This window comes from Phoenix dactylifera, chromosome 14 (assembly GCF_009389715.1).
Source record: "Phoenix dactylifera cultivar Barhee BC4 chromosome 14, palm_55x_up_171113_PBpolish2nd_filt_p, whole genome shotgun sequence".
NCBI lineage: Eukaryota > Viridiplantae > Streptophyta > Magnoliopsida > Arecales > Arecaceae > Phoenix > Phoenix dactylifera.
The window spans coordinates 6,146,173-6,205,101 of NC_052405.1; the positions used below are offsets into that span (position 1 = coordinate 6,146,173).

General features: G+C 38.1%; 2 protein-coding genes across 7 annotated transcripts; one reads left to right on the top strand and one right to left on the bottom strand.

Annotated features, from left to right (window-relative positions):
- The first annotated feature begins 231 nt into the window (after positions 1 to 231).
- On the top strand, positions 232 to 15,903 carry LOC103708045 (protein MEI2-like 4). Of its 4 annotated transcripts, none has more exons than XM_008792798.3 (16): positions 232 to 750; positions 1,270 to 1,335; positions 1,449 to 1,548; positions 1,813 to 1,858; positions 2,636 to 2,989; positions 3,189 to 3,622; positions 3,780 to 3,938; positions 6,213 to 6,329; positions 6,415 to 6,566; positions 12,207 to 12,298; positions 12,412 to 12,855; positions 13,132 to 13,792; positions 13,935 to 14,019; positions 14,131 to 14,199; positions 14,537 to 14,716; positions 15,179 to 15,903. In XM_008792798.3, the coding sequence occupies exons 2-16, from the start codon at positions 1,313 to 1,315 to the stop codon at positions 15,335 to 15,337; spliced, it is 3,075 nt and encodes a 1,024-aa protein (XP_008791020.1). In that variant the 5' UTR covers positions 232 to 750; positions 1,270 to 1,312; the 3' UTR covers positions 15,338 to 15,903. The 4 variants fall into 4 exon arrangements, with proteins under 4 accessions (XP_008791020.1, XP_008791022.1, XP_038989369.1 ...); XM_008792800.3 differs by having other exon boundaries at positions 6,415 to 6,563; XM_039133441.1 differs by having other exon boundaries at positions 262 to 750; positions 1,270 to 1,349.
- Positions 15,904 to 18,008: 2,105 nt separating this feature from the next.
- Positions 18,009 to 23,127, bottom strand: LOC103708044 (protein TIC 20-I, chloroplastic-like). 3 transcript variants are annotated; one of them, XM_008792796.3, is made up of 3 exons: positions 22,879 to 23,127; positions 22,558 to 22,746; positions 18,009 to 18,927 (listed from the first exon to the last, which is right to left on the bottom strand). In XM_008792796.3, the coding sequence occupies exons 2-3, from the start codon at positions 22,730 to 22,732 to the stop codon at positions 18,275 to 18,277; spliced, it is 828 nt and encodes a 275-aa protein (XP_008791018.2). In that variant the 5' UTR covers positions 22,733 to 22,746; positions 22,879 to 23,127; the 3' UTR covers positions 18,009 to 18,274. The 3 variants fall into 3 exon arrangements, with proteins under 3 accessions (XP_008791018.2, XP_008791019.2, XP_026660808.2); XM_008792797.3 differs by having other exon boundaries at positions 22,558 to 22,764; XM_026805007.2 differs by having other exon boundaries at positions 22,558 to 22,784.
- Between the last annotated feature and the right edge of the window lie 35,802 nt (positions 23,128 to 58,929).

Sequence of the window (58,929 nt, forward strand, 5' to 3'; positions counted from 1 at the left end):
GCTAAATCACCGGCTGGGACGTGTCGATCCGACGCGCTTCCGACCCCGACGGCAGCGCCGTTAGGTAGATGACGGCGTCCGTCGCCGTTATGTACCCGCGCTTTCTTTTACGTTCGCCACCCCCTCCCCCTTTCCGTTTGGCATCGGAAGCTACTCCACGCCTGGAGTTCATAAGACCGCGATCCGCTCCTCCGCCCCCCCTCTCACCGCTACTCACCCCCTCCATCCCAACCACCCCCCCCCCCCCCTCTTTCTCTCTCCCTCTCTCTCTTTCTCCAACGTGAAATAGACTAACCCTCCACCCATCCTCTCTTTCTTTTCTCTCGTCGCCGGCGAGAGATCGGAGCTCGGTGGTTGGCGCCGGAGGCCGCCATAGATTCTGGCGGCGTCACGGACACGCTTGGAATCTGCGGGCCTCGCGGCGGAGGAGCAGTGTCTCCGGATATGTAGAGAAAGAAAAAAGACAGGGGAATATAATATTCTATTGCGGCGGGGGCCGGGCGAGGGGGGTGGGGTGGGAGTTCTTCTTGCTTGCATTGGAGGGGAAAAGAGGGGTGGACGCTCGCGCACGGCACGGATGCCGAGGCGATCCCTTCGCGGAATCCCCTTCTTCTCCTCCGACGCCTCCTTGCCGTATGGCGTAATTCATTCCGTGGCCGATGGATTCTTTTAAATTCCGCCTCCTTGGGCTTGTTACGTGCTGGTTTTAGAGGTTTTTGGGCGAGCGAAGGAGGACAGGAGAGCGATCTGGTGAGGATTCCCCTTTTTAACAAGGTTTTTGGGTCGTTTTCTGGGTTTTTTAGCTAGAATTATTGGGGGTACGGCGAGATCTTTTTTCCGATCCGTGGGCGAAAGACTGGATTTTGAGGTTGGAGTTGCGATTCGAGTTTGAATTCTGGTTTTTGGGAAGTTGAATTCACTGTAGATATCTTAGCCTTCCTCGGATCCTCCTCCTTTTTCTCTGAATTTTTTAGCTAGTTTCTTACATTTAAGTTTTTCTTGCGATCAGAACTGAATTCGATATTTTTTTTTTTTAAAAAAATAATTTTTTGGGCGTTGTGGTTTGAGATCTCGTCAGCGCCAAAAAAAAAAAAAACAATCAAAACCTTTTTCTGGTTACAATGTTCAGTTCCCCCTCAAAATTTTGAAACGAGTAGAGAGGAGCCACCAAAATTTTCACTGATCTTTTCTTTTTGTCCTCTTTTACTGTTTGTTTCATATTAATAAATGATATAACAGAGAATTTAGTGCTGTTTCCTTGCATTGCAGTTGCTCGATCTGATTCGAATTTTACCGCAGAGCTGAGCTCCAAATGGGTGCATCTGCTGGGGGCAGGTAGGGAAAGACAGGTGCATCATTTGAGGAAGGTTAGGGTTTTTTTGGATAAAAAGGAAGGGTAGCGTTCTAAAGTTTGAATTTTGTGCGGGTCTATGGTTTGGGAGCTGCAGGATGCCATCTAGCGTCATGGATCAGAGGCGCCTGTCCCCATTTTGCCTGCCTCCAGATTCATCTTCCTTCTTTTCCGACGAACTCCGCTTTCCTACTGAGGTGTGAATTGCTACAATATCTCCCTCTTCCGATTCCTAGGTGGCTAGGTGCATTACAGGAATTACTGCAAAATTGTTATTATTATTATTATTATTTTTATCTTACTTGCTCTTTAATTGGGCACTTCATTTTTGTTCTGGACATTTTGGATAAACTCATTGGTTATTTATTTTTTTTAAAAAAGTGGCAAACAGTCCTCCAGGTGATTGTTTTTTAGTTTATAATTTATGTTTGTCCTTTTACCAATCTTTTTCATGTACGCAGCGACAAGTTGGATTTTGGAAACCTGAGTCTCTGCCTGATCATCTTGGTGAGTACGAATACTTCATTCTAGAATGGTTTAATTGTTCTTTTCTAGGTGAGCCATCCTCGGTCCAGCTATGCCTTCGTTCGGGCGATTCTGGGCCATTACCTGTGATCCTACCGACTGCACTCTTATGTGTATTGGACCTATTGGTGAATCATTTTAGTTTTAATTCCTGAGTACTCCAAACTTCCTTTTACCATTTTTCGTGAATTATCTCCCGGAACTGGTCTGGTAGTTCTAGTAAGTCCTAAGATTCCTGTTTTAGCTTCTCACGTACCTGGAGAACTTTTTGGCTATTCGATCTTTTAGTTTTTTTTTCCCATCTCTTTACAGCTCATTCTCTAGGGACCATTCTGTTCACTGTTGTGGCTTTCAAGCGATCATTTAATTCTTATTGGAATTTAATTTTTCTCTCCCTTGCCATCAATTAGCATGTGAACTATCAAAAGAAAGCTGGACTTGGGGCTTTTGGAGAGAAAAAAGTAAGGGGGAGTTGCGTTGGATATTGTGTCTTGGATGGATGTATCCATTTCCAATTTAGCTACACCATAGACTAACTTGTCAACCAAATTGGGTCTGGAATTCAATTTGATAACACATTGCTGGAGAGTGTTTCTGGATGCAATTTGGCAGGAATAAGTTGGAGATTGATTACATGTGGGGGCGTGTTTTCTGTATCTTGATACGTTGTGTTTGAATGCCGTTTTGCTTTTATACATTTTCCATTTTAGCCCAAGGGTTTAAAACTAATGTAAAAGTGGTTTGCTTAATTTTCTGCAGGAACAGAGGGAATGCGATTTATGCCTGGAAGTAAGTCAGCTTCCTCTTCTCCAATCGAGAAGCTTCATGCAGCGACGGCGAACTCTGTGGAACACTTAGAACTTCCACATCCTGATCTTTTTGAAGATCAGAAAGCTAAGTTTGGTCTTGAGCATCATCAGATGGGACCAGACAGGTCAGTTAACATAACAATGACTCCTTGGAGGACTGCAAGCCATGATTCTGGACCCCGATCTGATCTCTTGGTCCAATCTTCATCGTTAATTGCGCAAGGGAGCAGAGTTAGTTTAAATGGGACCCACTATGAGAATGGGCTTTTCTCAAGTTCTTTGTCAGACATGCTTGACAAAAAATGTGCGTCTTTCCCTCCCTCTTTTAAAATTACATCTACAAGCTGCTGCCATCTCAGAGACCTATGTCCTCCTGAATTAAGATTGCCACATGTTCTCAGAGACCTACGTTCTGAGAGACCTATATTTACTGGGCTGTAGAATTAATTTCAGGTGATTATGTTATCGTGACGTTAATTTTTCTTTGCATTATGGTTGTGCAGTGAGGTTGTCGTCAAACAACATTCCTATAGGCCAGTCTGTTGATACGGCAAATTCCAACTTTGGGGATGATGAACCTTTTGAATCAATGGAAGAAATTGAAGCCCAAACTATTGGAAACCTACTTCCTGATGATGATGATCTGCTGGCTGGTGTTATTGATGATCTTGGTTATATTGGTCGACCCAGCAATGGTGATGACATGGATGATGATATATTTTGCAGTGGCGGGGGTATGGAACTTGAAGCCGATGACAATATTAATGGCAACAAAACTTCTGAACTTTTTGGTGGGGGAGCCCTGAATGGTCAGCAAGGGGGACTAAATGGCCCATTTGCTGGTGAACACCCTTATGGTGAACATCCCTCAAGAACTCTTTTTGTTAGAAACATCAATAGCAACGTTGAAGATGCGGAGTTAAGGGCTCTTTTTGAGGTGCCTCTCTCTCTCTCTCTCTCCCCCCACCTCCCCCCCCTCCCCCCTCCTCTCCCCCCTCTGTCAGGGTTCTGTTAATTAAGTGGCTTCCATATATCGGGGAACATCTTTTCCTAGCTTTCTTGTATCCTCATCAGTCTGCTTGGTATTTACTCAGCAATATGGGGACATACGTACACTTTATACGGCCTGCAAACATCGTGGTTTTGTAATGATATCCTACTATGATATAAGGTCAGCAAGAAATGCTATGAGAGCTCTTCAAAACAAGCCATTGAGACGCCGGAAGCTTGACATACACTTCTCTATTCCAAAGGTAAGTGGTCCTGTATGCATAGCAATTCACTGGAAGTTTTGCATTATATGATTTTGAGGAAGCAGTATCATTCTATGTATTTTCTTAAAAATTAGTCTTTTGTTTGTGATATATACATTGAATACAAATTGAACTTTTCCTAGATACGTGTTAAGTGCCTGTATATGAAATATCAGTGTTGATCTAACTAGCTATTTATGGGGACATACAGGAAAGGTAACGATCCTTGAGGTCTCCAACCTTAAACATGGTACCAAAATAACTAAGTCAAATTGTCCAAATTTATGCGAGTTGTAATTGAATATTAAAATACAAAGAAAGTTTGCAGTTTGTATCCATTTCCTCATTTTCTGCAAACTTCCTCCTCTTGCCATCATTCTTATGGCACTGCTTCATTTACATAACTCCTGGCTCACACAACATGCCTCAAGGGGCGTGTTTTGTTGCTGATAGGAGCCTGTGATATCACCTTGTCTGCTTGCTATGGCAAATGAGATAGCCAAGCTTTTCCAGTCTCTTTTTCCTGGGCTGCACTAGGTGCCATTTCAACACTGTAAACTGTAGCTGATTACTATGCGCACATGGACTGCGCTCCTACTTTTAGTGCTACTCCCGTCATTGGACTTAGGAACTTTAGATCAAGTAAAGGCTGGTGGTGGCTTGACAACAACATTTTTATGATTTTTGACTGAGCTGTGCTTTCGGTAGTTAAGCGCAGAGTAATCTGGTGATGATTAAAAAACTGTGGTAAAATAACTAATCCCTTGGACCAGCATTGACACATCTTATGAAAATTAGTAGTAGTGTCTAAACTTTACATGTTTTGCTACAAGTCCTTACTAGGGATGTAAAGATGATGATGCTATCATAAAGTATGGATTGTCAAGGAGTATCCAAGTATTCTGAGCATTTGATCTTTGGTCCTGCATTTGTTAAACTAATAAAATACATGGGAAATGTTATTGTAGTCTTGATATATGAAATGCCAGAAGTAGACATTTCAGGAAATTCACAATTGGATTGTCCAGGTAACATGGCTATATCACTTGTCTCCCTATTCATATCATGTACTGCAATATTTTGCATGACACTGTGACCATCCACATTGTCTCCAAGTTTTATCAAATAACGTGACACTTGACCTCCTTGTTTCCGTTGCTGTTTCCTTTACTCTTTCCTGCTTGCATATGGAAATGAGCTGGCCTATTTTTGGTTAAGCTCTCTCTATGTTCCTCGTAAAAGGTATTCCATGTTGCCTGAAGAAAAATTCAGACGTGTGAAAAGTAAGGGCCCAACCCTTCCTTGTACCCTGAATGAAAACCTTTGACTAATGACAATCTTATATACGAGTTTCTGTGTTATGAATGCACACCCTGGAAAACCTGATCATGGTGGCAGCGACCCTTTTCTATTTTATGTTTACTGATGCCTATATTTGAAAATTTTGGGCGTATCCAGCATCATGCAGGTACTTTCCTGAACCATCATATTTCAGAATATAAATTTGGCCATTCGACCAGTTGTATCGACTGGGCTTTGACATACTTGATTTGAAGATGTATTTAGAAGACTAATATTATTTATGAGTGCTAGAGGATTATTTAATGATGTCCAGATGGCACCATTAAACAGAAATCTACTGAGAAAGAGTTTCCATATAATAAATCTCTCTCATGATTGGGATGTAGTGGTCTTTGCTAAACATCTCTCTGTAAAGTCTTGAGGTGATTTCCTTTCTCCATGCTTGAGTGCAGAATGACTTTCTAGCTGGCATATTACCCACTCTCATGCCTCGGCAACCCTAACTTATGATAACTTATGATGCCATAGTGCAGTAAAGGACTGGACTGGTTTTAAATCCTTGCACAAGTGGAGGCTGTGTCAAAGTAATATCAATTCTGTAATTAGGCAGGTCTTATATCCTTCGTCTGGCATGGTTGGTATGTTGTTCCTGTCGTATAGCTTTCTGTACCTTAATTATGATGGTAAGTGTCCAACAAAAGAAATATAGAAACTGTACTTAGCATGCAAACAAAACATATATGGAACTGCACTAAGCAACAAAGATGTTTTTATACACCTTGATATTGATGATCTTGTTCGCACATGCTAGTTAAACATGTACAATCGTGCATTAACTCTTTATTGTTCTGCAACATTTCATTTTGTAAGATGAGATACCTCTCCATTTTTGATTCTTTTCCCCTCACCTATTCATGCATGCCTGGGAATTTTCTGTGTTCATGTCCTGATGTTGCACTACTTTTTTATTAGGACAACCCTTCAGAGAAAGATATTAACCAGGGAACACTCGTGGTATTCAACCTTGATTCCTCTGTTTCAAATGATGATCTTCGTCAGATATTTGGTGTTTATGGTGAAATCAAAGAGGTTACATTGATTTCAGACCTGATGCGAATCTTCCTTGATGTGTTATTTAGATGAGATTTAAATTAATACTTAGCTTTGTTTGCAGATCCGTGAAACTCCACACAAGCGCCATCATAAATTCATAGAGTTCTATGATGTTAGAGCTGCTGAAGCTGCTCTTCGTGCTCTAAACAGGAGTGATATTGCGGGAAAGAAAATTAAGCTTGAGCCTAGCCGCCCTGGAGGTGCAAGACGGTGGTATTATCCGAGCAAACTCACTTGTTTTTCCCATCCTTCTAGAGATGCTCCTGTTTCGATATTACACTCAAAAAATGCATATTATATATTAAACGAAGTCTATAATGTACTTTGTTGTTCCTCTTACTGTCTTTTTATTTTTGAAAGATGATAATCAAAAGATGGTTTTTGATACTACTATGACAAACTGCTTAAATCATAATTGGTTATATGGTTTCGTAAGGCTGTTAGTGTATGTTTAAATGTGGTGTTAATTACAGTTATCGAATGTTAGCTTTCAGGACGAGGTTTTGAATGTTAGAAGCTATTTTTGCATGAACAATTCTTGGTATTTTATTTGTGACAGTTTTGCCTTTGCTATCCTTTAACAAGGTATCTTTGAATGTAATCAAATAAACTATCATTACCCTTCCAAGTGGTTGGGAATAGACTCGATGGTTATGGTTATGGGGCAGATATTCCCTGTTCGAATACTCGAGTTCTTATTAATCTCTTAGACTATCCATCAATCAAATCTACTGTTTCACTGAAATCCAGTGGTGTTCTGAGTTTTGGTTGTTAATTGATTCTGAACTTTAGAATATATATCCAGCAGCTCAATACCAATTCATATGGTTGCAACAATTGTGCACCAGAAATTCGTCCTCTGCTGTTTTATTCTATAACTTCCTGAACTTGCTATATGTAGATTTAAGTTTTGGATTCTTCATTGGTTAAACTTATACCAGTATAAATGAAAATCTATTTCTGCACTTGACCATAGTATTTAGGATTTGCTTGAGTTTGAGCAACGTGGGTAAGGCTTATGGAACCATTCCAAAATCTTGGGAGCCCTTTAGATCATATATTCATATGCTCAAGTAATTCTTCCTGTTAAATTTTAGTTTGCACTTATTTGAAGTACTAGATCCTAGTCTGATTATCAAGTGAAGAAATTGATTGCTAATAGCTAGTGCTAGTCTTAGTAAGGATTGGTCATTTTATAGTCAAGCAGAGCTTGAGCAGAGGATTGGTACCCGGTGTTTGGCTCAGTTAAGCTTGATAAGATATATATGAGACATTTAATAACTTCCATTTTTTTTTAATAAATCACGACAGTAGATGTTGCATAGCAATGATTTCAGTTACGAGCCAAAATGTATCCCATGTTTAGAAAGCACTGCACTGATCAGATTGAGATCTGATGACCACAATTATCTCTCCATATGCAGTGGCAGAGTATCTTGAACCCATGCTTGTGGGTCTGTCTGTGCGTCAGAGGACTAGGATTTTGCTCTTGAGTGATTTACAAGGTGGCCAATTTTCTAGAGTGATTTAGAGATATTGTACTAAAGAGATTTATGGACATACGGTTTGTAAAAGGAAATGAAATCCATTGCAAATTGTATGATAGCATACTTCATACACCTTGTTGACTTAAACATCTTGAATGGCCAATCAATTTTTTAGGTAGATTTATTAAAACCAATTATGACCCATTGATTTATAGGGGCTCCAAGATTGTATGATATACCAAGCTAAGGCCTGCTGTAAAGAGAGCGGTTTAGGTCCGATGCTAATCGGACCAGCAGGTAGTCTGTTGCAGCGCCTGACTGTTTTAGATATGGGCTTTACACTTCTGCAATTTTTTACCATCAAGATCAGCTTGTCGTAGACAATATGATATGAGGCATACTTAACCTCCATTATTGTTTTCCTTTTTATAGAGAAATACCATGACTTAATATCATTAAAGATTATTTGAACTAATTATTTATGCATTCAAAGAGTATCTAGATTGAAAACCTTCTAAAGTGCATTAATTCCCTCCTATTTAAGGCCTGCCATTTATATGCTTGTAATGAACTCAATCAATATTGATTATTGAAGCTAGACATACACTAGAAGAACTGAAGTTTACACTGCTGCTGCTCAGTCCTAGTCCCAAGCTTGGACTCACTTCTTTGTGCTTGGTTTTTGATGATTCGTGCAAGGCATACTTAGTTGCCTCTAAGTACACTAAATTGAGACTGGCGTTTTGTTAGACTTTTGGCCTTCTAGATTTAATAGTTCTGTACTTCAGGTTTGCAACTTTTAAGGGCTCTTTTTGGTTTTTGCTGGTTGTAAGGGCTTATGCATCAAGATCAAAAAGCTGACCTATACTGGCCAACTAATATTATGTGTACTGGCCCAAGAGATGAAAAGTGGTTCTAAGGGATGAAAAGTAGTTCTTGCATGTGCAAATCCTCCATAGTTGGCAATGCAGTATATCAAATATGATATCGCTTTCATGTGATTCTCAAAAAAGAGATCACTTCCATGTGACATAGGGCGCTAATCAACTAGCTATTAAGTTGTTGGCTTTTCTTAAGCATTGTTAAATGAACAATGAGCATTTTTTTCATCCTAGGTATTATGGTAGACTTGGTATTATCCATAATTTAAGTATTGATGCTTCAAATCTAAGCTTTGAAGATTACTAACTGCAAAGTACATAAGTGGCTGCGCACTTTATGAGAGCATGCCAACTTTAGTTGAAAAATGAACGGTTGTGATAAGATGGGGAGAAATAATTCAATGCATGTTCTCCTGCCAAGAAATTGGGGACATGATGCTGTCACTGTTGTTTCTCTAGGCTGATCTGTGCCTGTAGAACAGGATAGTAGGGCAAGAAGGGCACGTTATTACTGTTAATCCATACCTTTCTCGCTCAATTCTTCTTTTTCTTGCTGAATTTTTGACTGTTTGGGATGAGGTATCATCCTCAAGGTTAGGCTGAAAATAAATCAAGCTGTTCATGAAGATCTTGGGCTTGGCCTGATTGAGTTTGCTTGATTAGGAAACTAGCCATGCTCGGTCATCATTTATAACTGAATCAAGCCTAATTTTGGTTTTTTTAAATAATATATAGAAGCTTGGGGCTCGGCTTAATAATGAGCTCTTTCAGTTAATGAGTTAGCGAAGCTTGAACAGCTGTTCTCAAGCTCCTGTCAAGCTTGCCAAGTGTAAATGGTTTTGTACTCAACTTATCTTGTGGCTTGTTTGCACCTCTACTTAGAAGATTGTTAGCTTAATTACAGCAAGAAAATTCTGATCAAGTCCACTGTGGAGTTTCATCAATGTATACCTTGATTTGATCACAGATATGGTTCTAAATTTTTTATGAGCCTGATCATATACATTATTCTGCATCATCTATTGATGTAGGAAGTTTGTAACTGCTGATAGAGAAATTATCCAACCTGAAGTGGACATCTTTAATAATTTAATTCTGACCTTAATGCAGACCTGATCTGAGTCTTGGACCTCTTGGTTTCAACACCTATGCTTCTAAAGCATCGGCCATGACATGGCATAATGTATTTTTCCTTACTAATACAAGAATATGGTAGGAGAATAAAGTTCCATCAATGAAAACATGAGTAATGCAAGACCCTTGGGCAGACGTATGTTCTCAATGATTGTCATGCTTTCCTTGAGTTTTGGCTAATACAAGGATGTAAACTTCTTGTAAAGTGCAACTTATGGGTTTTGTACAACCGTCCTCTGTTTGCTTTGTTACAAGCAACCAAACATAAAACCTGGAAAATCTTGGTATCAAGGTTTTCAAATAAAAACATGAGTAACGCAAGACCCTTGGGCAGGCATGTATATTCTCAAATGATTGTCATGCTTTCCATTAGTTTGGCCTAATACGAGGGTGTAAACTTCTTGTAAAGTGCAACTACTGCCATAACATAAGAAAAGAAGAACCTACTAATTATGGGCTTTGTACAACCATCCTTTGTTTGCTTTGTTACATGCAATCAAACATAAAATCTGGAAAATCTTGGTATCAAGGCTGCAGTCTAGTCACGGGTTAGTATGATATTGAGTTAGGTCGGGATGGACCAAGATGGTCATTGACAACAAGAATGAAAATAAAAATAAAGATTGTCTCGGTGTTCCATGCTATCCTAGATGTTGATATGCAATTGTTCAAGTGTCTATGTCTCGAGAGAGAACTAGTGTCCTATGCCTATCGCAGATACCATTCTCTCATTGCAGTGGTATGTTAGTAGCAGGACATGCCAGTTTCCTTGGGATGTGAATCATTGCTTTGAAGATTAAGATTTATTAAAAGAATAAAATGGTTTGATGAACAATAATAAAGTACATGTAAAAAACTGGTGCAATGAGCTAAATATAGAATAGTAAGAATTTATGCCTTGAAAAGCATGATATTTTGGAATGATGGAAGATTTGCATATTTAAAAAATGGAAGTTTCTGTTCAAGAAAGTTTTTAGTATTGCAAGTTGGTTTCATGACAAAAATACTATGCAGGATGAGATTACTCCATGGGGGCTTGGCTTGATTTAGATTAGGAAACCTGTGGAGTATTGAAGCAATTTTCAATTATAAATTGATGGTTTAAATTGATTATTTTTTAGCATCCCAAACCAATTCCTTGCCAAGTTCTTTTCTTGTTTAGCATTGATGTATCAAAGCATCAACCATCAAGGTTCTAAATGCCGGTATCAAACCTTGTACCATTTTTTTTAACGGGACAACTTGGTATCGGGGATCAGTGGTACGTACCTAAACTAACATAAAAAAGAACAAAAAACCGTCAGTATGCACTAGTATGGTTATCATAGTATCCTTGGCACACATTGGTACAGGTTGGTATGGCTGGTACGTATCGATATATAGAGTTTTAGCATTCTCGTCATGCATACTAGTGTCGATTTTGCATTGGAATGATATGATATCAATTTTACATTCCTCTTCCAATGGTTTTTTATATCCATGCTAATGCTATTATGATGAAGCTGTGGTATGAACATTACATAATATAAGTTTTCTTTGATATACTCTGAATATGGAATATTTTTAATAACCGGTCCGCTTTTGTATTGAGGACAAAATCTATCTTGTATTGCTTGCATCTACAACATCTCGACCATTACTGGATAATTTAATGAGCCGAGTAGCTCATGAGCTTGACTCAGGTTTATGCTCGACTCGACTTGAGTATTATCAAGCTTGAGTAGCTCGAACAATTTTTGAAGTTAAGCTCAAGTAGCAAAATACTCGACTTGAAAACTCGCAAGCCTAATCAAGTAATATATATTTAATAATATTATATTTTATTTATAATATCTATTATTTATTTAATATTTATGGTATCATATTATGTTATATTTTGTTTTAAGCATATTCTTTAATTATGACCAAAGCTCGAATTTGAGCTCGAGTATGGCTTGGTTGGTATTCGAGTTGAGTCAATCTTAAGTATTGCTTTTTTTTTATCGAGACGAGTTTGAGCTTAGATATTAAGGCTTGATCGATCTCGAGTTGAGTTTCGCGCCCGAGTATTTTGAATTGAGTTGACCTCAAGCCTCTTGCTACTCGACTCAGCTTGGCTCGATTGTACCCCCAGTACTACTTCTGTCATCATTTGCTCCTCTTGGAGCGTTATGCTGCAGTATGTTGTTGGGGGCTTGATTTTCCTTTTTCTATAACAACTGCAGTTGGTGACTTCTGTTTGTCTTTTGGGCTTTTATAGCTCTCAAGTAACATTTATTCCTCTGTTATTGTTTTGTTTGTTAATTCATTTGTTTGAAGTTTAAATTTGTATTTCTTTGGGGATATTCATTATTTTTTCTTTGTTTAAGCAGCTTAATGCAGCAGTTATCTCCGGAGTTGGAGCAGGAAGAGCTGAGTGGAGGCAGGCAGGGCAGCCCTAATAACTCTCCTTCAGGATGCTTTGGTATGGAATTTGGCACCTGTTTACCTGTTCGCTAATGGCATGCCCTCCTGCCATTTTCTTTTCTGATTTAGGTTATAATTTGCAAAGCCCAGCTTACCTGTCTGTTTCTTCAGGATCCATCGCGCTTGGTGCAATTACATCAAATGGCCTTGAAAATGGAGGCAGCCAGGGCCTACATTCTGCAATCCGGGCACCAATTAGTCCATTTGTGGAATCTACATTTCATGGGATATCCTCTAGTGTACCTCAGAGTCTATCCTCCCCTGTTAGAATAGCTTCAGTAGGTAATCGCAGCAATCAATCCATCCATGGTGAGCTCAGCCAACCATTGGGTCAGATGAGCTTCGGATTTCAAAATTTGCCAGGTTTCCATCCTCATTCACTTCCAGAGTATCACAATGGATTAACCAATGGAATCCCATACAGCTCCTCAAATACCATGTCATCCATGGGGGTCAATGTCAACTCTGGGCCTGCTGATGGAATTGATAACAGACATATTCACCAAGTAGGCTCTGGAAGTTTTAGCAGCCATTCCTTTGGTCGTAATGAAAGTGGTAAGTGAAAAAGCATTTATTTCTTCAGACTAGTAAAATTCTGAGCTTTATTTGTGAAGGAATGATTTTTACCTACTAGAGCATAATGTCAGTCTGACTAATCTATTTTCTGGTCAGACAAAAGATATGTGATGGTTTGAGATGATAAAAAGAGAAAGCTTTCTAATTTCTTGAACTTCTTGCCTGTCATTGCTTTTTTTGTAATTTTACATTTTTTGGTATCTCTTTCTTTTTATTTCTGGCTGGTTTATTAATAATACTTCCATTGGTTTGCAGCATATGGAGTTTCTGGAAATGGAAGCTGCCCTCTTCATGGACATCAGTATGTTTGGAATAATTCAAATGCATTCCACCATCATCCGCCTGGTCCCATGCTATGGTCCAATTCACCATCATTCGTGAACAACATACCTGCTCATCCCCCAACTCAAATGCACGGACTTCAAAGAGCACCATCTCATATGCTGAACACTGTTCTACCTTTACACCACCATCATGTTGGTTCAGCACCTGCCATCAATCCATCTCTATGGGATAGGCGACATGGCTATGTAGGGGATTCCACAGATGTACCTGCTTTTCATCCAGGATCTCTTGGAAGTATGGGGTTTTCTGGCAGCCCTCAGTTGCACACGCTGGAACTTGCTTCTCGAAACATCTTTCCTCATGCTAGTGGAAACTGCATGGATCCTTCTCTTTCTCCTGCACATGTTGGCATTCCTTCTCCCCAGCAAAGGTGTCACATGTTTCATGGAAGGAATGCCATGATCCCTGTGCCTGCTTCATTTGATGCTCCTAATGATCGTATCAGGAGTCGAAGAAGTGAAGCAAGTGCCAATCAGGGGGATAACAAAAAGCAATATGAACTTGATATCGAACGCATTGTGCGTGGAGAAGACTCTCGAACAACACTTATGATTAAAAACATTCCTAACAAGTATGTGGACCAGGCCTGTTGTCTTCCTTTAATCTTGTCTCTAGCACTCTTTTCTAACATTCTTTCAGCAATATAATTGTGAATATCTTCTGTTAATTTTCTATTCCTTGAATTCTGGAACTGTTTTGAACCTGGTTAACAGGTACACATCTAAGATGCTTTTGGCTGCTATTGATGAACATCATCGAGGAACTTATGATTTTATCTATTTGCCAATTGACTTTAAGGTAACTAAAATATTTTTAGTAAACAGAATCCTTGTCATTACTTGCTATGTGGATATTCACTTTCCATTATTCATGCATTTAATTGTATTTTCATCTCCTTTTCCTTTCCAGAACAAGTGCAATGTGGGCTATGCTTTTATCAACATGATTGATCCTCAGCATATAATTCCATTTTATCAGGTTTGGTTAACTGCAACTCGTCATATTGAAGAAAACAATAAGATTGAATCCTATGTTTCTGGTCATATACCCACTAATGCTGGGATCATATTTTTAAGCATGTTTAAATATTACTCTTGTTTCATATGATTTTTGTTTTAGGTTGCTGTGGACATGTTTTTGTATTCTTTTGGCATTGAATTGTCTGCTTAGCTTTTAGCATGATACTAATACTCCTTTTGTGTACATGATTCTATATTTTTTGACATAAGCATGCTAGCTTCGGTGTAGCACTAGCACATCATTCACATGTATACCCCAGAAAAAAACGTTAAGCAAATTGGTGAATTCTCTGCAGACATTTAATGGTAAGAAATGGGAGAAGTTCAACAGCGAAAAGGTGGCATCACTTGCATATGCCAGAATCCAAGGGAAAGCAGCTCTTATTGCTCATTTCCAGAACTCAAGTCTTATGAATGAGGACAAACGCTGCCGTCCTATTCTCTTCCATTCAGATGGTCCTAATGCAGGGGATCAGGTACTAGTCATCATTCCATATTTTACTAGATTCAGTTTTTAGATTTTCATTCTATAGTTTTTCCGTAATACATCCATTACGCCCATCTGTTGCCCTCTCAATAAGTTGCATTTTGTGAACAAATTCATCAAATTGGTGGTCCATAAATTATTGTGTGTTTTCATTATTTATTGGGGACAAATATTAGTTGGATTTTAAATTCTAGTGCCTCCTACCAATGATAACCTCTTGGGTCATCTGCCTGATGTATCTTCGATTTCATATTTTATTTTGATAGTTCTGTAGCATTCCATTGCCCTTTGGGTGCTTAATAATGTTCAATCAGCAAGCCATCATGAACTAACCCCACCTCACTGGGGGATCGTAATTGCTTAAAACTACTTCTGCTTTCCTGATCTTCTCTTGATACCGGGATTTTTGTTGTGTATGAAGCTTTGAGTCCTGAAGGCTTTCCTTTTGCAGGAGCCCTTCCCTATGGGGGTCAACATCCGGTCCAGGTCTGGCAGATCAAGGGCTGCTGGTAATGAAGAGAACCATCAGGGAAGCCCATCAACCTCCGCAAACGGAGAAGCTTCTTGCAATGGAGCGGGCTCTCCAGGTTCGACCAAGGACTTGGAGTGACCCAAGCCACTATCCAGGGGCCACTAACCTTAAGAACCAAACCTGTAAACATGATCTCATCTCCAATTTTCCTTTATTTTTGTTCGCTTTGTCGTGTCCAGTATTTGTAGTGGTAACTTCTGTAACATGGTTGTTCACCCTTGGGTGCTGTGGATTCCTGCATCACTGAGAGAGGGACTCCCAATTTTCCTTGGATTATATATTCAGTAACTGAAGACAGAAAGGCGAAGTGCAGGGAGAGTTTAAGATTTTGGATGGCCGTAACACGAATAAACAGTGTACAGGAGTTTCAAGAAAGCGAGGACAACAGAATTTTCTCAGCAATAGCGGTTTGAGAGGGCCTTCTCTGCATTTTCTTTCCTTTCTTATTTTGATTTTGCTTGCATTTTTGGGTCTGAGAACCCCGCCATGTGTAGGGTTCTGTGTTTTTTGGAGCTGGGTTGAGTGTCTGTGGAGGCCACCTGGCATGTCATTTGAGGCCTGTATGTTTGTTTTCTCACATATACATCTATAAAGCACGAATTTTTGAAGTGCTGGAGATTTTTTGCTGGATGCGCTTTTCATCATCAATGTTTTACATTACTGCTTTGATATTTTAACTTTTTAGCTGTGAATATGAGAAATTTACTCTTCTATAAATGGGGTAAAAACAGCTCGCATGCAGCAGCTGGAAAGTTTGGGAGAGGAGAAAACTAAATGAATTGATGGATATCATGATTGTGGAAGCAGGTAGGTGCCTAGAATCTCAACTCGCATCAAGTATGTTGACAGAATTTCACGTTCTTCCTTTCGGGAAGGAAGGAAGCATTAGGGAAATCCTAATGATTGCTGCTTTCTATGAACTTTCGAAAAAAGCATGAAAAAAAAAAGGTTCGAATGGTATGATCCCTCCATCACCCCAGAATAAAAGGGGCGATCTCGTAGTTCTTGGTCAGTGAAGACGTTTGCCTCTGCTTTTTGCGGGGCACGAATTTGCCGAGTTAGATCCCTCAAAAATGGAGAAATGGAATCAACCAACAGTCACTGGTTGTCTGCAGGTGCAAGGGCCCTGACCTAAAAAAATATGGCTGTCTACAGATTCAAATATGTGGCTTATGTGGCATCAAGGTTGATGATATATTGAATTCCAGATGGCATACCAAGTATGAACCTACCAAAGATCTTATTTTTGAAGATGATGGATTTCAATTTAGATAAAGCAATCCCTAGATTGACAATCACAGAAAGACATCTATCCGCTATCCCAAGGGAATGGCAATTCCAAAACTAACAGATCTTATAACTACTTCAAATGATGTTAGTTTCTGTTTTATGGCCTTATTATGGCCTTCAAGATGCATGTTTGGAACAATAAGTCTCAAAAAAGCTAAGTGACTAGAATTGTGATATATCATTCAAAATTTAGCAGTGCTATCAGATTCTGAATTGTATCCTGAGGATGTCATCTATAAGCTGCCTGGTTCACAGAATCATATAAAGAATTTGGAAACGGGTGGTGTAGGTATATAAAACAGAACTTAGTTGTAAACTGAGAAATTGAATGAGCAATGAACATGCACCCGGATGTTGAACGAGATGAGGAGACATGACATACATAAATAATAACAAAATATGCATAAGGTCTTATTTATTTATCTCTATTTTTGACAAGTGCTAGATGACATCAACAAATAAGAACAAAATATTCATTCCTTTCAAAACCCTAACACCACCCACGAATATAACCGAAATTCTCAAAGAAGTGTGGTAAAAAACGAAAACTACTGAGCCAGAAAATAAAGATGTATAAAAAAAATTTAAGAAACTTACAGTAATTGTGCCCCCTTCTTTCTCCCTTTCTTCCTCTACTTCGAACTGGGACCTTTTTTTTGACAAGTAGTTAGGGCAAATTTCAACTGGTCCTCACTAGTACATATTTTAAGAAATAATCTAATTCTCAACCAGTGCCCGGCATGCTGCGGAGACAAGTTTATAATTGTCAAAAACTTTTTTATGTGAATTTAATTCTTATATGAGTTTCAACTTTCAACTAGTCCAGACATGGCTGCACCGAGATTAGTTCATATGCTGCATTAAAGCAGTCCCGGCAAGTCATCTGCCGAGATTAGTTCAAGTTCTGCACCCAAGCAGTACCGGCATGCTCTCTGCCGAGACTAGTTCATGTTCTGTGGAGAACCAGTCCCCCCATGACTTCGGATAAGACAAAAAAAAAAAGATATGATGCTGCCATGACTAATTTACCTTCAACCATAAGCAATAGTACTAGTTTATACTTGAACATAACACATTCGATTTCTACCTTTGCCCCTTAAAACATTAGCCACCAAACATAATAAACTTCAAATATTTAATCAATACTAATAAGCAGATTTCAAGATGCGTTCCTCTTACCCATTAAAAAAAATGATGTCTTAACCCGGTGCATATGATAGGTCATTCCAATACTATCTGCAAGAAATGAATGCTAAGTTTCAACTGAACCTCTGAGCGTTCTCATTTTAAGACACAGGCTGATTGATTAAAATTCTGTATTATTAACGAAAGAGGCCTGTAAAGGAATCAAGAACAAGCCATGGAGTTGCTCTAACGTTTTCTTCAGTGGTAACTGAGGCATGTCGACAATAATAAACCTGACGATAACATGTTATTCTTTTAATGCAGCTAGGGCAAGAATTTAATGCAGCAAATACATTCATTCAATTATTCAAGTTCCTCAATATACGAAATAAACAAATAAGCACATCAACAAAATATTCCTATCAATTCTTTGGACCCAATCAGGCTTACAAGTTGGAAACACCCCTTATAGAGCTCATTCAATCCTAATTTCTCCTGATACTCAAGTCTCACTGTATCATTACCCTTTTTTTTTTCCTGATAACATCATTCAACTATTACTGTCTGGAGACAAGAAAGAAAACAGAAGGAAGAAACTGCCTATAATCCAAACAAAAGCAAGTCTGTATGAAAATATGCTGCATCAGACATAAATGGGACATCCGCATACTGGCCTGCAAGTGCGCATCTCATACATTCAAGCACCACGTACATCTGCACAAATGCAACCGCAACCCAGAAATAGATTGCAAGCTTACCACGGAATATAGCATTTGGCATCCAACTACATGCAATAGCCAAGGCCTGAAGGGCGGTGTCAAGGAGCATTGCCATTGTAATGTGAAACCGCATGAAATGTGGCCACTCCTTCCTCTTCACCACACCAAGATAAGCTATATACAGAACCACCATCATGAACCAGTTGGGCAATAGTGCTATGGTATCAAGGAAGGGGTTTGTTAGGAAGTCAAAGTCTTCAAGGAAGTTGTGTAGTTGGTATGTCGTATCAGCATAAAACCATACATAGTGGAGAGGCAGGAGATATGGAATACAAGCTAAGGTCCTCCACCACCATTTGGGCTTAGTGATCATTTGCGGATAGCTAAAGAAACTCTTGGATGCTTTAGAGACCACTAAGCTTCTAGGCAACACCTTCCTGTGCCTGTCCAACAAAGGCATTATCTGTGCAATGCAACCATGGTCTCCTCTCAGAAAGGAAGTTGATGCCCCAGAAAGGTGTAGAGTGGAGCCTCCTGTCACGTGAAATTAAACCAACAAAAGACCAGAAAATCACCATCAGTGCGAAACTCATCTTACCAGTTCACCCACATCATATCAACTATCAGATAAGACTTCAAGCAAACTTGCAGCTTGTTATCTTGTGATGATAGCTCAACTTTTACATGTGAATTTTTTCCACATTGGATGTTAGTATTGGGTTAGGAAATGCAAGTATTTTCTAATCAAATATAACCTCATCTACCCACAACAAAACATATAGGTCATGTTTCGCGAAATCCTGCGAGACCTGGCAGGATAGGTGGAGAGGGATAGTGCAGGGGCAAGGAAGTGAGGGAGCAGGAGAAGGGAGAGGGACAGAACCTGATAGATCAAGGACTTTTTTTTTTTTTGTGAAAAAAGCCTGCCAGGTGTGTCCCACGACCACATACCTCCCTTACCCTCCATGGCCCCCTCCTTGCACATGTGCTCTCTCTCTCTCTAGACCATCATGCCAGATCCCACTAGATCCAGCAGGATTTTCCCGAATAGGCCCATAGGGAGATTGTTTTTAGGATGCTACTAAATAAAGCCCCTAGCTTGGACGCTCTCTTGCATATTCTTAGCAAACTTTTAGGATGATCACAAAAGTGACCTCAAGTTTTTTTTTTTTTTTTTTTTTTTGTTGGTGAAAACGGCAATTCATATAGCTCTAACGTGAGTACAAGCGACCTCAAGTATTCCATATAACCAACATGTTATTGAAGTGAATAAAGAGAATTTTTGCCACTCAACGCTAAGACGGAGCAATGAAGCATACGACTAACTGACTTTAAGACTTCAAGCATGCTTTTGGATTTGACAAAGGAATTAATAGCGCACTTGCCCTTGAATGAGGAAGTATTCGATCAACTTAAACAAAAGTGCTTTTATCAATAGGTGCTTTATATTGGTTGGTTTCCATTGGCCATCAATTTATCAAAAGCCAAGCCAAGGGTGAAAAATCTTAGTTTCTTGAGGCAGTGTTTAATAAGAACAAATCTTGTTTTTTTATCATGAATGAGATGGATTTCTAGCATAAATTATTAAAAGATGACTTAGAATTTGCATATCTTCAGCCTTTCCCCTTATACTTGTTAATACATTCCTTAAAAGGTTCTAAATCAATCAGGGCTAGACAAGGAGATCCTCTTTTTTACCACTTAAAATACTTGATGTATATGATCAAAAGGCTGTACTAAAAGGGATTGACTATAACAACTCATTTTCAATATCCTTTATTTTTTATTTATTTTATCTGATGGTGGTGCATCCTATTGTGAAAACTTAAAATTCTTGTGTTTCCAAGACACAAAGAACTGTGACTAGTATTCTAGTGCTTGTTGTCCCAAAATGTATGCCACTTCAACCTCTAAAAATACTAAGATAGAGATACTTGCTTACATGACATACAACAGGTGTGCTTGTGGATGTATAATAGGTAAATGCATACAAAGAATGTTGAATTGAACGAACCACGCAGTTCGGCCCGTATCAACCGACACCGACCCGGGATAGTTCGGTCATGCAGGTCGATTCAGGCTATAAAATCACTCTATCGGTCCATCCATTTGAACAAAGCTTTGAGAGACTTGTTTGCTCTCTCGGCCGCTCTCTCCACCTCGTGAGGGCCTCTTTGTCGAACGTCGCTCAAGGTAAGCCCTCCCCTCCTCTCTTGTTTTGTCTTTGCCTGCTCATTGGAGTTAAGGATGATGCTGTCACGGCGACATTCTAGTTCTTGGTCCCAGCGGCCATTGCCATGATAACCCGTCGATAATCCGGCATCAAGATCATCCGTCTAGCCTTCTCATTGATTGTTGCCCTCAGCACTACACCCCCTTTGCCTCTGTTAGCGGCAGCGGTGCTATGATGGCTATGCCTCTGCCTTTCCTCTTTGTCTCTCTCTCTCTCTCACACACTCCACCTCTCCCTCCCCCCCCCCCATCACACTCCTTCCTCTCCCCTCTCTCCCTCTACATCCCTTTCTCTTCCCCACTCTCCTTCCTCTCCCCAATTCGGTAACTCTGGCACGGTATGGACTCGTACCATACCGTACTAGTAGCTGACCTATATAGGTCACTGTACCGGTTCAGTGACTCCTACATGCATATGCATTTAGATATGTGCGTACATATATCACTAACTACTAGATGGTGGTTATATTCAAAAAGTAGCACCTATTACATAAATAAAAACAAAGAAAAAAGTAGCACACCTATGTAGTAAGTAGGTGGTGCATTAACATGTAATAGTGAGACTTGAAGTGCCATAGTTATACAAAAGACTTCAAGTGATATGATTCTCAAAAAAAAATGTTAAAACCTCTATCTCTGAGTAACGCAAGTATGACACCATTTCAAGATGCCAAGGAGAGATGCAATATTGTGCCGTACCAAAGTGCCTAAAGGTGCTAAGACTCCAAATATCCTAGAAACCAAAATATTTAGGTAACAATGATGTCATATTGGGGTACTCTATATGAATAGAGCTGTAGGAGTTGCGCCAAATAACAAGCAATGGGGAAACAATTGGAATGATTTGGGCTTGCATAGTTAAGATTTGAGGAGGGACCAAGAAGGAGAGACAATCTAATTTTCACCTGAGGATTTAAGCTTTGTTTGGGATTGCTATTGATAGTAGAGTTTTTGAAAGTAGAGCTTTTAAAAAAAGATACTTACTATTTGGTAACTACATTTCTAAAATGCTATGGAGCTTATACATTTGTTTGACAACCAATATGAGAAAGTGATTTTAGTATGATAAAATAACAATAAAAGATATTGTATAGTTGTATATATAATATTATATTATATATTATTACATATTAAATATTATTATGTAGTATAATTTGTTATAATATAATATTATTATAATAATGTAATATAATTTACAATATAATATTATTACAATGTAAATAATAGAGTAACATAAGGTAATATAATATTATATAGTATAGTATAATAATATGATAGGATATGATAAAATATTATATAATATAGTATAATATAATAATAAATACAATACAATACAATATAATATAATATAATAATATGTCAGCATGGGTATTTTAGTTGCTACGAAAATTTTATTAAATGAAAAACAGCTTCCTGACATCAGTCAAGTAGTGCTTTTAGGAAGAAGCTCCAAATTGGAGCTTCTCCTAAATAGACATTTTTCAGCTTTTTAAGGAGCTAGAAAGCACTTTAAATTTATTTTACTAAACACCACCAAATAGCTCAAATTTGGAGCGCCAAAGAGCACTTCCTGGCTCTTCAAAAGCGTTACCAAACAGGGCCTTAGTAATGAGGGAACACCTAAGCAAGCAATGGCAAGAGTCAGAAAAACAACATGAAAAAGCTTGGAATAACATGAGTCATAGCCTAAGTATGAAGAGAGAGGATTTGTAAAACCAATCCCTCATAACTGGGACAAGGTGTGAATGTTATGATCTTTCTTTCTTCCTTCTTCTTCTTATTCTTTCTGTTCAGATTTGTATGGTCATGGTTACAATATGCATCCCAAGGGAACCATTTTAGAGGTTAATTTTGCGGACATTGCTCTTAATAAAGATTATACACCAACTACAGGCAACAAAAATTTGATGTGAGACGGGGACTTGGACATACCTCCTAAGGATAAAGGCTTTCTTTCTCGATAAGCTGTAGATAGACTTCTGAATTTTGGACATGCTGCAGAAGCACGAACAGGAGAGGCATATGCCCAAGAAGGATTACGCTTAATATTGCAGGGCCCTGGTTTCATGGCTGGGCTTCCAGAAGCCACACAATTACTGAGAAGCATGTTGTCCCAACACTCTAGAAAAGAAAATATTCCTCTGAAACTTTTAGAGATTCTGAATAAAAAAAACTTGCAATCAAGATAAAAATTTGGGTCCAGCATACATAAATAATGAATATATAATTTTCTGCAGGGTTAGAAGCTGAGACCTCTCAGAGCCTCGCTAGCACTGAAGAGAGAGGCAGGGGAGCCTTCGGTGCCTGCGAAGAATCGAGGGACGGGAAGAGAGAAAGAGAGAAAAGCAGAAGAGAGAGGGATGGACGGTGGCTAATCGATGCCCGCCGGCCGCCCTCCGATCACGCCGCCGCCGGCGTCGGAGAAGACTTCTTCGAGGCAGGCGAGGAGGCAACGGGACGTCCAGAGCCCCAAGGCTTTCAAACGATGAAGAAATCGAGCCCTAGTTGCTTTCCCCAAATCGGACCGTTTTATATGTTTCTAAAAAACCGGCCGTTTCGGTCGAACCTGGAGCGGTTCGAACATGCCACTGGATAACGGCAGTTCATAATTGAACCAAAATTAGGTCTAGAATAAAAATCGAAAGAGCCGTACCGCGCCCCAATGCATCTAATTTATAGATGAAATAAGATTTGATTACTAGAGAGAGTTAGAATTAAATTTTAAAAAATCTAGGCATTTCTACTTTTTCACCGAAATAGCACCTTTTCCAACCGAATAGCTGAAGTGAAAGCCACCCATTTCTATTTTGGAGCCCAATTTTTACCAACCAAATATATATGAGAATTCTTTCGTTACGATCCTATCCAAGTTTTAGATCCACTTTATTTTAATATTTGTTCTCATATTGAAGACCGATCATGTATTTTAATATTTAAAGATATTATAGTAGTTGATGGGGGGCAAAATGGATCATCCTATTTTTCGGCATAAGTCACCCAATTTTGGCCAAACCGAGCTCAAGAGGCCAACCCTAGAAGGCCGAGTTCAGAAGGCCAACTCCAGGAGGTCGAGCTCAGAAGGCCAACTTCAGAAGGTTGAGCTAAGGAGGCCAACCTCAGAAGGCCGAGCTAACCTCAGAAGGCCGAGCTAAGGAGGCCAGTCTCAGAAGGCCGAGTCGACCTCAGAAGGCCAACCTCGTCGTCCACATGCTGTAGTCATGCCCTGCAGCAGCCTCATCGCACACTGTTTTGTTTGCTGACCACGCCACGACATATCAATCAGGGACCATGTCCTGCTGTCCCAACCATGCCCTGCCACATCTGTCAACGCCTTACCGTCACCAAGAACGGACTACACCGTGCGCCACAAGCAAGCTCTGGCTGCGCGCCACTCCCACTCATGATGGGAACGGGCCATACCTCCGCCACCTAAGCGCTCCTACCGGGACTATAAAAAATCTCAATAGGTAACGCCAAAAGGACTTTAGGGGCTGGACCAAATATATCACACTCTAACTTGAGCGTCGGAGGGGCCTCACCGGAACTCCACCGGTGAGGTTTTGTGCAGGTATATCGCCGCGCAGGAGGTGGCCCCTGTCCTCTCCTTTCATACTCCGGCAGCTCCTCTGACTCCTCTAGCGTGGTCACCCTCGGACCAGATTTGAACCACAATAATAGTAGAAGCAGCAGCAGCGAAGGCATTTGTTTAAACCCTCACACATGCATGATAAGCTTAACACTAAAAGGTTACCATAAAACTTCTAGAAAACATCTATGATATGATGAGAAGAAGACAATGACCTTCATGAAGAGGTTGTTAGTTGCAATTTGTAGAGATAAACCCAAGTATATTTGCAGAAGAAAGGAAGAAAATACGAAGAAAAGGAACACATTTGCTAATCTATTTTAGATTATCTGATCATACTATAGGGATCTAGTGGAATGGCCTATTGTGGAAATAGATAAATTGCATGCAGAAGCAAACTAGGTAGTCAAATTACCAAATCTATGTCACAACTGTCATACTTAACCAATCCTAAAAAAATTCTTGGTATTCTCTTTCTGAATTTTATGACCTAAGACAAACGCAGTTTCATCCAACACAAACAATCGGGCGGTAACAAAGAAATACTCAAAAAAAAAGAGTAGGCAAATCATTTTCTTGGTATGAGGAAGAAATTGCACACCCCTGCCAAAATTTAATACCTGGATTCATATGAATGTCCATATCATATTCGAAAGTAGTTAGAAGGCATAGATCACCACAAAACTAATCTTCTTGCAGCAATACCAGGAAAAACCAGGTTTTGAAAATAATTATTGAGTTGAGGCATCTGTGAGCACATACAATGGAACTTGAAAGATACCACATCATCTTTAAGAAATGGATCAACCGTGCAAAATCTTCTGATCAACTAAAAAACTCCCAAAGAAAAAGGCAAATAAGTTCTATAGCAACCTCATACAAATGGAAGCCATGTGATTGTTAGATGTATGCCCTAGAAGCCAATCTGGCGAACACATTATTTATTCTAGGACATAAATTTGTACTTGACTTTATTATTATTGAATAATAGATGGGCATCTTTTTCATTCATATTGTTTATGTGTCTATGAATCGTCCAAGAAATTAATAAGATGATGATACATATTCTCAAGAGTTGAGAATTTGAGCCATGTATCATTGGTGATTAATTTCTAAATGCTCCTGATCAATGGATCATCACGAGGATGGTGATCGATCCGATCAGTGCACAGATCACTTTTCTTCTGAATGGACGAGACTCGAGTCCACAGTGTAGGGACACTGAAGTGATAGTGCAGGTGCTTGTTAGAGAACAAGGGTACTGAGCGTGACCAAGACAAGAAGTCACTTGGATGTCTATCCACTCGTCAGTGACTTGCTTGATGTTGCAGTAGTATGACTGGTCCTTTGACCTGCGGTGCTTCAGCTACTCACAGTGAGGTTATTGTAGTTTGACTACACGTATACATGGTCTCTAGCCATATGGGTCCTTGTAGTGTAGATTGGCTGCAGTAAGTTCACTGTAGGAGTAGGGTATGCACTTACATGGAATCTATCGACCTTGATAGAAGAGGAGTGATCCTATGTGATTTGTTAGACTGAGTTCTAAGACCTTGGCCAGGGCAGAAATATAAAGTGGAGAAAGAGTTTTTCACTATCGAACTCAAGTCAAATAAATCTAGACATATGACAGACGACGGGGTTTGACGAGTTATCCATGACCTCTGGTCTGTAGGGATCCGTGATAGAAGGACCGTATCATACGATTGCTGCACCTAGAGGTTCATCATTCTATTCTGCTGGGTGGCCACTACATACTGCTAGGTGTCACTGGTGGATGGTGAGACTCACAGGGATCATCTCGATGGTCGATAATCCCTGGTGAGTTGAGTTGGAATTGTTTCAACCCATTGAAAGGAGTTTTCAATGATATTGTGATAGAGATCATAATATATCTCACTACCAGTCAGAATGGAACCTATGGGGTCACACACATTAGAGGTATTGACCGATCCAATGGTTGAATGTGATTAGGAATCACAAATAATCAATTAGATTGATAAATAAAAACCCGCTAAGAGTTAGTGGCTAGAAGAAGGAATAATTGCAATCGGATTGTAATTTAATTTAATTAATTGGATTTAATTAATTGGACTTGATCATGAGTCCTACTTGGAGTAGGATCTTTGGAGTCCTAATTGGATTAGGATTTCAAATTAAATTAGGATCCTATTTGGAATAGGATTTCTAAAGTCCAAATTGTCTTAGGGCTGAAAATTGAACAAGTCCTGATTAGATTAGAATTTTCTTAAGTCCTAATTAATTTTAAATTTAATCTAATTAATTTCATGACTCCTAATTGGATTAGGATTGAAGAGTTCAATAGAGTCATGGCTCAATTAAATTCTAATTGGATTAGGAATTGGAGGAAATTGAAATGGGTTCATAAAAATCCTATTTTGACTAGGATTGGACTCATGCAATGGACCCAAATTAAAACCCCCTTTAATTTATTTAAATAGCAGATTTAAATGAACTTGAGGGAGGGGCCCACGCCCCTCCCCTTGGGGTGTGCGTGGGAGAAAGAGGAGGGGCGCACGCCCCTCCTTGTTAGCCAAAAGAAGAGATAAAGATGAGTTCCTAAAAAATAGGAACTCATCCTTATCTCTTAACTAATTAAAAGGGAGCATGGAATTTCGGCCAAAAAAAAAAAAGAAAGGTTTTTCTCCTCATTCCAGCCGTGAGCACCCTCCTCCATCTTCCTCCTTTGAGCCACAATCAAGAGAAGAAAAAGAAAAGCTTGGGACGCCCTCTTCCTTCTTCATCTTGGTTCCAAAAAGGAAGAAAAAGAGAAAGGCTGCGGGTCTTGTTTTCTTCTTCCTAAATCCATCCTTCTTCTTCTTCCTCTCAAGCCAATCAAAGGTTGATTCAAAGGAGAGGACTTCAGCCATCCATAACCATCTCTGCAAGGGAGCTAGCATCCCGGTGAGATCCAAAGGCTTCGATCGAGTCAGTACTTCGTGTGGATACCTGTAGAGGCCGGATGCGTGTGCGGCTTCCACTGAGCCTTGATCAAATACCACATAAATCAGATTTGCGGAGACCATCTACCCGCACAAGGTGAAGATCTGATCTTCTTAATGATTTTAAAATAATTTAAAATAATTTAATTCTAATCTATCTATAAACGAATGGTTTTAAAATATGTTCATGCGATGAACGGATCCCGCATAGTTTTTCCGCTGCAATCTGAAAATTATTTCGAATTTTCATGGCATATGTGGGATGCTAACAGTGGTATCAGAGCCATGGTTATGTAGATTAAGATTAGAATTAAATTTTTTAAGGCATTTTAGATCTGAAATTTAAGGGATTAGGCTTGCTGAAATTTATGTATGCAGAATTTTCAGCTTGCTGATTTTTCTGCATACTAATTTTTAGATGCTTAGATTAATGATTCTAAAGCTTTGATAATGTGATTACAAATATTTAGAGTCAAATCTAGCATGATCAGCAAGTCATGAGATGAAATAATCAATTAAATTACAGATCTGAAAATAATTTTTTATGCATGTGATGCGTATGGTGATGATCATGGATGGACCCTTTGAATGTGCTGAAATGTTCTACGATGTTCTGTGATGCATGTAATTTTAATTTTCAGATACCTGCGTGCATCTTAAATTTATGTATTAGAGACCTGCGTGTCTCAATGAAAAGGGTTGTAATTTTATTTTTATTTTTATTTAATTTTTAAAGCAATCTGGGATGTAATCTGTGATGTGTGTTGCACGTCGATGGTTGATCGATATGTACATCAACAAGCTCAACATGCGCGGATCAAGATCAAGGGTTGATTGAAGATGGATCAAGGAGTTGATCACAATTGGACCTAGAGGATCAAGATCGAGTTAAGAGTTGAAGACGATCAAACCAATTGACGTGCATGTGCTTGTAAAATGACCCCATCCTGGATCCATGATCGTCACCATTTAATTTTATTTTTGATAAATGCCTGGATGTTTAATGCTTATGATTATGCGGGTAGACTTATATTTGCATGAGATGTGAATACGCGATCGAGTGAGACCTAAATCGAAACCTCCCTAATCAGTCGAGGGTGAACCAACATGAGTTAGTCATATTAGATTAATTGATCTAATTGGTGTCTAGGCAAGCCTATAAGGTGGTTACTTAATTAGGACCTTACTCTCTGAGTAAGGGGAGCCTCCCACCTGCTTACCTGGCCAATTGTTTGATTACCTCTTATGAAGAACTCAAGTTGCAAACACTAAGACTTGATTATGCAATATTAAGTCCATAGGTCTTCCACCGTAGTAGAGCTGCTAAGGTCTTTTCCGGCGTTGATTTGTCTCGGCTGGACACAGTGGGCAAGTTGCATCGGGGGACTGGACCTCTCTATTAGACATGAGATGTTGTGGGGTAAAGGTGGGGTTGGGCACCAATAACTGTTAGGTGAGGACTCAATGACGACTTTATTTCTGCGGTTATATGGTGGGTCTGACTTAACTAAGTAATGGGGCCAATAACTGTTAGGTGAGGTCTTCATGACTTAGAGACCAAGTACCACTGCAATTTGCTTGAGAAGCATTATACAAGAGTTGTACACTCATCCATTTATATGTCACCAATAACTGTTAGGTGAGGCGGCATGTAAATCGGTGAGACCGCAGTACCCACTAAAAATCCTAGTCGCGTAGGGTTTTCGTTTCTCCATCAGGGGAGTATGAGGGATTCGAGAAAATAGTGGGAGCATATTTGTTTTAAAAGTCCCTAGAACAAATTCAGTTCAAGTACAAAGTCTAACTAGAATCTTTACTCTCTACAGATCACAATGTCAGCTTCAAACCCTTTGACCCGAATCCTTGAGACCAACAGACTGACCGGAACCAACTATAAAGACTGGCTTAGGAACCTGAAAATTGTTCTGAATTGTGAGAAAATAGGGTATGTGCTCGAGAATGATATCCCTAGGCTACCAGCACGTCCTACTGATGATCAGCGTGAGACGCATCAGAAGTGGACTGATGACGACATTAGGGTCAAGTGCTACATCATGGCATCCATGACTAACGAACTTCAATGCCAGCATGAGAACATAAAGACTGCTAGGGAAATACTGGCTCATCTGCAAGATTTGTATGGTGAGCAGAGCCGCACTGCACGCTTTGAAGTGTCCAAGAGGCTCTTCAAGGCAAAGATGCGCGAGGGGCAGTCTGTCCATGATCTTTGTCTGACTATGATCAAGGACCTCGAGGAGCTTGAGAAGCTCAGTATGTCCATGCATAAGGAACTGCAGATAGATCTGATCCTGCAATCCCTTTCTGATTTATTTGGTCAGTTTATAGTAAACTACCATATGAATAAAATTGAATGCACGAAGACCGAGTTGTTGAACATGTTGGTAACTGCTGAAGGAGCCTTGAAAGGTTCAAGGGGCTCTGTTCTAGCTGCTGAGCTGACTTCTGGTTCCAAGAGAAAGTCTACTTGGAAGAAAAAGAAGTCTGCAAAGAAGCACAAGAAAGACAAAAAGCCTAAGAAGGAAGTTCATAAGAAAAAGGCTAATGACAAGGAAAAATGTTTCCACTGCAACGTCGACGGCCACTGAAAAAGGAACTGCCCTTCATACCTCGAGAGCCTGAAGAACAAAAAAGACACACCTTCTGAAGGTATGTTAGACTTGCTCGTAATTGAAACTAATCTTACGGTTTCTTCTACTTCTAGTTGGGTTATAGATTCTGGTTTTAGTGCTCATTTATGCACTACTATGCAGGGTCTAAAGGAAAGTAGGAGGCTGGCAGAAGGTGCAGTGACCCTTCGGGTTGGCAACGGAGCAAGAGTTGCTGCTGTGGCTGTAGGCACCTACCCTCTGCGATTACCGTCTGGATTTAGTTTATTGCTCAAAGACTGTTATTATGTCCCTGCTGCTAGCAGGAATTTGATTTCTGTTTCATGTTTAAAACAGGATGGTCATGTTTTGTCATTTGACAAAGACTGCTGTTCTATTTATTTCAGAAATAAATTAGTTGCACGTGGTTTCATGATTGACAGTCTTTACACTTGCATATTGATGTATCTGTGAATGTGTCTGAGCAAGTAGTGGATGCCATAGGATCTAAAAGATCGAGAGATGAGATAAACCAGAAGTATTTGTGGCACCTCAGGCTTGGCCATATTGGAGAGGACAGAATGAACAAATTGGAAAAAGATGGGCTTCTCGGCCCATTGACTTCTGAGTCATATCCAGTTTGTGAGTCCTGTCTTCAAGGAAAAATGGCTAGATTACCTTTTGTAGGACATGGGGAGAGGACCACTGAAATACTTACCCTGGTTCATACTGATGTATGTGGCCCATTTGATGTGTCAGCCAGGGGTCGTTATTCATACTTCATTACCTTTACCGATGACTATTCACGATATGGGTATGTGTATCTTATAAGAAACAAATCTGAGTCTTTTGAAAAGTTCAAAGAGTTCAAAAATGAAGTAGAAAAACAGACGGAAAAAATCCTTAAGGTTCTTCGATCAGATCGAGGAGGAGAATACCTTAGTGGAAAATTCCGGGACTATCTCAAGGAGAATGGCATAGTCTCACAATGGACACCTCCGGGTACACCTCAACTCAACGGGGTGTCAGAAAGGAGGAATCGGACTCTATTGGATATGGTCCGATCCATGATGAGCTTCACAGAACTGCCTATGTTTCTTTGGGGAGATGCCTTATTATCCGCGATTTATTTATTGAATAGAGTTCCCTCTAAATCCGTTCCTACCACACCGTATGAGATATGGCATGGTAAGAAGCCGAGTCTTGGTCATCTCAAGATTTGGGGATGTCCGGCCCATGTCAAAAGAATGCAGGCGGACAAGTTAGAGCCTAGGACCATAAGTGCTCGTTTCATTGGATATCCTAAAGAGTCATTAGGATACAATTTTTACGTCTCAGAGGATCACAATGTGTTTGTGAGCCGACATGCCGTCTTCTTGGAAAAACAGTTTATCCTTGATAGAGGCAGTGGGAGGAAAATTGAGCTTGAAGAGAGAGTCTCTGAAAAGCAACAAGTAATGGATCCTATAGAACCTATTCACATAGAGCCAGTATACGTTGTACCTCCTCCACCTCGTAGATCAAGTAGGGTCTCCCATCCTCCCGATAGATACTTAGGTATACTAGTAGAGGATACAGAGGAAATGTTCCTCATGGGAGATAGGGAATATATACAAGATCCCAATACCTACAACAAGGCGATATCTGATATCGATTCCGAGAAATGGCTGGAAGCCATGAAGTCAGAGATAGACTCCATGTATTCCAACCAAGTTTGGACCTTAGTAGATCCACCAGAAGGTATAGTACCTATTGGATGTAAATGGATCTATAAAAGAAAAATAGGTTCGGATGGAAAGGTAGAGACCTATAAGGCAAGGCTAGTAGCGAAAGGGTATAGTCAGTGATGAGAGCACAAAAGTGCGACCTACATGTTACTAAAATTAGTGTTATTGTTAACCGATAATGATAAATTCACTGGATTAATATTATATTTGGGTTTAACATAGATTAGTATAAATTAGAGAAAAAATGCACATTGAGTACAAATTTGACTTCAAATCGGGTCCGAGTCGGGTTTGGGTCCGAATCAGATCCATTTCTTTTGTGCTTTTGGAAAATAATTTTGGACAAATCTAAATTGGCTATATCATAACTATAAGGTGCTGGGTGACCCATGACTTAAAAGATTTGCAATTGACCTCCAGTGAGAATAGATGACCCGTGACGAATCCGTCAACAACCCAAATTTCATATCACATTATTTATTTTATGACTGATTGGACGGAACTTGGTGTCTTCCGGCTCCCATCTCAGGAGGGCAAAATACATCCCAGCTCTTTCCGGATCGTAGCCGCATCAAATCATCCAACGCAGCTATCCTCCTTCCCTATTCAAGCCATCCGAACCACATCTTCCGTGATCCCAGAAGCTTCACAAGATCCCAGCGCCTCCTTCCTCCCGTTTCAGCCCATGCGAAAAGAGGGAAGGAGCAATCCCAGCAAGTCGCATCCTCTGATCCTTCCTTCCGCATCAGCCCCTCCACCGCGTCCATGATCGGCTCCTCCCGAAGATCACGCTCCCAGCTTTTCCGTGATCTTCCCCTCCGCATCCAAGCCACCGTGCCAGCAGCGCCCAAATCCCGTCGATCCTGCGTCCGTGAAGGAAACTCCAGCACCCCAGTGATTCCCATGCCATGAACGCCCACCCAAAGAAGGAAACCCCTCTCCTGTGATCCAAGCCGCATGCGTCCCCACCTTCCGCTTCCATGCCCCAGCAAGTATCCTCCCTTCTGTGGCCAGCCGTGAATCTACCGTGCCAGCTCCCGTCGAATCCCAAGCAATCCCGCTGCCAGCCGCCCGTGATGCAGCAATAGGAATCCACCCGAGCATCGTCCGAGCCGCATCAAAAGGCCAGCTTCCTTCCGTGATCACAGCAGCCATCCGACCGCGCGCCCAGCAACTCCTTCCATTTCCAGCCGGCCGTGATTCTTCCCCAAATCGCAGCATCACGTCCGCAATCTTCCGGCGATCCCGCACCGCGTCTGCCATCTCCCTTCCGCATCAGGCGTCCGTCCGCGGCTATAAAAGGAGAAGGAGGAAGAGAAGAGGAGCGTGCTCGGTTGTGGGGGTGGGAACCAAAAGAGTGCTCGGTGGAGGCCAAGACACAAAGGAGGAGGGCGAGAGCTCTCGGCTGGTTCAAGAAGGAACAGGGGTGCTCGGTTGGGGCTGGTCCAAGGAAAAAGAAGAGAAATGCTCTGTTTTCTCTTTTGAAAACAGAGCATATTCTGTTTGTTTTTTTTTTTCTTTAGTTTTCTTTTTTTGTTTTATTAAGAGTTTTTATTTGAGAGCAAGTGTTTTGGGATTTTTAGTTTTATTCATGCTAAAGTTGTAATTTCTGTTTTTAATCTACGTTCTTCAAATTATGCAATCTTTTAATTTTTCTTTGATGCAATATATTTAATTTTCCTTCATGCAATCGATGTTCTAGTCTTCAATATCCCTAGCACTGTTTTCATCCATTTTATGCCAGAGTTTTCTTTTTCATTAAATATATAAATGATCCTCGAATTTAAGTACCTGTCTTTCAATTAATTTCAATTAGAAAACATTCTCCGGTAGACCAGGGAATCCATCAACATCTTCAAAATAATGTTTTTCTTTAATCATTCAAAAATTGATTTCAAATCCGAGTGAATGTTCTAATTTTTATGCAACTCCAATCGCCTCTCTGTGGATCGACCTCTTACAACCACTATTCTTTGGGTAGAACAGGTAAGAGTAGAATTAAATTTAACTTTTGTCTGTCGGTTCTAACAACGATCTGTCTAGCATATTTTTAGGTAGACAGGAATCGGACGAACAGAATTTTGGCGCCGTTGCCGGGGAGGCAAATCGAGAAGCAAGAACGATCACGAAGATCAAATCAAATTTTGGATGCCCGGAGTGAACGCACTCCAGTAGTAAGTTTTTATTTTTATTATTTTCAGTTAATAATTTTGTAGTTATTAAATTCTAAAATTTGAAATTCAAAAAAAAAGAAAAAAAATTGGAATTTTTTTTTAAAATTCAAAAAATTCAAAAATTTAAATTCAAAATTTGAATTCTGAAATTCGAAATTTGAAATTTAAATTTTAAAAAATAAAATAAAAAAAAATCAAAAAAAAATTAAAAAAAATCTATATTATTTTTGCTAGTAATTGATAAGGTGCAATCCCCTGAGGTTATCATACCTTTATTGGGGCTCCTCACGGAGTAATCTCCAGAGCTTATTCAACGGGCATTCGGAGATTGACTGACGCATAAGGATTGTGTTTAGTTTACATTCAAGTTATTGCTAAAGAAAAAAAATTTAAAAAAAAAAAAGTAAAAGTAAAAAAAAAAAATTGCTTGCTCATTTAATCAATACAACCTAATGACATTGCATAAACTTTAAAAAAAAAATATTGATTATTTGCTGCATTTAGTATTAAGCATTTGCATAAAGTAATTAAGGGCAAAACCCATTAAAAAGATAAGGTCGGGAAGTCATTACCTGTCCTTAGCCCAAAAATCACCACCTTGCATACTTATCCTAAGCCAAATTAAATTAAAATCAAATTAGACGTTGGCCTTAGGGTTTTCGAGCTCAATTAGGCTCTTGGAAAGAAGCGGCTGAAAGCCACTCCAGTGAGAATTTAGTAATTGGTGATGTCTAGGAAAGTTTTACAACAGTGAGAACTGTTACGGGTATTGTGGTATCGGTGTATCCCTTCTGGCACCACCACACACCCCGGGACTTTCCTGGTCACTGATTACTGGATTGCTTAACTGGTAAGCTCAAGCTTAATCTGAAAGGGAGATTAGGAGCTGTCTAATCTAGGAGAGAATTTCAGGAATTTTTTAACCTGATACATCTCTGTGCAACTAGATTTAAGAAGCTACTAAACCTCACTTAGTTCTAAGACTAATAGGGTCAAATTGTTGTGTGGTGTTGGTTATGGTCATCTGTGTCTAGCCCTTCTCTTCTTTTAGGATTTCGTTTAGGAGTCGAGTCTAATTAAGTTATTGATAATGTATGCATGGTAGAAGATCATTAAGGGATAAATTAACCCCATTTGATCCTGAGATTGACAGAACTTTTCATCATAACCTGCGAACTGTAAACCAACCGTCGATCTCTACAATGGGTGAACATATTAGAACCCTGAATGAATTGTTTGCACCCGCATCCGCTAGTCCCCCTACTTGCATAGTATTACCAATTAATAATGCAGCCCAATTCGAGATTCGGGCTGCAACAATAAACATGTTACCCAAGTTTCATGGGTTCGAGAGTGAACAACCCTACATTTATCTAAACAAATTTTTGACAATCTGTCAAACGTTTAGAAATCAAAATTTAGATGAAGAGGGTATTAAATTAAGGTTATTTCCCATGACTTTAGAGGATCGTGCTGATGCATGGCTGTATTCCCTAGCTTCAAATTCCATCACATCATGGGAACAACTATCTAGGAAGTTCATGGCTAAGTTCTATCCCATGGTAAAAACTGAAAAATTAAGGATGCAATCAGAACTTTTAGAGGAAAATCTGAGGAGGAATTTTCCCAACTTTGGGAAAGATTCCATGATCTTTTGGTCAAGTGCCCGCACCATGGGCTTGACAAGGCTGATCTAGTACATTTCTTTTATAAAGGACTACCTCCGGCACATAGAAACATGATTGAGTCCATGCACAAAGGTAGGTTCATGGACCAAACCCCGGATCAAGCCTATGAATTTCTTGTTGACTTAGCCGAGAACGCCCAAAATTGGAGTAGCTATGGTGAGGAAATAAATAGAGATGAGTTCGGGTCTAGAAAACCAGGTAATTATGAAATGAAAGCAGACCCAGAACTCAAAAATGTCATGTCCAATCTGGTGACTGGAATGAACAACTTAAGCAAAAAGTTTGATGCTTTCACTGTTTCCACTAGCTCGAGTTCATATAAAGAGTTAAATCCCATCATGAAAGTGGATCACGAGTCACATAGTTTATGTATCTTGTGTAATAGTTATGAGCATCTAGTGGAGTATTGTCCTAGTTTACCCAACATTAAGGCTGAGCAAGCAAATGCTCTAAATTCATATAGTGCCTTTAAGAAGCCCACTCCCAACTCGTTCAGCCCAGTTTACCACCCTGATAATAGGTTCCACCCAAATTTCTCATATAAGCAAAATGAACCTATTCAGCATCAAGGTGGTCCACCAGGTTTTCAGAACAACTTCCCCAGGATAGGTCCACCACAAATGAACCAACCTTTGGTTCCATCTGTACCTCCTTATAATGCCCCTATCCCACAGCAACCTTCACAATTAGAAACCATGATGGCTAATATGATGAAACAACAACAAGATTTTATCAAGCAACAACAACAGACCAATACAGCCCAAGCCCAGACTAACCAATTCCATGCGCAAGCAATTGCAAAACTTGAGGTTAGTCTGAGCCAAATAGCTAACTCTCTAGGGGATAGGAAGAAAGGTGAACTACCTAGTCAACTAGTGCCTAACCCTAGTAGACAACAAAATCAAGGTCAGATAGGTCAGCATCAAATCAATTCTAATGGAAATCCGACCTATGAAGTCCAGGCAATTACCACTTTAAGGTCTGGCAAGCAAGTGGACAATAAAGTCCAACTTCCTGAACACGAAAAGGAAAATAAAACTGAATCCAATAAGAACCCTATTCAGAAGAGGGGTCAAGAACAGGACAAACCGGAAAAAAGGGAAGAACCCATAAAAACATACAAACCCAAGGTTCCCTTTCCCAGTAGACTTCAGGACTCCAAGAAACAATCTAACTTTGATGAAATCATGGAAGTCTTTAAAACTGTTCAAATAAATATACCTTTTCTCGATGCCATAAGATAAATTCCCTCCTATACAAAATTCTTGAAAGACCTCACCACGGTCAAAAGAAAAATAAGTATTCCTAGGCAAGCTGTTATGGCTGCACAAGCCTCATCTCTCATTCAACAACAGATTGCCCCGAAATTCAAAGACCCTGGTTGCCCCACCATTGAAATAAAAATAGGAGAGACGATCATCCAGAGAGCCCTATTAGATTTAGGAGCCAGTGTGAACCTACTTCCCTACTATGTGTACCAAAAGTTAGGTTTGGAAAAATTAAAGCCCACAAATATTACCCTTTCCTTAGCAGATAGAACGGTGAAGTACCCCAAAGGGATTGTAGAGGATGTAATAGTGAAGGTAAACGAGTTTTACTATCCTGTGGACTTCGTTATCCTTGAGACCGAACCTGTAATACATCCAGACAATCACACACCTATAATTTTAGGTAGACCCTTCTTAGCCACAGCGAATGCTGTGATCAATTGTCGGAATGGGATGCTGAAGTTATCTTTTGGCAATATGAAAGTCGAACTTAATGTCTTTAATATAAGTAAACAACCACCAGACGACAAAGAAATCAATGAAGTTGACATGATTGAAAGTCTGGTTCAGGAGACTTTCTTACAAACTTATAATAAGGACCCTTTAGAAGCTTACCTTGCCCATTCTGAGGAAGTGGTCGAGCATGCACCCCCTAATTCTGTTCCTCTTATAAGCATAGATCGTCACCAGCCAACTGTTCTTCCTTGGACTCTTCCAAAACCATTCTTAGATAATGGTTGAAAAAAAAAAGGAGATTTACATTTTGTCTGGCTGAAGACATAAAACTTAGCGCTCTTTGGAAGGCAACCCAACATGTAAGTTTCTTTTATTAAAAAAAAAAATCAATAAATTACTAACATGCAGGTTTGGGGGATTTTGCCCCAACTTTCAATTAACCCACCCATATCAGGTAACTTCTCCTCTGTCCTCTTACTGCTTTAAATTTTCTTTAACATTGAGGACAATGTTAGATTTAGGTTTGGGGGTATTTTTACGCATTTGAAATTTTATAAAAAAAAATTAATTTTTAGTTATTTTTTTTTAAAAAAAATAAATAAATACAACACACAAGGTATATAAAATCTAAGAGCCCAATGACTAGTTGGAAGTAGTGCAAAGTGAGTTCTTTTTATTAAGTTCCTTTTAGTGAGTTGTAAGCTAATTAGTGCTTTGAATTTCACAACACATCTGGCCTGCATTTTCTAAGGTATAGGTTCGACATTGTGTTGAGAATATGGTAGCAACCTCGAATCCTGATGAACCATCTTTTTCTGATCTAAAAAAAAAAAATGATGGATTTAGTCAGGTACATCGAAAAGGGCTACCTATTGTCAAAGGTCAGCGGGCTTGTGATAAGGAACCCGAGCATAGGTCCGTAGGGGAGTCTTGATGCCCGACACCTCATGCCAACTGGTGTGAGAATTGTCGACTAATTGCTCGCTACATGGAGGAATCATCACAGGAGTAAAAGTGCACAATATATACATTATCATTTCTTTTTAATGCAAAAAAAAAAAATCAAAAAAAAAAAGAAAAAAAAAAGTATATTGACCTTAAGAAAGACAATAGTGTGAAAGCCGTCGTTGTAAAAATTCGAGTAAACTGGAATATTACAGATAAAGCTCATGAGGTATTAAAGTAAACATCCACAGCTCTCGAAATCCTGCAGATAAGATGATTTTGAATCAGCAAATAGGTCTTGTCCGACCAATTCTTGGAAACTACTAATATTAGCGATATTTTGGAGATCCGAAACCTTAGCTGGTGCATGGTCTAGACTTCACTAAGCACTCAAGTATAAATAAGTATTACAACTCCCTAACGGAAAACTTAATGACTTCAACTTAAATTGCATACTAACCTAGAAATTGGGCTACTTAGTAATTAAAACCTTGTGTGCTTTTGAAATTTTTATCAGTTTTGTACTTGAAATTAGACTTTCAGTTCACAAACCAAATTTTATTTTAGGATTGAAGTTTGTGGGTAGCTTCACTGCAAACCCTCACGAGACAACACTCGTCCGCCAGGGTAACCTAGGGGTTTAACGGCTTGTTGCACATGCTAAGTGCAATCGTAATGCTCTACGAAAGTGAGTATTTATCTTAGGATATTTATATAATAAATAACACTTTTGCTCTCTCATTTTATCATTTTTGCACTGAATTGCTAGAGACTAGCAATATGCTAGTTGGGGGTTGCGCGAAGGCATTGACTATCAGGAGACCTTTTCACCTGTAGCCATGCTGAAATCCATTCGAACATTGCTTGCCATTGCAGCATTTCATAATTATGAAATATGGCAGATAGATGTGAAAACTGCTTTTCTGAATGGATATCTTGATGAAGATATCTATATAGAGCAGCCTTTGGGTTTCACTTTCAGTGATGGTGATCACAAGGTCTGCAAGCTGCAAAGGTCCATCTATGGACTAAAGCAAGCATCTCGGAGTTGGAACACTCGTTTTAATGATGCGATCAAATCGTTTGAGTTCATCAAGAACGAAGAGGAACCGTGTGTTTACAAGAAGGTTAGTGGGAGTGCTGTCGTGTTTCTCGTACTGTACGTGGATGACATCCTCCTGATAGGAAATGATATTCCTATGCTAACCTCGGTCAAGGTCTGGTTATCAAAAGAGTTCTCCATGAAAGACCTTGGGGAAGCATCCTACATTTTGGGGATAAAGGTCTATAGGGATAGATCTAAAAGGATGCTTGGCCTATCACAGAAGATGTACATAGAGGAGGTACTGAAGAGGTTCAGTATGGAAAACTCCAAGAGGGGTCTATTACCCCTAAGACATGGGATTCATCTCTCCAAAAAGATGTGCCCCAACACATCTGAAGAGATTCAACGCATGAGCAGGATTCCTTATGCTTCTGCAATAGGAAGCCTCATGTATGCCATGTTGTGTACACGACCTGATATAGCCCTTGCTGTGAGTGTCACTAGCAGATATCAGTCGAATCCAGGTGAAGAGCACTGGACAGCTGTGAAGAACATTCTTAAGTACTTGAGAAGAACTAAAGATTTGTTCTTGGTTTTTGGAGAACCATCAGAGTTAAAGGTAGAAGGATACACAGATTCAGATTTTATGACTGATATTGATGATAGAAAGTCTACATCTGGATATGTGTTCTTGTGCAATGGTGGTACCGTAAATTGGAAGAGTTCCAAACAACCGATCATTGCTGATTCTACCATGGAAGCTGAGTATATCGCCGCCTCTGAAGCTGCAAAGGAAGCCTTCTGGTTCAACAAATTCATTGCAGAGCTAGATGTAATGCCATCAGATGCCATCACACTCTACTGCGATAATAATGGCGCCATAGCTCTTGCTAAGGAGCCAAGGTCTCATCAGAAGTCCAAGCACATAGAGCGGCGCTTTCACCTCATACGCGAATACCTCGAGAAGAAATATGTCGAGGTGCAGAGAGTAGACTCCGCGGACAATGTGGCAGACCCGCTCACTAAGCAGTTAAATCAGCAGAAGACAGAAGCCCACCTTGAGAAGATGGGACTTAGATATATGTCTGATTGGCTTTAGTGCAAGTGAGAGATTGTTAGATGTATGCCCTAGAAGCCAATCTGGCGGACACATTATTTATTCTAGGACATAAATTTGTACTTGACTTTATTATTATTGAATAATAAATGGGCATCTTTTTCATTCATATTGTTTATGTGTCTATGAATCGTCCAAGGAATTAATAAGATGATGATACATATTCTCAAGAGTTGAGAATTTGAGCCATGTATCATTGGTGATTAATTTCTAAATGCTCCTGATCAATGGATCATCACGAGGATGGTGATCGATCCGATCAGTGCACAGATCACTTTTCTTCTGGATGGACGAGACTCGAGTCCACAGTGTAGGGACACTGAAGTGATAGTGCAGGTGCTTGTTAGAGAACAAGGGTACTGAGCGTGACCAAGACAAGAAGTCACTTGGATGTCTATCCACTCGTCAGTGACTTGCTTGATGTTGCAGTAGTATGACTGGTCCTTTGACCTGCGGTGCTTCGGCTACTCAAAGTGAGGTTATTGTAGTTTGACTACACGTATACATGGTCTCTAGCTATATGGGTCCTTGTAGTGTAGATTGGCTGCAGTAAGTTCACTGTAGGAGTAGGGTATGCACTTACATGGAATCTATCGACCTTGATAGAAGAGGAGTGATCCTATGTGATTTGTTAGACTGAGTTCTAAGACCTTGGCCAGGGCAGAAATATAAAGTGGAGAAAGAGTTTTTCACTATCGAACTCAAGTCAAATAAATCTAGACATATGACAGACGACGGGGTTTGACGAGTTATCCATGACCTCTGGTCTGTAGGGATCCGTGATAGAAGGACCGTATCATACGATTGCTGCACCTAGAGGTTCATTATTCTATTCTGCTGGGTGGCCACTACATACTGCTAGGTGTCACTGGTGGATGGTGAGACTCACAGGGATCATCTCGATGGTCGATAATCCCTGGTGAGTTGAGTTGGAATTGTTTCAACCCATTGAAAGGAGTTTTCAATGATATTGTGATAGAGATCATAATATATCTCACTACCAGTCAGAATGAAACCTATGGGGTCACACACATTAGAGGTATTGACCGATCCAGTGGTTGAATGTGATTAGGAATCACAAATAATCAATTAGATTGATAAATGAAAACCCGCTAAGAGTTAGTGGCTAGAAGAAGGAATAATTGCAATCGGATTGTAATTTAATTTAATTAATTGGATTTAATTAATTGGACTTGATCATGAGTCCTACTTGGAGTAGGATCTTTGGAGTCCTAATTGGATTAGGATTTCAAATTAAATTAGGATCCTATTTGGAATAGGATTTCTAAAGTCCAAATTGTCTTAGGGCTGAAAATTGAACAAGTCCTGATTAGATTAGGATTTTCTTAAGTCCTAATTAATTTTAAATTTAATCTAATTAATTTCATGACTCCTAATTGGATTAGGATTGAAGAGTTCAATAGAGTCATGGCTCAATTAAATTCTAATTGGATTAGGAATTGGAGGAAATTGAAATGGGTTCATAAAAATCCTATTTTGACTAGGATTGGACTCATGCAATGGACCCAAATTAAAACCCCCTTTAATTTATTTAAATAGTAGATTTAAATGAACTTGAGGGAGGGGCCCATGCCCCTCCCCTTGGGGTGTGCGTGGGAGAAAGAGGAGGGGCGCACGCCCCTCCTTGTTAGCCAAAAGAAGAGATAAAGATGAGTTACTAAAAAATAGGAACTCATCCTTATCTCTTAACTAATTAAAAGGGAGCATGGAATTTCGGCCAAAAAAAAAAAAGAAAGGTTTTTCTCCTCATTCCAGCCGTGAGCACCCTCCTCCATCTTCCTCCTTTGAGCCACAATCAAGAGAAGAAAAAGAAAAGCTTGGGACGCCCTCTTCCTTCTTCATCTTGGTTCCAAAAAGGAAGAAAAAGAGAAAGGCTGCGGGTCTTGTTTTCTTCTTCCTAAATCCATCCTTCTTCTTCTTCCTCTCAAGCCAATCAAAGGTTGATTCAAAGGAGAGGACTTCAGCCATCCATAGCCATCTCTGCAAGAGAGCTAGCATCCCGGTGAGATCCAAAGGCTTCGATCGAGTCAGCACTTCGTGTGGATACCTGTAGAGGCCGGACGCGTGTGCGGCTTCCACTGAGCCTTGATCAAATACCACGTAAATCAGATTTGCGGAGACCATCTACCCGCACAAGGTGAAGATCTGATCTTCTTAATGATTTTAAAATAGTTTAAAATAATTTAATTCTAATCTATCTATAAACGAATGGTTTTAAAATATGTTCATGCGATGAACGGATTCCGCATAGTTTTTCCGCTGCAATCTGAAAATTATTTCGAATTTTCATAGCATATGTGGGATGCTAACAGTGAGGAGCTTCAATATGTTTCAAGTGTTGGGAACCCGCCCATGCCGCTGATATTTCAAAAATTTTCAGATGGCAGCGGAATCGGCATGCACGAGTTCGACGTTCATCGCATGAACGTTGTTTCGAGACCTTTCGTAATTAGGCAAGAATTAAAACTTTTAAAACTAATAGGAAGATCAAATCTTCACCTTGCGCGGGTAGATGATCACCGCGAATCTGAATTCGTGGTTTTGGAAGAGGGTTCGTTTGAAGCCGTTCAAACGTCCGGCCTCTACGGGTATCCACACGAAGTAGAGAACCGATCAAAGCTTTCTTGTCTTCCCGGGGTGCTAGCTCCCTTGCAAAGACTTCCTATGATGGCTGATCTCTTCTCTTTCTTTCAACTCTTGAAAGTGCTTGAGAGGAGGAAGAAGAAGAAGGAACTCAAGGAAGAAGAACACAGCTTCTGCAGCCTTCTTTCTTTTCCCTGCGTTGGAAGAAGGATTGGAGGAAGAGGAAGACACCAACGCTTGGACCTTGCTCTCCCTTTGCTTGCGGCTGAACCAAGAGAGGAGAGGGGAGGGTGGCGGCAGCAAGAGGAAGAGGACTCCAATACTTAGGGCGCCGGCCTCATGGTGCTTCTTATAGCTATCAAGGGCTCCTCCAAAGTTGGAGCCCTAGATAACTTTCCAAAGAAAGAAGGGGGCGCCGGCCCTAGCTCCTCTCTTCTTGTCGCCCCAAGCAATTGGAGAGGGGCTGATGCCCCTCTTAGTTGGTTAACCTAATCCTCTTCCAAAGAGGATTAGGTGCCTCTCCATGGTTTCATCCTAATCTAATTAGGATTAGCCAATTTGGGTTCAATCAATGCTAGTCCCAATCTAATTAGGACTTGAATGGATCATGACTCAATTGAACTCTTCAATCCTAATCCAATTAGGAGTCATGTTGATTCATTAGATTAATAATTAATTAGGACTTAAGGAATCCTAATCCAATTAGGATTTGTTTAATTTTAGTCCTAGTCCAATTAGGACTCTATTTGAATCCGAAGTCCTAATCCAATTAGGATTTCTAGGAATCCTACTCCAAGTAGGAATCCAATTTTAATTCAAAACTCCTAATCTCATTAGGATTGAGGAATCCTATTCCAAGTAGGAATGCCAGTCCTAATCCAATTAGAACTCTAGGTATCCTACCCGAAGTAGGATTCTTGTTTCAAGTCCAATTAATTAATTCCTTTTCCTTCTTCAACTTCTTATCAATCAAATTAATTTCTTGTGATTCCTAATCACGATTTCAACCATCGGATCGGTCAATACTTCTAGTGTGTGTGACCCCATAGGTTCTATTCTGACTGGTAGTGAGATATATTGTGATCTCTATCACTATATCATTGAAAACTCCTTTCAATGGGTTGGAACGATTCCAACTCAACTCATTAGGGTTTATCAATCATCGAGATAATCCCTGTGAGTCCCACCATCCACCAGTGACACCTAGCAGCATGTAGTGGCTACCTAGCAGAATGGAATGATGAACCTCTAGGTGCAGTTAACATGTGATACAGTCCTACTATCGTGGATCCCTACAGGACGGAGGTCATGGACAACTCGTCAAACCCCATCGTCTGTCATATGTCAAGATTTATTCGACTTGAGTTCGATAGTGGAAAACTCTTTCTCCACTTTACTGCCCTGGCCAAGGTCTTAGAACTCAGTCTAACAAATCACATAGGATCACTCCTCTTCTATCAAGGTCGATAGATTCCTTATAGGTGCATACCCTACTCCTACAGTGAACCTACTGCAGCCAATCTACACTGCATGGACCCATATGGCTAGAGACCATGTATGTGTGCAGTCAAACTACAATAACCTCACTGTGAGTAGCCGAAGCACCGCAGGTCAAAGGACCAGTCACACTACTGCAACATCAAGTAAGTCACTGACGAGTGGATAGACATCCAAGTGACTTCTTGTCTTGGTCACGCTCAGTACCCTTGTTCTCTAACAAACACCTGCACTATCACTTCAGTGTCCCTACACTGTGGACTCAAGTCTCGTCCATCCAGGAGGAAAGTGATCTGTGCACTGATCGGATCGATCACCGTCCTCGTGATGATCCATTGATCAGGAGCATTTAGAAATTAATCACCAATGATACATGGCTCAAATTCTCAACACTTGAGAATATGTATCATCATCTTATTAATTTCTTGGACGATTCATAGACACATAAACAATATGAATGAAAAAGATGCCTTTTATTTATTCAATAATAAATAGTCAAGTATAAAAATATATATGTCCCTAGAATCAACAATGTGTCAGCCAAATTGGCTTCTAGGGCATACATCTAACATCAAGAACCTCATTAATTTAACAAATTAAACAGTATATTCCTTTAGCAGGTGTTTGGTTGCGGATTTGATTTTGGAAGGGTTATATCCCTTGGATTGTTGATGTTGAATGGATGGGACTGCTTTCATAGAATAAGGATATTTTAGCATTTAGTTGAAGTAATAGATCAATACAGAGAATAAGTAAAGAAAATAATGTACATTTAATATGAATCGAACTTTATGAGAGCTTAGATTTTATCATAAAGATCAAATTACCCTCTCAGTTTTTTTGGTGTTTATAAAGTAGATATGGGCAGTAATTGTCTGCACCACATCATGATATTCATGGGGTCATCGCATACATGACGGCTCTAAGTAGGACCAAACAAGAACCTTAAACCTTGAGCTAAGATCTAAAGCTGATTTAGTTACACGGATAGTTGGTAAAAGAGAGATTTGATAGACCGAAATGGACAAGTGAGGCATAAGGGGAGCTGACCGAACCGGTCCAAATACATCTCGAATCGCAAATGACCATGCCATAGGCCGATTAGAGGAAAATGTCTAAAGCAAACTATTATAGAACAGGCCAAATGAAGGGTAGAGATGGGTTGAGGCCAATCGAGCATAATTATCGGTCTGATAGGTGGTTACAAGGTCTAGCTATTCTGATGAACATGAGCAGTGGGAGGATAGTTGGCGTCGGTTACCAGAACCATTAAGACACCTTGTTTTTTTGATTTATTGGACTCTTTATTTATGATCTAGCAATAAGTTTGGTAAAACTAGTGATTTTAATTTATTTTCACTTCCTAGTATACTATATAATAAGATGTACCAGTTTGTATGGATTTATCTAATATTCCTTGCAAGGCCCCTAGGATTCAATTTTCAAATGCTCAAATGGCTACTTAAGGAACCATGCAATCTAAATCCATTTAAGTGGAACACAATTAAATGTTGAGCAGCCATTTACTCTATCTATTTTTTTAAATATTTGTTACTTGTATTTGCAATTCATGATGCATACATCATTAACAGCTAAGAAAAAAAATATTTGAATTTCTTCTTTTCTTGTGCTCAAACTAAATTCTTTCAATAAGGATGCTTGCACAAAACTCGTATTTTTGTTAGGCTTTCGTTAGATCTATAAGTCTAACTGTATTGCTAGGATATATCATAGAAATGTATAGGATCATAACTTGAGGTTAGAGTATACCAATTCATGCCGAATTCTTCGATAATCAACAACCAACCACTTTTTTCTCTCCAACCACAAATACAACAGGAAGTAGCTTTAGGGTTTTGCAGCTATGAGAAGTGGGAGATCACTTGAGTCTAGCATTTGGCGTTCTCAATATTGGTCCTACTCATCATAGGGCTCCAATTGTATCTCTAGATGGTTATAATGAGCCTTGTAGCCGGTGTTTTTGCAAAACATGAACTATAGTTAGACCATATCAAGTCTAACAAGATCTTAATTGCATAACTATCCACAACATTTGAAACTAGACAAACGAATATTAATAAAGTTTCCTTTTTCTCCCTACAACTTCCAACAATATCCTAGCACTTGCAATAAAAGGAGTGATCAAAAAGGCACCAATGGTTGTTAGCTACCAGGTGCATTCAACTCTCCTCCATGTTTGGTTGCAAAACTTTGGACATCCTTGGAAACATCACAAGATACAATGTTGTGTGAGGCTACTCATAACAGAGGAAGGATATCATGACCATCGCCAGTTTTTTTATGAGATTCTTACTTTGTTCTCTCAGCTAACATGAGCAACCTGTAGTCGTTACCTTATAATTAGAAAGAAAAGAATGTTTTCTATTAGGATTTTTTTGCATAAATACCCTTCTAAATATCAAATTTTGCATTAATACCCTTTCAAAATTGATATTTGCATATATATACCCTCTTAAAATACTTGTTTTCCTATTCTACCTTTTTTTTATTCTTGTTTTTGCATATGTACTCAAGCTATCTAACGCTGTTAAAAAGTAACGGTTCCAAATTAAAATAACTAAAATACCCTTAATGGGTAGACGGGCAAACAGAAATATTTATAAGGGATCGCGATCATTGGAAAAAAGATAGAGACAATAGCATAATTTCAAATTTTATTTTATTTTTAATTAATATAAATATGATTTTTCTTAACACCGTTAGAACAACCGTTATATCAGGGGCATTTATACAATAACAGAGTTTTATGAGGGTATATATGTAAATATTAATTTTGAAAGGATATTCATGCAAAATTCGATATTTAGAAGGGTATCCATGCAAAAATCCTTTCTATTATTATATGCTATTTTTGTGGATAAATTAGTATGGAAAATTCTTGGTTGTTTATGGATAAACTATCTCATTCAATGAAATATATTGATATAATATTGGCGTATGCCTCAAAATGGGTCAATTAATATCATCCAAAATACATAAGGGCATGTTTGGATGGAGAATGAACAGGGATATCTTCTCAAGGTGGGAGGATATCCAGCCAAACACCCAAATGAGGCATGGGGAATAGGCTCACATTATGGTATGGGATAAATGGGTGGTCGAAGGTATATTTTTGTTCTCTTTTTTTTTTGGTGAAATAGGCCTGTGCCATGGAAGAGGAAGAAGTGAACCAATCCAAGTAGTTTTTTGCCCCTATCCACTCTTCAAATATACAAAAAAAGTAGGAAGATAATTTTGTCCTTGTGCTAGATCCAAATTATCATGAAATTTGATACACATTTATCATACTTTATTCTCTTTACTCATTCCATGTATTTATCCCTCTAACCATATGCCAAAAAGCTCATGTCCTATTGAATAAATCCTATCCCTCCAACAACACCCACATAAGTTTTTTTATCCTTCAAAATTTATTTCTCAGCCAAATGCAGCTTGAGGGCCATGCCATTTAAAAACGATCTCTACGGGGTTGAATGTTTGCTTCAGTCCTCCAGGACACTATTTTAGAACTAAAAACTGCATGTTAAAAGTGATCACTAAAGTAGTGGCATTTGTTCTGGTCCCATGAATATGCATTTGTGTTCACGTATATTTATTGTAATCAGCCAATCTCATCCTTTTGGTTCTCTCTTTACTTCTTCTCTTACAAGGCAATCTTTTGAAATTGTTAGGAAAAGTCTAGACTTCCAACTTGTGAAGACCCGTGTGGGTATATGTTTAGTCCCACGTTAGTTATTCGCTAGGTAGATATTGGGTACCTATATAGAATCAATGAACCAAAATAAAATCTTCCTACTAACCTTTTTGGGTGAGAGCCTAGGTTGTAACACATAAAGTACGGATCCAGCCCATGACCCATGGGGACTAGGAGACACTACAACATGGGCTCATTGAGGCTGACTACGGGCTAATCGTACGTGGTGGGAGTACGTGAGGATCCGTATGAGCATATGTTTAGTCTCACATTAGTTATTCACTGGTAGATCTTGGATATTTATATAGAATCAAGATATCCAAATAATACCTTTAGGCTAATCTTCTTGGGTGAGATCCTGGGTTATGACAACACTCATGCTCAAAGTACGATCACCTAGGATACAATGTCCAACTCCAATATTACAAATATAACTATATTTCATGGCATACTCCAATACCATCAAATCATGTAGTTAGCACCTTACGTTGGTAAAAAAAATCGGCTTGACACAAAATCATCACCCATGCAAACCATGCTGAGGCTACCACTTCAGTCAGAAGTTTTTGGGTTTGGGTTGGGTTGGATTCAAAGTTTTCGAGCTAGATCTTGAACAATTTGGGTGTGGATTAGAGCTTTGACCCAATTCTAAATATGAGGGTAAAAATCTCGCATTGGAATGGGTTGGCTATAGTTATGAACATGGGGTGAAAGTTTTAGACGTGGTTGGCCTCTGAAATGCTTAACTTTGTAATCAAATTACTTGAGAGTTGCAAGGGTCGTGCCATATGAGTTAAGGTAGATTTATTGTTGGATTACTAAGAGTAGAGTAGATTATGGTTAGTCAAGTCAGATTGGATCATAGAGGCAATTACGAATGAATGTGGACCAATGTGTCCCTTGACCCATTACCACCCCTTACAGCAGTAGCTTGATATATTATAACGATTCTATTTGTCAAAACAATAGAACAACAATTAGAAAGCTCACTCAAACTTATAAATTTAAACAACTAAAAGAAATAAAAAAAAATTAACAAACAATCAAAAAATTACAGCTCAATCCATGAAGGTTTGGTATTCTATGTTTTGCATAAAATTTGAAACATTAACTAGTCTATAGTTGTATCTTTACAATCTTCTCTTCGGTTACCACATAAGTTACATTCACAAAGAATCTATAACTAAAGATTGTAGCAATGCAATAGAATTAAGCTCCAATTCTTGATTACCAAGGAAATATGGAACTTTGGTAGCCTGCAATGGTTTCATGTGATGAATCCACTAGATATAAGATTATCAACCATAAGTAGGCTGCAAGACATACCTAGCTCCTCTGGGAGTCACTTTGGGTAGATGATGTCATAATGTTCAAAAGTATACAGTAATGTTACTATAGGCACTGGCCTATTTGGAGCCAAGCTATTACTTGTACTGGCTCCAATGCTCTCATTAGCATTAATCTGGGGAGGATCTGATCTTGTTACAATTTCAGATTTACTACCATCAATACTGGTCCCTGATGGAGTGTCTAAAAGTGAATTCTTGGAATTGCCATCCGGGGGAGGATTAAAGAAGAAATGATCGTTCAATACAATTTCTCCGGAGCTAGATTTACTTTCATCAAGATTCACAATGCGTATAGGCACACCTAGTGCATCAGATAGAGCAACAATTTGCCATTGGTCGGCATATTTACCCATTGTGATAACTTCGTCCCTGCAAAACTATTGCCAAAGCAGCAAGCCAGAAAATAAGCAATCAATTCATCGGGTTATAGCACAAAGATTTATTAATTAAAATCAGATAATATCACTTTAATAAACAGTTTCTAAGGCAGAACTTATCCAAAAACTAGACAAAAAGAGTGTTTTCTTCATGCCACGTACTCAAGAATCATCATCAATTCAAAATTCACATTTTAAAGAACATTAGACTGAAATACTTTTCAAAAACCAGAATTGGTATGAAGTCTATCCAAACAAGTGTTGATTTAATATATATATATATATATATATATATATATATATATATATACACACACACATATACACATATATATATATAAACAACCTTTTTATAGAACATTTTAAAAGGTTTATCAATTTAGGAGAGATCCACAAAAAATATTATGTAGCTGTTGTTATGATTGTACAAAAATAACAAAATAGTGTTGTGCTTCTTTATAGACATCCTAAGGTTAGATAATAAAGGTACAACTAACCTGATCGACAGTTGACGGTTGAAGAAATGGTCCAAAAAATTCTTCACGCTTTCGAATCTCAATAGCTGTAACTAGTCTGAAGAACCTCACAACTGATAGCAAAATATATGAGAGAATGTAAATAAAAAACAACAAATTAACTTATGGGAGAAATGTTACTCACTAGCATCTGATATAAATTGTTTTCGGCAGTCATCCAAAAGCTCTTCATAGCTGAAATAATAGAATGAACAAATATGTTCCTTTGTCAACTAAAAGAACTCATTGAAAATATGATACATCATGGAATCTATAGAGACTATGATTGGATATTGCGGAAGCCTTCTTAACTTAAACCATCAAAATGAAAAAGTGAGTAACAAACATCTAACCTTTTGGATGATTGGTCTCTTTGCAGAACATTTAAGAGTATGCCATGCAAATCCTAAAATGGTATATGCAATATCAAAATTAAATATCATATTCAAAGATACAAAACAATGTTCATGATGCATAGAAATTAAAACTTTCTAAGGAGTAGACTAATGCTTAAACTTGTGTAGTTGTGTGCTTCGAATTCATACAAAAATGAAATTCTACAAGTTTATAATATTGTTATTGCACAATCAGAATGCCTTCATGATTTAATTTGTTTATCCTTGTCCATCCGAATAAGGAATGCAAATCTATATGTTGTCATTTTCTTTCCCAATGTACTTGCGTAATCAAAACTCTTGTTAAGAAAGATCATCTATATGCTACTCAAAGTGTGAAGTTTCCATTTGGTTCTAGAAAGTGGAAACAAATTGAGAGAAAGAGAGAGAGGCCAGTAGGTGGGTGAAGAGAAAGCAATCAGGGAAAGCATGAGACTTGTAGCATGAAAATAATGTTCAGTTCTATTTCATCTCTTTCTTTTTCACCCTCTATTATAGGCTCAATTTTGATGTACATACGCTAGTGTGTTCTTACAATTTTCATATCATACACATATGGACAAGACCCTACATAAAATCCATATTTTATTATTTAGTTTTTCAAAAAAAATATTTATAATGTTTTATGTTCACACATCACTTTGAATGTGTTACATTTTAAATTTGCAATAGCACATTTGTCCTTTTGTCTCCATTATTATATTGTTACTATTTAAATGCTTTGTTCTTGTTAGAAATGAATTATGAGGAATTTTTCAGGTCCAACCTCTCTTAAATTTTATAAGAAAATATATTTATGAGGATCATGCCTCAATTGAATCAGCTTCATTGCTACAACTCCTTTAAATTATATGTGTGCAAACACAACATGCAAAGATGCACACAATATTTTAAAAAAAATATTTATTAGCAAATTTTGATAATGTTGATACCTAATTCTAGTCCTCTCTCAAGGAGAAAATTCTAATTTTTTCTTTGCTTACGAGGATACTTGTTGAAGACAAAGATACTAATAGTAAAGTCATGATTGTCAGGGATACGTTCTATCTATTGCTATATAGAATGCATATAAATATATATATATATGTGTGTGTGTGTGTGTGTGTGTGTGTGTGTGTGTGTGTGTGTATGTATATATATGTATGTATATATATATATGTATATATATATATATATGTATATAGATATATATATATATGTATATATATATATATATTTATATTTATTTATAACTATTTGTGATGATTATTACCTATTGCACGGCTTCAAAAGTTTAAAGTATTGTACTTTTAGAATAAATTGTGATAATTATTCTTTGCACACACTAGTTTGTATATTATTGCACTCAAAGGGGACTATAGTCTGTATAATTGTATATCTGGGTTATTATTCCCTCAATTATTGCAATATCATCCACCCTTTAGTTGTAAAATTGATGCTAAGAATTGTTGATTTTTTTCCTACTTACGAGGATACTTGTTGAAGATATAAAGATACTAAAAGTAAATTCATGATTGCTAGGGATACGTTATGTCTATTGCTATATAGAATGTATGCATATATTTATAACTATTTGTGATGATTATTACCTATTGCAAGGCTTCAAAAGTTTGAAATATTATACTTTTAGAATAAATTGTAATAATTATTCTTTGCACATCCTAATTTGTATATTATTGCGCACAAAAGGGGCTATAGTCTATATAATTATATATCTGGGTTATTATCTCCTCAATTATTGTAATATCATCCACCCTTTAGTCATGAAATTGATGCTAAGAATTGTTGATTTTCTTCCTGCTTACAAGGATACTTGTTGAAGACAGAAAGATACTAAAAGCAAAGTCATGATTGCTAGGGATACATTATGTCTATTGCTATATAGAATGTATGTATATATTTATAACTATTTGTGATGATTATTACCTATTGCAAGGCCTCAAAAGTTTGAAATATTGTATTTTTAGAATAAATTGTGATAATTATTCTTTGCACACACTAATTTGTATATTATTGCACACAAAGGGGACTATAGTCTATATAATTGTATATTTGGATTATTATCCCCTCAATTATTGCAATATCATCTACCCTTTAGTCATAAAATTGATGTTAAGAATTGTTGTAATCTCTACAATCCAATTGTTTCCATGTAAGGGTTAATGAAATCTATACTTTGTGGATAAAAGGACAAGTTGCTAAATGTTGCAAGTTAGAGGAAAGGCTTGCAATAGTCTCATAAAAACATAATGTATTGCATTATAGAAGGATTGAATTTAAAATAAATGAGTTTGGTTATATTTCACATAAGTGTTAATGTTTTTCTCGTTAGCTAATATTAATGTACCTTTAAACTTTACTTAAATGTAGGATGAATTTAAAAGATAGTGCTTTAGGTCATAAAGTCATGCAGATTTAATGATAGACATTAGTCTTTCATAATAAATTTTTAAACACCAATGTAAGATAAAGAAAAGATCAGATTGAACTAATATGATGCCGATTAATTAGATAATTTGAGTTTTTCCTTCAACCTCCAAGCTTAAGTGGTCTTATATTTATGGGGCTACTGCATTTTTATTATCTATCATAATTTGATATTGGAACATCTTCTGCTTGATGAAGTATTTCTTGTTTGAAGCAATTCAATCTTTAGTGAATAAAGTTAATGCTACCATAAATAACTTTTGTCTAACTATTTATATGTGCGAGGAAATCCCTATTGATTTCTTGTAGAGAAATGGATATGTTGGTAAGTGCAGCAAATGTAAAGCTTTATCAATTGAAGGATAGAGATAACAGAATAATTTGAAAAAAGTTTGACACGATATCCACAAGAATAAAATGATTTTACCTTTTTAAATAATGTACATTATCCAATTAATCAAAATCAAATATGCATCTTAGATTCTAAACAAAGGATGCCCTAGATATTACCAAAATAGCTTATTAATTTTGCACCAACAATATCCACACCACCATCATATCTTGAAAAGATAAGATTGAATGCATATATTACTAGACAATGAGATGATTGAGTTCGTCCAAGGTAAGAAGATTAAAAGCCATGCCTACATATAAGAATTTAGAAACTTTGTAATGTTATAATTCAAATATTTTTTATACTAAATTTCAAATAAGAGGCTTTAGTTTAGATGATTAGCAAATAATTAAGAACAAATATGGTTAATTAACAAAGTTCTTCAACATGGGTTGCTTCGTTAAATGATAAAATAAATTTAATGGTAAGGATGAGAGTTTGAAGCAAAATATCAACAAAAGAGCTTTTCTCCCCTACTATGTATTTTGTTCATGTATATTCTTTTTTCTCTTTTTCTTCCATTTTTTATTTTGTGGAGGTGGTGATACATGGGTGGGTGGGTTGGATTTACTGATTTAGAGAAAGTCAATGGAAGTAGAAGGAAAATAAAACACTACCTACCTTCTAACTACCATGACGCAAACTAAAACTCAGTCCAAAACCTACTACAATCATATCTAAATTTTGGTTTAGTGTGGTTTAGGTTAGGGATCAAAAATCAAACTTCTAAAAGAGGGTTGTGTATGCATGCACTAGGGACCCATTAATGCAATTCACAACCCAACTGCCCAAAACAATAAGAACATGACCTAACTTAAGTGGGTGTATATTTGGCATGAACAAGTTTCTGTTATGAACAGGACAACCTAAGTACCTAACAAACCCTTCCATTGAATTGGCTGCTTGGGTTTGGTGTCCTCACTTGTCCAACCCAATTCGACCTATTTAATTATTAGATTAGGCTAATATGACTATCAATTTCATCCATTTAAAACCATTCAACTAATATAAGAATAATGCTAAAGTTTTGATGTCTTGGAAATATGAATGTTTATCCACTTCCCAAGTTGTCGACCTAATAGAAATTCCAACCTAAAATAATTGGGTTACTCATATTAAATTGGTATAGCATCGTATTGTAGACCTAACCCAACTTATTTTAAATAAGTTATGCATATTGATCATCATAGATACCTCCAGTTTTTGTAATAAAAAAATTAATGCTTATCATGTGGTTAGAAACTCCATCCATATCCTCCTAATGAAGCACCAAGTCTTCTCTTCAACTAACAACCCATTCCCTAATGATTCCTAATATTTTCTAATTTTTTCTACTTTTTCCTACTCTTGAACTCCTTAATTTCTTAGTAAGAAGCTCCAAAAGATCTCTGATGCATCTCTAAACCTATCTAAGTATCTAATAGCTAGATCAAAAGCCTACCTAGATTATTTATGTAAACTTATCTGTGCCATAATAAGTTAATACTTAGTCATAAGTAAACCTTAAAAAGTCTCCCAAAATATCTCCTATTTTAGTCAACACTTGAACCATGGACCTCTATAGTTGAGCTAATGTAGCATAATCACTTGTATATAGATACATACTTAACCCCACCTTTCATCCTATTTGTATCCTTACATGTATATTATAGGAATATGTGGCATTATACGATTTTGCCACCTCACCATATGCTAGAAAGCATCCTCACATACACTCTTTACACCCACACACCCCTTAAACATATGGCACCATAAGGATAGTCCAGTTCACTCCTAAAAACTATTATTTGACCCATAACTATGCAATGTTCTATTTCTTCCTTATAGTAATAGTGTGCCTCTTTCCCACCATACTTTATATTTTCTCTCCCACACTAAGCCATTAGCATAGTAAAGGCAAAATAAGATATTTCTCTCTATCGAACTCTTCCTTCCATTGAATCAATATCCATGGCATGCGAAGGTACTGCATGCATGATATATGCTTGGTTTTACCAACCTAGCTAGATCTTGATTCCCTCCATGATCCTCCTTAAATCTTTGTCCTTCTTCTTAATAAAAGAGACCCACTCAATCCTTACCATTCATTTTACTAATTCACCTAACCGAAACTAGCCAATCCCTTCTCTTCACTTAATCCCTTAACCCTTGGATTAGAAAATCTCCTAAATCTTGCCATTCAAACCTTCTCTTATCCTATACCTCCAACTAACATAAAGTCAAGAAACATACTCTCCTTTAATTCTTAACATCCACATTATTGATCCCAGGGACCACTCTTCTAGCCAATAGCTGGCCTCTATGTCATGATATCCTACAATCTTAGACCAGTAGAAGCCTCTAGCTTAGATATTCAAACCTTCTCTTTAATCATGGTTATCCAAACTAATGCAAACCAACAAATATAATTTTCTTCAATCTTCACATGTCTATCAACTTAGACAATCTAAACCAACTAATCACCTGATCCCTCGTCACATCTCTTGATACATAGATCTAGGCCACCTTTTAGAGCATTTGCTCACAATCTCTTAACCACTCACTCTTCTCTATAATACTCCCTCATAGTTGGTTAAAATTAGGAAAAAATAGCCAAGTATAGGGGAACTCTATGATTTTGAAAATCCTAAGGGCTTTATCATTATTCCTTTCATGCATATCGATCATCAATGGCCTACTCTAATCCTCCAACAACTTAGAACCACCATTACATCCAAGCTAGCCTCAACACAAGTAACATTGATCGTTTCTAGATTATGGAAGAAACATTCATGAAGCAAATGGTTTTATTATATCACAAAAATTCAAAATGGAATTGGATTTATCAAAACTTCAGACCAATATTAGCATACATTCTAACATAAACACATAATATATTCCAATTAAAGAGGACAAGAAAATATACCAAATTTACATATATTTTCCAAAAGGGAACATATGCAGACTTATGGGGTATGAAATAAATTAAAAGTATTTCATCCAAAATTGATGATTTTAAAGTTACCGTGAATTGATGCTCAAATTGTTGTCCATCATCACCAAGTTTGATATATGCATGCTTGCAATTTTCAATATTTGAAAGTAGGCGATTGACTTCAACTTTGTTTTGTGTATTCAGAATATGTTCCTATTTCCAGTTATCATAAATATCACTTGTCAAGGCATTTATAACAAAAAATTCTCATGTTAAAAAAAATATAATAGTTCTTGGATAATGATGAATTATTGTATTACCATGTAGGAAAACATAAAGCTTCGATAGAAACAATTACCATCCTTGCTTGTTCGTCTAAAATAAATATATTGTTCACCAAGTAACTGCATCATGGATGATTTTCTCATAAGTACAATTAAATATGGTTCAGGCTAACTACTTATTATAAGTATTAACTTGAGAAACAATGAGTATCTTGGGTACCTTTATCTTCTCTTGCAAGATAGGTGAGCTTGATTTATACTCAGCAGCTAATTCTGACAATGGTTCCTGCATTATCAATATTTATTTATCAAATATAAAGTTGAGTATTTTTTTTTGATAACTTAGATATGTAAAATATAAGCATCAACCAACCATAGGAAGACATAAGTATCAACTATCAATTTGGCTCCTAGAATAGCAAAGTTTTACTATAGAGCACCCATTTTAGTTTGTCGGAGGTGGTTAAGCTTTCTTGAGAATGTTAAGTACCTAAATTTTAAAGTTTGAAGAGGAGGTGGCCTATTTAAGACAAGTAGAAGAACATAGCACAATGTTTTACTTAAATATTCAAAACAAACATTGTCCGCTTATGATCTTAACAAATGGATAATGACCATAATAATAAAAAAATACTAAACCTTTTTCAATCTACTTGGATGTAGCTTTATCAGTAACTATTTCTATCAACATTACTAAGAAAAAAAGGAAAAGTTTTACTATCAATGGATGCATTCTTTGTCAAGAAAATGATAGCATCATTAAAAGAAAAAAATAAGAACCTATTTCATACTTTGCTTTTCAATTAATAACCAACTAAACATCAAACCTCCGCCTCTTTTCCAACCTTTAAATGACATGATGGTGCCAATAGATAGTATGAATAACAAAATCAAATAAAAAGAGTGAAATATCTTGTCTTTCAGATCCTCGTATGTTCAGAGTAGACTGCATCAAGGAGTAGATCTAGTCCTACTATGACAAGTCATGTTAAATGCATAGATGTTTCTCTCTCTCTCTCACTTAGAGGTTTCTCTCTCTACCACTTCCTATAGAGAGACCTAGAGATGTTCAATAACTAGTAATTGATGTAATACTTGTTATTTATCCTGACTGATATTATCACTACATTAATAAAGCATATTGTTGTATCCTTGTGTGCATTAAACTATTTGACTAATGCAATCATAATCTGCATTTTCATACTTATTTCTCTAGCATGAAAATATGCTCTTGATGAAAGATGAAGATTCTAAAAAAAGATAAATTCCAAGTTGATTAGATGAGGAACCTATAAATGGAAATTATTATGAAGAAAAACTAACTTAAGTTTTCATAGGGCCAACAATGGTTCAAAATATTATAGCCAATATATGACAATTTGAACCAGTAATACATGAGGCCATATATTACACTATTTGAAGTATGGAGAACCATCGGATAAAGGGAGTTAATTTAGCCAAACACTAAAAGTTGGAAATATGCAAGATGGTGACACAAAGCATAAAGTGTATTAAAGTAATGAGATATGCTTAAAAGTTATGGGAGAAGGTGATAAAGCAGCATTTAAGGAAAAATAATTAACTAATATGGGTATTCCAAGAAGGTATGTGGAGTTTACTTCCATTCTCAAGACAATTGATGCAAAAGTCTAAGGAAAAGAAAAGAGGACTAGTTATATTTTTTATCCACTTGAAAAAGCATGAAGCATGATTATAGTACGACTAGAGGTAATTCAGTCAGTATTAAGAAAGAAAGTTGCATATAAAAGGTACATCAAGAAAAAAAATCTACATAAAGGGTAATATGTTAAATTACATATTTCAAAATTGCGGTCCCAATGTTCCTAGGAAAAGCAATATCCATCATAGTGATGGACATAATTTTGTTAGGAACATGCTTTAACTAATTATAAATGAAACAACATGTATGTATATATATGTATAACTGTTGCTTGACCTAACATTCTTGCTGTCACGTCCCCGCTTCCACGGAGCACGTGAGGCACCTAGTGCCCACGTGGGGGCCACATGAGGGGGGGAACACGGGGCTCCTCTATCAGATATTGTCCGGTTTCGGAGCTTCACACAAGTGTCCTTTACCCCTTTTCGGTTTTGTTTTCCATCCGAAACGTGTTTGCAGGATTTGGAGACACCCGCCTCATATGCCCAGGCTCTGGAACGAGTCTTTCCGATGTGGAACTATTGGGCCTCACATCCTTCCCACCATCGGACAAAAGCCGTCCTCGGCTCTGATACTA

Bases quoted from the DNA above. Each gene is read 5' to 3' on its own strand.
- LOC103708045 (XM_008792798.3), top strand. From the start codon at position 1,313: ATGGGTGCATCTGCTGGGGGCAG. The intron at 1,336-1,448 runs GTAGGGAAAGAC...TGGGAGCTGCAG, and splicing joins GGTGCATCTGCTGGGGGCAG to GATGCCATCTAGCGTCATGG. The intron at 14,020-14,130 runs GTAACTAAAATA...TTTCCTTTCCAG, and splicing joins ATTTGCCAATTGACTTTAAG to AACAAGTGCAATGTGGGCTA.
- LOC103708044 (XM_008792796.3), bottom strand. From the start codon at position 22,732: ATGCTTCTCAGTAATTGTGTGGCTTCTGGAAGCCCAGCCATGAAACCA. The intron at 18,928-22,557 runs GTATGTCCAAGT...TTCACGTGACAG, and splicing joins AAAGCCTTTATCCTTAGGAG to GAGGCTCCACTCTACACCTT.